At 51.5% G+C, this 69,805-nt stretch overlaps 2 protein-coding genes and 1 long non-coding RNA gene across 13 annotated transcripts; 1 reads left to right on the top strand and 2 right to left on the bottom strand.

Annotated features, from left to right (window-relative positions):
- Positions 1-24,596: 24,596 nt before the first annotated feature.
- On the bottom strand, positions 24,597-43,292 carry LOC113629673 (uncharacterized). 2 transcript variants are annotated; one of them, XR_003436657.1, is made up of 3 exons: positions 43,102-43,292; positions 41,622-41,925; positions 24,597-25,815 (listed from the first exon to the last, which is right to left on the bottom strand). It is a non-coding gene; the product is annotated as an uncharacterized LOC113629673 (long non-coding RNA). The 2 variants fall into 2 exon arrangements; XR_003436656.1 differs by lacking the exon at positions 24,597-25,815 and adding an exon at positions 35,866-35,914 and having other exon boundaries at positions 43,102-43,291.
- Positions 43,293-43,361: 69 nt separating this feature from the next.
- On the top strand, positions 43,362-65,470 carry SMTN (smoothelin). 10 transcript variants are annotated; one of them, XM_027124273.1, is made up of 21 exons: positions 43,362-43,515; positions 45,224-45,354; positions 49,991-50,139; positions 50,513-50,606; positions 50,693-50,771; positions 50,879-50,976; positions 51,887-52,207; positions 52,296-52,368; positions 52,980-53,051; positions 53,132-53,653; positions 53,839-54,011; positions 57,118-57,270; positions 57,357-57,432; positions 58,509-58,673; positions 58,773-58,835; positions 59,040-59,106; positions 60,007-60,180; positions 60,376-60,493; positions 61,172-61,323; positions 62,285-62,448; positions 65,166-65,470. In XM_027124273.1, the coding sequence occupies exons 2-20, from the start codon at positions 45,283-45,285 to the stop codon at positions 62,427-62,429; spliced, it is 2,766 nt and encodes a 921-aa protein (XP_026980074.1). In that variant the 5' UTR covers positions 43,362-43,515; positions 45,224-45,282; the 3' UTR covers positions 62,430-62,448; positions 65,166-65,470. The 10 variants fall into 10 exon arrangements, 9 of the variants coding, with proteins under 9 accessions (XP_026980074.1, XP_026980075.1, XP_026980072.1 ...); XR_003436655.1 differs by adding an exon at positions 63,495-63,653 and having other exon boundaries at positions 43,382-43,515; positions 58,773-59,106; XM_027124274.1 differs by having other exon boundaries at positions 43,382-43,515; positions 60,379-60,493.
- A 170-nt stretch (positions 65,471-65,640) lies between these two features.
- On the bottom strand, positions 65,641-68,288 carry SELENOM (selenoprotein M). The gene is made up of 5 exons (XM_027124279.1): positions 67,976-68,288; positions 66,748-66,783; positions 66,508-66,542; positions 66,068-66,146; positions 65,641-65,984 (listed from the first exon to the last, which is right to left on the bottom strand). Exons 1-5 carry the CDS (start codon positions 68,093-68,095, stop codon positions 65,826-65,828), a joined length of 429 nt encoding a protein of 142 aa, XP_026980080.1. The 5' UTR covers positions 68,096-68,288; the 3' UTR covers positions 65,641-65,825.
- Between the last annotated feature and the right edge of the window lie 1,517 nt (positions 68,289-69,805).

Genomic DNA, 69,805 nt, shown 5'->3' with positions numbered 1-69,805 from the left:
TGGGTATGTGGTAATTCTGTGTTTAGCGTCTACTGTTTTCCAAAGGGGCACATTCTTTTACATTCCCATCAGCAGTGTATAAGGGTTCTGATTTCCTCACATCCTCACCAACACTTGTTTTTATTTGACTTTTTTTTTTTTTTTTTGCCACGCCACACAACTTGAAGGATCTTAGTTCCCTGACCAGGGAATGAACCCAGGACTACGGCAGTGAAAGCGCTGAGTCTTAACCACTGGACCGTCAGGGAATTCCCATATAGTTGTAGTTCTTAAATTTATATCTGTGATCCATTTTCAGTTTATTTTTCTGTATTGTGTGAGGTAGGACATAAAGTCATCCTTTTGTATATTGATATCCAATTGTCCCAGAACTATTTGTTGAAAAAACTACCTTTTCCTTATCAAATTGCCTTGATACTTTGTTGAAAATCAATTGACCATAAATGTAAGGGTCTATTTCTGGACTCTTGATTCTGTTCCATTGATCTGTGTTCAGCCTTTTGCCAGTTAAGTTTGAACTTAGGAAGTACAAGTCCTCCAACTGTTCTTCATTTTACAAATTCTTTTGACTATTTTATGTCCTTGCATTTCCAAATGAACTTTAGGATCATGTTAAATGATCCTGTTAGCATGCTAAATCCTGTTAGTATTTTGTAGAGATTATATGGAATCTAGAGACCAATTTGGGAACAATTGTCATCTTTTTTTTTTTTTTTTTCCCCGGTACGCAGGCCTCTCACTGTTGTGCCTCTCCCGTTGTGTAGCACAGGCTCCGGACACACAGGCTCAGCGGCCATGGCTCATGGGCCCAGCCGCTCCATGGCATGTGGGATCCTCCCGGACCGGGGCACGAACCCGTGTCCCCTGCATCGGCAGGCGGACTCTCAACCACTGTGCCACCAGGGAAGCCCAACTGTCATCTTAATATTGAGTCCATGAACATGAATCTCTCTCCATATATTTAGATATTCTTAAATTCCTCTCATCAATGTTTTATAGTTTTCTGTGTACAAGTCTTGCACTCCTTTTGATAGATTTACTCCTGAGTATTTTTTTTTAATGCTACAGTGAATGGAGTTAGTTTCCTGGTTTCTTTTTGCTTTTGTTGTTTGTTGCTAGTGTGGAGAAGTACAATGGATTTTTTTCATTATATTGACCTTGCATCCTGTGACTTTACTGAACTTATTTATTAGTTCTAGCAGTTTTTGTTCATGGTAGGAGGGGAGGTCTTTAGGATTTTCTACATACATGATCATGTTATCTGTAAATAAAGACAGTTTTACCTCTTTTCTTCCCAAATAGGTGCCTTTATTTTCATTTTTATCTTGTTGTCTGTCCAGAACCTATAGTACAATGTTGAATACAAGTGGCAAAAGTGGACAGCCTTGGCTTGTTTTTGATCTTAGTTCCCCGACCAGGGATCGAACACGCCCCTCAGCAGTGAAAGCTCAGAGTCCTAACCACTGGACCACCAGGGAATTCCCTAAATAGTATACAGTTGGATCATAATTTTTTAACCATTCTGCCAATCTTCTGTCTTTTATTTGGTATATTTACGCCATTTACATTTAAAGTAACTGTTGATATGTTAAGACTTAAGTCTGCCATTTGACTATGTATTTCTATCTTTTCCTTCTATTTCTCATCCTCTGTTGCTTTTTATTGCTTTCATGTGGATTACCTGAGCATTTAGGTCATATTTTTAGAATTCCAATTTGATTTATTTGTAATATTTTTGAGTATATTGCTTTGTATAGTAAATGTACGTGTAAATATATATATTTACATTTATATACACATGTATGTATAAATATATAGGTTTTTTTTCTAGTACTTTTTCTAGGTATTACTGTGTAATCATGTAATTCATCACAGCCCACTGATGTCGACATTTACCACATTGAGTGAAATGTAGAAACCACACTTTCCATTTAGAGCCCTTTACCCTCCCACTTTTTCAATCTAATTGTCTTAAGTGTTTCTTCTACATACATTGTCCACCTGTGTGGCAGAACCACACTGACTCCATTTTGTCAGCTCCATCTTAGACCCACATTTTGTCAGCTCACCTTTCCGTGTGACTGAGATTTAGCCTAACTCACCAAGGAATGTGCCCAAACCAGAAGAGTTCCCCATCAACTTTTACCCTTGCTTTCATCTGACATGAAACTTGGAAGAATGCCTTTTGTTGACACAGATGGTTAATGGTCATGAGCCCCTCGAGGGTAGGAAAAACCCCTCGGTTCCCATTGGTGTGGAGGTGCTTCTCCCTAGTAGTCATATTCTATTTTTAGCTTTAGCCCCTTCAAACTCCCCTGTACCCCTTCAGTGGCATGCAATACAGCTTCAAATGCCTCTGGATCATCCATTTGCCCAATCCTTCCTGCCTCTATGCAAGTTACCCACAATAAACTTCATAACTGCACTTTATGCAGTTGTCCGCTCTATTTTTCGGTCTCAAAGTTCCTTCTCAGTTTGGAGGATATTATTCAATATCTCTGCCTCCCAATACCACCACATCAGATGGTATTATAAATTTTTTTCAATCATAAAATATGATTTAAAATCATGAGGTGAAGAATAGGTTACTTCTATTTTTACCCATTCCACTTTTCTTTCATTTCTAAAGGCTTCAGCCTTCTTCTGTGATTATTTTCTTTCTGACGAGAGAACATTCTTTAGCCATTCTTTAGTAGCAAGTCTACTAGCAAGAAATTCTCTTAGTTTCCATTCATCTGAGAATGTCTTTATTTTTCCCTTCACTCCTGAAAGATAGTTTCACCGGGTACCATTCATTTTCTTGCAGCACTAGAAAAATGTTGCACCACTTCCTGCCTGCCTCCATGGTTTCAGATGAGACATCTGCTGTGATCCAAGGTAGTATTCCTTTATAAGTATGTGTCATTTCTCTCTGCTGCTTTTATTTACTTTTTTTACAAGTTTTCTTTTTTGAATTAATTTAATTTTGGCTGCATTGGGTCTTCGTTGCTGCGCACAGGCTTTCTCTAGTTGTGGCGAGCAGGGGCTACTCTTCGTTTTGGTGCATGGGCTTCTCATTGCGGTGGCTTCTCTTGTTGCAGAGCACGGGCTCTAGGGCGCATGGGCTCAGTAGTTGTGGGGCGCGGGCTCTAGAGCGCAGGCTTGGTAGTTGTGGTGCAGGGGCTTAGTTGCTCCGTGGCATGTGAGATCTTTCCGGACCAGGGCTCGAACCCATGTCCCTTGCATTAGCAGGCAGATTCTTAACCACTGTGCCAACAGTGAAATCCCTCTGCTGCTTTTAATATATTTTTTCTTTGTCTTTGGTTTTTACAAATTTAAATATGATGTATCTTGCTGTGGCTCTCTTCGAATTTATCCTATTTGGGATTAACTTGGCTTCTTGTATCCATATTTTTATGTCTTTCACCAAATTTGGGACATCTCCAAATTTTATTTCTTTGAACACTTTTTTAGTCCCACACTCTTCCTCCTCTACTTCTGGAACTCCAGTGATACGAAGGTGAGATACTTTGTTATTGTCCCACAGATCTGTGAGGTTCTATTCATTTTTTTTCAGTCTTTTTTTTTTTTTAAGAGCAGTTTTAGCTTCAAAGCCAAACCGAGATGAAGGAACAGAGATTTCCCATATACTCCGTGCCGCTACACGTGCATAGCCTCCCCCATTATCAACATTCCCCACAGAATGGTACATTTGTTACAACAAATGAATCTACTTTGACACATCACAATCACCCAAAGTACATAGTCACTCTTTGTTTTGTACATTCCATGGGTTTGGACAAGTGTATAATGACATATATCCAAACTATAGTAACATACGGAGTATTTTCACTGCTCTAAAAATCCTTTGTGCTCTGCCTATTCATCCCTCCCATCCTCTAACTCCTCATAACCACTGATATTTTTACTGTCTCCATAGTTTTGCCTTTTCCAGAATGTCATATAGTTGGAATCATACAGTATATAGCTTTTTCAGATTGGCCTCTTTCACTTAATGTTATGCATTTAAGTTCCCTCCATGTCTTTTCCTGGCTTGATAGCTCATTTCTTTTTAGCAGTGCATAATATTCCATTGTCTGGATGTACCATATTTATTTATCCATTCTCTATAAAAGGATATCTTGGTCATTTCCAAGTTTTGGCAATTATGTATAAATCGCTATAAAAATCTTTGTATAGGTTTTTGTGTGGACATAACTTATCTCCTTTAGGTAAATACCTAGTAGTGTGAATGCTGGATTGTATGGTAAGAGTATGTTTAGTTTTGTAAGAAACTGCCAAACTGTCTTCCAAAGGGGCTGCACCATTTTGCATTCCCACCAGCAATGAATGAGGGTTCCTGTTGCTTCATATCCAGCATTTGGTGTTGTCCATGTTCTGGATTTTGGACGTTCTAATAGGTATCTAACTGTTGTTTTAATATGCATTATATGTAGACATATGTTGTAGAGCATCATTTCATATGCTTATTTGCCATCTTTATATCTTCTTTGGTGAGGTGTCTGTTAAAATCTTTGGCCCATTTTTTTAACCAGTTTTTTTTTGGTTGTTGTTGTTTTTTTTTTTTTTTTGGCTGCAGCATGTGTCATCTTAGTTCCCTGACCAGGGATCGAACCTGGGCCCCCTGCAGTGGAAGAGCAGAGTCCTAACTACTGGACCACCAGAGAATTCCCAATCAGGTTGCTTTCTTATTTTTGAGCTTTAAGTGTTCTTTTTATGTATTGGATAAGAGTCATTTATCAGATATGTCTTTTGCATATATTTTCAGTCTTGTTTCTCTCTGTTGTGCAGATTGAGTAAATTCTATAGACACGTCTTTAATTCACTAATTCTATTCTCTGTCATCTCCACTCCACTGAGTCCATCGAGCAAGGTTTTTATTTTGATTACTGTATTTTTCAGTTCTATAAATGCTATTTGGTTCTTTTTATAATTTCTATTTCTCTGTTAAGATTTTCTATTTTTAAATTTGTCTCCAGAATATTTGTTATTATTGTTGAAGCATTTTTATGATGGCTGCTTCAAAGTCCTTGTCAAATAATTCCAGCATCTGCTCCATCTTGATATTAGCATCTGTTGATTTTCTTTCCTTATTCAAATTGTAATTTTCCTAGTTCTTGGTATAATTGATAACTTTTTTATTACATCCTAGACATTTTGGTTATTATGTTAGGAGATTCTTGAGCCTATTCAAATCCTGTATTTTAGAAATTACCCTTTTTCACGGTAGGTTCTGGACTATTTCTGTAGTCCTGTGTTCCAATGACAGCTTAATTTTTCTGAGCCCTTGCAATGTTATTATTATCTGCTTCATTCTTCTTGTGATGCTGAGCCTCCTGCTCAATTCCTTTTGGTGCCATATGTGGGGGAAGAAGTGCTATTCTGGGTCACCTGCTGTCACTGAGGACCTTCTGGCAGAGGTGGGGGTGGGCAGAAGCTGCTGGGCCTAGGTATCCCTATGCCACAGGGATAGAGAGTAGGGAAACACAAAATTCTGCTTCTGTTGCTGCTGCTGCTGTCACTATGATGGATGGGACCACCCATTAGTGCCCTGGTTGTGGAATGAAAGCTATGGTAGCCTGGGGCTTTGCTGCTGCTACTGCTGCTGGCAAATCAGGCTGCCCATAGACCCCAGTTGTGGAGTGGATTTAACTCACTTTTTCAAAACTCAAACACATCTACTATCAATTTAAATTCATCCTAGGAACTCCCTGGCAGTCCAGTGGTTAGGACTCTGCACTTTCACTGCCAAGGGCTCGGGTTCAATCCCTGGTCAGGAGCTAAGATCCTGCAAGCCGCGTGGTGCGGCCAAAAAATAATAATAATAATAATAAACTCATCTTAAGAACCAATGGCCATGATGAAATCATGAGTTTCGAGGGCCAGTTTTAAATTTTCCTCTAGGACACATGTAATGATTGACAGGAAAAAAATGTTTAGCCTTGTGCCACCTGAAATCATTTCATGGACACCTGAGGCCACTTTGGGGAATCATCCCTTCAGCACACTGACACACTTAGCCTCTGTTTGCCCTGCCTAAATGCGTGAGTAGAATTACTCTCCCAAATAGCCTGAGGCTATTTTGTGCTCAGAATACCCTAGAATGGGTCTTCGATGTTGTCACCTCACCCTATCACAGGCCAAAACCATGATCAGGTTGAAATTCTGAAAACAGCCTTGGTACATGTCAGGGCAGTGTGTGGAAGCTGCACGCCTCACGTGGAGCGCAGGCAAATGCTGCTATGCTCACACGTGTACCCGCTTACGTGCTGAACGCCTGCATGATTGCCTGCTTGCATGCTTGCTTATTTACAGACTTTCTGCCCATACAATTACATGCTTACTCCCTGACCTAGTTACTCAATTACAGACTTATACACTTACCTGCTTACGTGTTTACCTCCTTACATGCTCCATGCGTACCTCCTTGCACACGTATATTTTACATGCTTACACTCAGGTGCTAACACAGTTACACGCTTACTTGCTCATCTGCTTACGCGCCCTTTTACCCGCTTAACCCCTTTACACAATTACACACTTACCATTTACACACTCTGACACAATTACATGCTTATGAACCACTTACACAGCTCCAGCTCCAGACCTGGTGGGGTCCCAGCTGCAAAGACACCCTGCTAACAAGGAAAGGGAGTTGGATTTCAGGGAAGGAAGGCTCTTAGTCATGCTCGCAGCAGTCAGGGCTGCTCTCGTCCCTGGCGCCTGCCTCATACCAGCCTGCTCTTGCAAAGCTCCTGTCCACACCTCCAACAGCTGCCAACATATTTCCTGCGGCCTGAACATTTTTGCGTGTGTCAAGTTGGAAGGAAAACAAGCAGCATTCAGGGCACTTGTGCGTTCCCAGCCTTACACGTAGTGCCTCGTGTATAATCTCCTCCTCAGCCTTTTGGCTCCTGGCCTGCTCGGCTTCATGCAGCTCCGTCTGGTGTGAGTCAGAGCTGATTTTCAAATCAGTAGACGCTGGCTTCACAGATGGCATGTAAGGTATCTCCTCCAGGGAAGAACAGCCTGAGTGTGGCTGGTGGAAGGGATAGAGCACTGGACTAGGAGGGCTGGATAGGCCTGAATTCAGCGTCCAGATGGGCCTCTTCTGAGCTGTGTGACCTTGGGGGAGTCACTTATCCGCTCTAAGTTTCTGTTTCCTCATACGAGAGAAGCGGGTAACTGGGGGCGTTAGAAAAGCAGAAACTGGATCCTTCTGCCTTTCTCTTCTCTTCCCTTGGTCCTGGTACACAATAGACCAGTGAATGCTTTCCACCTGGAATAAGACTTCTCAAGACATTCATACTCCACTGAGCACTAGAAAAGTGGCACAAAAGCCATGGAGCACCGTTCTCAAAGTGGGGTTCCCCCCACCTGCATCAGAATCATTACAATGCTGGTTGAATACAGATTCATGGGCCCCAGCACCTCTGGGCATAGGACCCAGGAGTCAGCAATTTGACAACTTGCATAGAAAGAATCACTTGCATAAGGTACAGAAAACAATTTCCGCCATTCCTTTTCTACACATAATAGGTTCTTATTAATCCTTCAAGTGAGCTCCGAAGTCACCTCCACCACGAAGCCTTCCTAGACTCAACCCAGTTAAAATTAATTGCCTCATCCTCTGTGGGCTCACAAGTAAACTACCTTATTCACATTTGTGTCCCCAGCACCAGCCCAGGAGCACATAGCAGATGCTCATATTTAAAAATAAAATCTAACATCCCTCCCTGGCCTGAGGGGCTCTCAGTGCTCTGATCTTCCCCATTTCTACCTGCCTTCCGCACCCCACTCAACTCACCTCTCCCTCCTCTGCCCCTCAACCTCGATGCTCCTGCCACACTGGCCTTCGTTCTGTTCCGTAAGCCAAGTTCCATCCATCCTCTCATCCTTTGCTCTTGCTGTTCCTCTGACCGAACCACTATTCCTTCAGATCTTTGCGTGACTGGCTCCTTCCCACTGGACGTCAGGTTCCAGATCAAATATCACCTTCTCAGAGACACTGTCTCTGCTCACCCAACCTGAAGAAGTGCCCCAGTAACACCTGTCTCATCACCTCATTTTAGTTTTATCATACATTGATCATTCTATGATAGTTTTTTTTTTCTTTTCTTTTCTTTTTCTTGGCCGCACCACGCGGCTTGTGGAATTTTAGTTCCCCAACCAGGGATTGAACCCAGGCCACGACAGTGAAAGCACCAAGTCCTAACCACTGGACCGCCTGGGAATTCCCGATAATTTCTTTTTTAAAAAAATACGTTTGGGGACTTCCCCAGCGGTCCAGTGGTTAAGACTCCACGCTTCCAATGCAGGGGGCTTGGGTTCAATTCCTGGTCGGGGAACTAAGATCCCACATGCCAACGTCTGGAGACATCTTGGGCTGTCACAGCTGGGCAGGTAGGTGCTCCTGGCATCTAGTGAGTAGATGCCAGGAATGCTGCTAAACATTCGACAATGCACAGGAAAAAACAAAGAATGATGCAGCCCCTAATGTCAGTAGATCCTTGGAGGAGAAGCCCTCTCTAACTCATCTCTGATGTCCCAGTGCCTGGACCAGTGCCTGGCAGATCTTACGCAGCTCAAACATTTTTGCAGTGTGAACGAATAAAATGTTTAAATTAAATGTTGGATTTAATTTTAAAGCCTAAAATTTCCCTAGAGAGCCATTAAACCACAGGTTTTCACACTGCTTCTGGAAGCCTCAGGCTACGGGGCAGAGTTTCGGGAATTCTGTATGCAATGAAGAGTTTTCAGCTCAACCCTGAAGACGTAAATTTCCTGGTCTGTTTTATATATTGGGGTCCCAATTGTCTGACAAGTTCTACCACTTTAAAAAATGGGGAAACCACTGCTCCAAACCAGCCCCTTCATTTCACCCAGCTGCAAGCCAGGACCCAGAGAAGCTGGGGGCCCCTCAATATTATTCCACAGAAAGCCAGGTCTGAGTCTCCTGAGTTCCCCGGCTGGCCTTGGTCACAGAACTGGTCACAGTGCTGTGATTTGCGAAAGACACAATTTAGGAGCAAGACAATGTTATGTAACAGTTAGGAGCACCAGAGCCGTATCAGGTGGGTTTTCATCCTGCCTCAGCCTCCAGTCAGCTGTGTAGTCTTGGAAAAGCCACTTAACCTCTCTGAGCTTTCGTTTCCCCTGAGGATCTGTAAAAATGGAGACATTAATATTACCTACTTTATAGGGTTGTGATGCAGATTAAAATAGTTAAAATGTGAAAAACGTTTAGAACAGTGTCTGGCACAGAGTAACTGCTGTTACTATGCTGTAGAGTAGGTGACCAACTCATCCCGGTTTGCCTGGGACAATCTTGGTTTTAGTACCGAAAGTCCTGTGTCTCAAGAAACCTCTCGAGACTTCCCTGGCGGTCCAGTGGTTAAGACTCCGCACTACCACCGCAACGGGGGCAGGTTCGATCCCTGGTCAGGGGAATAAGATCCCACGTGCTGCGTGGCGCGGCCAAAAAATAAAAAAGAAATTAAAAAAGAAACTCCTCAGTCTGAGCAAAGCAGAACACTTGGTTCTCCCAATTGTATGTGTATGTTTGATTTTTAAAAAACCATCTGCAGTACTGTTCAGTAACTGTATTAATGTTCAGTTTGACTTCATTACTAAGTACTTTTTTACTTAGCATGTTACATATACTGAGCATTAGGGAAGGGTTACTGATGAATTGATTACACAGATGGGATAGCACGGGACATCTTTAGTCTACTTTTTTTTTTCTAGCGTGTTCCTCTCACTGGATACAGTAGTACATTAGTGGCTTTTTTGGCATTGATTTATGGGAGTGATATTTCTTGAGTCGTATTTTTTTTTACATTTTAATATTATTCCCCTTTTCCCCCAAGTTTTACTGAGATATGTTGACATACAGCACTGTATAATTTTACAGCATAATGATTTGACTTTATCTGCTTTCTAATAATGAAGTAAATGAAGCTATTGTTCATTTTCTATCAATTCATGAAACGAGGCCCACAGCACCTCTACTTGGAAAACACTTTTGTAGCAGTTGGTTTGTTACTGGATCTCCTCAAACAAGAGAACTCTGTTTCTTTTTTCAAAAAGTCTATATTCCAACAGTTCACCACTTCAGACTAAATATTCCCCAGTCACACAGAATCTTTGAACTGGAACGTTTGAAAGGAAATCTTTAGTACAACTGTGCCATTTCCCAGATGGGAAAACAGAATCCAGAGAAACCCACTCCCTCCCATGAAATCGCATGCTAGTAAAGGATGACCCTGGGGCTCGGGCCCAAGATTCTAACTCCTGGGTCAGGGCACTCCCAGAGGTTCTCAAACTGGGTTCCACACACAGAGGCAAGTTTCAGAGAGAAGTGGGAGGCTAGGGAGTAAGAGGGAAGCCATGTCACCGTGCAAACTCCACCCCTCCTTCTATCCCAGCAGATCTACTTTAACCATTTGGACCTTGAACTTAGTTTAAGTACCCTCTGCAAAAGAGTTCACACTGAAAAATTCTTTTTTGAAAGCCGCTCTGTTATATCATAAGATTGACATATTTTCTTCCCTGGAAAATTTGCTCCCATGGAGACAAGTTAACTATTTATTTGACATTTTTTCCCCTTTCTAATACATCTTCTGTGGTTGGAAAAACAGATGCATGGGTCCTTTAAAAGGCAGCAGTTAAAATGAAAGGCACATTCGCTCGCAGGAATGGGCTGGGTGAGTCAGGACACTGGTAACAACCGACCCAAATGTATAATCTCATGCCCATCACTTAGAAAAATGTCACTTAGGAAAATGCTGCCATTTGGGGCAACTTGACAGTGAGAGCTCAGGAGGGCCCCAAGGTGGACGGTCTCCAGGAAGCAAGAAGGAGGGGGCAAAGGGCAGTGAGACCATCTAGAACCCAGGGCCAGGGTGTTGGACACAGGCAGAGGGAGATGCTGGCAAGTTATGCCTCTTCCTACCCCTTCAATATGATTTTAAGCTGAAACAGACAAACCTGGCTTTGGAGCCAGGAAAACATCCTGGATTGACCCCCAAGCGGGAGAAAGACAATCAATGGCAAAGCAAAGTGTGCGGCCTTTGTCCATGCCGACCCTGGGCTCTCCCTTGAGTGGGTCAAGGCTAAAGGTGAGGTGAGGAAGGAAGGTGAGGAGATTTAGGTGATTGCCCATAACAGAGAAGTGAAAGTTCAGGCTTGATACTCAACAGGCCCGGGTTTGAATCCCAGCTCAGACACTCACCAGCTGTGCAACCTCGGGAGAGTTGCGTCACCTCTCCGAGCATCCTTTCCTCGTTGGTAAAATGTAACGGTACCTACCTTACAAGGCCAGTAAAGGATGAGAAAAGAGGAGGGCTCTGCTCCTTACAAGGCTCTCGTGCCAGTACCAAGGAAGTAGTTGCAGCTACTGTTTATTAAGTACCTATTAAGTGCCCATCTGTGGGTGCCAGAGCCTGAGCTCCTCACCACTGGACTATGTGGCCTCTGTCTACCGGGGATTCTCCCCAATGCTGGAGGAGTTCAGAGTAGAGTTGTCACCATTGTCATTTGGCGCCAAAATAGTCTTGAGTGAGAGAACATCCTGGAAGACTCAGAGTTCATCAGTCTTTGCCATGAATGATTGTGTTTGGCCAGCCCTCCCTATATAGTAGGGGGTCAAAAAATATTTGTTGAATGAGTGACTCATTGATGGAAGAAATTAATGAAATACCAAATGTTGATAAATGTCTCCTTTTGGATGGAGGGAGATAAAAAACAAAACAAAACTCAGGAGGTCATAACATAATGTTGAATGAAATAAGCCAGATACAAGAGAATGTTTTGTGTGATGACATGTGTATAAAGTTCTAGAACAGGCAAGATAAATCTATGGTGACAGGAGCTGGAATAATGGTTCCCTGGGGGCTGGAGGAAACAAAGCTGTTCCCTGTCTCCTCTATATCTGTTCCCCTCTCCCTTGCAGCTAGTGTAGCTACTTGATAAAGTTCTGGCCAATGAGACATAAGTGGAACTGTCAGGTGACAGCTGGGGAAAACTTTAAGGACTGGTTCATACTCTTTGCCCTCTTGCCCCCTCTTCCTCCATGCTCCTTTCTGAATACAGATGTAATGGCTGGATCTCTGGCTGTCCTGTTGTATTATGAGGATTAGAGCCACATACTAAGATTGGAAGAGCTGAGAACTAGATCCCTAACTACTCCATGGAGCTGTCACACCAGTCCTAGACTGCTCACCTGCTAACCTCTAGACGTGAGAGAAATGATTCTTGGGTAAGCCACTCTTATTCTGGGGTTTTCTGTCACATGAAGTTTAACCTATTCTCCCTGCCCAACAGCCCTATGAGGTTAGTACTGTTACTGTTGTGCAGATGAGGACATTGAGTTACAGATCACATCCTTGCCCAAGGTCACATGGCTGGAAGAGGGACAGCCAACCTTTGAGGGTTGTTGAGGGCATTCCTTCTCTGGAGGCTACTGGGCACACATCACAGTCCTCCAATGCCCAGTTCCTGGGGTCCCAGGGAGAACAACCCATGACCACAGGATCAAGAGAGTCATAATCATAAACCCAAAACTTGAGCCCCACCCACTTGATGTCTCTGACACCCCACTGACTATGGGACACGGAGTTACATCCCCATTTTACAGCTGAGAGAACTGAGGCTGTGGGCACTGAATTTACTCTCTCAGCATCATGGAGCTAGGAAATGGCAGAGCTGGAGTTTGAACCAAGGGTCCCTACCAGCAAAAGCCACATTCTTAACCCCTCAGCCACACTGCTGTCTCAGAAGCCATACAGCCCAGTCCCCCATCAGATTTTGAGAGCTCCTTTATAGCCCCTGCCACATGGCTGGCCAGCCTCCGTTTGCATACCTCCAGCGACTGAGAGCTCTTTACCTACAGCCCTGCAAAAGAGAAGCTTGGGAGGAAGGGTTCTAGTCCCTATTTGAGCCTCTACTTCCTCCTGTCTGGACTTGGCCATCCTGTGACTGCCCTGTCCTGGGGACTTTTCTCCAGAAGCCACCTTTTTCCTCCTTGTCTAGTCCCTCAAGCTCAATGGGTGGGGTGCAGGTGGGCGTGATATCTTCACTGTGGATTCTCTCTCTCTTTCCTCATTTCCTGTTCATTTGAAGAGAAGACAACAGTTCAACAAATGTAAACTGTACATACTCTGTGACCCAGCTCTCTCTCTCCCTGCACATGTGCCCAAAGATGGATGTGTGAAACAGCTCAGAGCAACGAGGTTTGTGAGAGTGAAACCTTGGAAACAACCTAAGTGTCCACGGATGGGGGACTGGTTATGACATCAGAGTGTTTCCAGCCAATGGAGGATGCCACAGCAGTATAAAAGGTCCATCCAAGAGAGTCCATCCAAGAGAAATGAGAACACACGCCCACACAAAGACTTAGGTGCGAACATTTATAGCAATATTATTCCTAATAGCTCCAAACTGAAAACATTCCAAGTGTCCATCAACTGGTAAGCAATTAGCAAAATGTAGTATATCTATAAAATGGAAGAGTAGCCAAAAAAAAAAAAAAAAAAAAAGATGATACACTCTACAGCATGGGTAAACCTCTAAATAGTTATGCTAATAAAAGTAGTCAGAGGCAAAAGACAATGTACTGTTTGATTCCATTTACATGAAATGTCCGGAAAAGGCAAACCTACATAAAGATCAGTGGGCATCTGTGGCCAGGGGTGAGAGCAGGGGTTGACTCAAAATGAGCATAAGGGCACTTGTCGGGGGACTGGAAATGCTCTAAAACTGGATTGTGATGATGGATGCACAGCTCCATAAATTTACTAAACATCTTTGAGCTCTACATTGACAGCAGGTGAATTTTATAGTATGTAAGTCATACCTCATTCAAACTTTTTTAAGGAAGAGGCTGATATGGAAAAAGGGATAAGACATTAAGTGAAAAAAAGATGTTGAACAAAAAATACAACTCCCATTTATGTAAAAAATAAATTGAATAAAACCCCTCCCATATGAACATGAATGCATGTATAAATAAATGCAGAGAATCATGTCTTGAAAGCTCCACTTCACACTTCTGGCAATCATTATTTCTGAGAAGGGGAGTAGGAATGGGGGCTGGGGAGGGCTACTTTTATTTTTCCATGAAAGTATATTCCTTGGGTAATTTTTTTAATTAAAAAAAGTCAAACAGAAAAAAGAAAGAAAAGAAGCAATGCAGGGAATTTTCTGGTGGTCCAGTCGTTAGGGCTCTGCACTTTCACTGCAGGGGGCATGGGTTCAATCCCTGGTCAGGAAACTAAGATCCTGCATGACACATGGCATGACCAAAAAAAAAAAAAAGAAAAAGAAAAGCAATGCAAAGGAGAGAGGCTAGAGGCTGCATGCAGTCCATCTTCTAGCACCTCCTTTTACGATTATTGGGGTCATGGGTTTAGGGAATTGGCACTTGTAAGCAGTAAGTTGGATGTGTCTAGACTTAGTAAGGGTTTAAGGAATGATCTAGTCCAGTTCCTTTGCTCTGTAGGTAGAGAAACTGAGGCCCAGGGAGGGTCTGGGACCTATCCAACGCCAGAGCTCACTGGGCCTGGGCCCGGGCTGAAGTCCAGGCCTCGGACGAAGCTCCCAGCTCTGCCCCCGCACTGCACTCTGCACAAATTGTTTCGTGTCTCCGGGAAGGGGGAGTTTATAAATTTGGCCACATTTTGGAACAACAGAGCCATAAATGGACATGCCCGCGGGAGGCTGGGAGGTACCTGACCTTTGAGGCTTGGAGCGGGGAGGGGAAGGGAGCACAGGGCGGGTAGACCAAGCCACGGCCCAGATTCTCACATTCAGGGGAAAGTAAAACTGGAGAAAAGAGCTTGTCCAGAGGAGGCTGCAGATAAAGTGAGTAAATGTGGAGGGCCAGACGGACCTGGTTCAAAATGCCCCCTTTGCCACTGTCTGGCTGGGTGACCTTGGGCAAATGCCTTTACCTCTCTGAGCCTCACTAGTCACCAAACCCGGTGAACGATGAGAACATGTGAAAAGGTTGGGAAAATGCAAATGACCAGGCCCCAACTCTGACTTACAGAGAATCAGACACTTCCAGGATGGAGCCCTGGCAACTGTATTTTCTAGAAGCATCCTGTGGGGGAGGGGGGGTCTGCATTGCTAGAAAACTAGGGTTCAGGAGCCAAGGACATCCAGGCTCTCGAAACAGCCTTCTCAAAATGATTATTTTTATTAGACTCTGTTGCCTATGGCTGAAAAGCCAGACCACTCAACACGGCATTCAAGGCCTCCAGGGCCACAGAACAGCTTCATCTCTCACGTCAGCCAGGCACATCCATCTCTTTATTGCTTAAACAAGGTGGAGTGTCCCCCCACCCTGCTGCCCCAGACAAAAATCAGGTCCCTGCCTTCCCTGAACATCCAAAGTGGGAATAAATTAAACTCCACACTTCACGGTCCTCTTCCTTTTCCAAACACATTCACTTTCAACTTCCAAACTTCTGCACTTCCTTTCAGTTGGACAACCTCCCCCACCCCACCTGGCTTCCCTTTTGATGGAAAGTCCACCTCAAATCCCCTCTTCTGTGAAGCTTTCTTAGGTCTCTGCACACCCCAGACTGAATCACTATTCACTCAGGGCTGTCCCCTCCAAATGAACGAATGAATGAATGAGCGGAATTCCTGATTGATTTGCCTCCCGCCCTGGCACACAATTTGTAGCCAATAATGTTGGTTGAAATACAATAAAATCTGGATTCTCTCAGCCAACTCTGATCTGAATGCAACAACCACTGAAAAACATTCAGTCTGTCAATAAACATTTGTTGAGTGCCTACTATGCGCCTGGCACATGTAAAGAAACCAGAGCATTCCAGATGGGGTTCAGTGCTATGAGAGATTACTGTTGAGAGGTGCTATTTCACAGTGTCCAGGAAGGCCCTTGGAGGAGGTGGCGTTAGAGGTGACACCTGAAGAATGAGACAGGGCCAGCCTGCAGAGCGCCAGAATTGCTGAGCTGATTTGAGTTTGAGAAGAGCTCTCTGGATTCTAGGTGGTGAGTGGAGATGGGGTGGGGGACCGTGGCCAGAGCCACGTGACGTGATTAACAGCGGTGTGGAGAGGTGGGTCGCAGCCACATGAAGACAGATGCCACAGGGGGCCTGCTGCTTGGGTGGGATGGCTGACCTTCCAAGCCTTAGATTCTTTGATTCTGAGTCTTGTTTATGTTTTAAACACACACGCACACTCACATACAGAAATAAAGAAAACAAAACCCCTCAGAGCCTCAGAAGTTGGCTAAAGCCCATAGGATTGTTTGTTCATTTTCTTAAAAATATATTTTCCCACTGAATCTTCAGTTTTGTGTTTCCAGCAGCTGGCATGTCCCCAAAGGGACAAGTTAGCTGGGACAAGCGGGCTTCCGTCCCTCTGTCATTGTCCTCTGGATCACAGCTTGTGGCTGCTAAGAGGGTCATTTCCTGCGGCCTCAGCAGGGCCAGGAGGGCGAGGTGTGGGGGCCAGGCCTTCCCACGGATGCAGCTGGGTCGGCTGCATTTCCCGAGAGGACACTGCTCTAGGGGAGAGGGTGGGGCAGGCGAAAGGCAGCCCCTGAGGTCAAGCAAGCAGCTCTGGCCCCACAATTCATTATTAAGTCAGTTACTCAAGGTTTAACAAGACAATGCGGTGAGGTTCCCAGGCTAGCCCATAAGAAAAGCCTGAAGCATTGATAATGGAGTCATCTTGGAATGATGAGGAATCCAGCTCAGGTGAGGGCCTGGGCCACCTGATTTCAAGACTCACCATGGGACTTCCCTGGTGGTCCAGAGATTAAGACTCCACAGGGGTCTTAATGCAGGGGGCCTGGGTTCAATCCCTGGTAAGGGAACTAGATCCCGCATGCCACAACTAAGACCTGACGCAGCCAAATAAATAAATATTAAAAAAAAAAAAAAAGACTCACCAAAGGCAGGCCATGTGACCCAGAAACGATTCTCTGAGGTGACAGAAAAGCCCTTCTACCACTGCAGACCCAGCAGGGGGCCCTGACTCTGGGACAGGGAACTCCAGACACGGGGCTCTCTGAACCCCATGACTATCCAAGCTACACATACACCCAGATTCTGAGGTTCTAGATTCAGCCCCTCCTGGACAACCTGTTTTTTTAAACTGATGCTCTACCCCCAGGGAGAGTGGGGAGGCTGCCAATGCTGTGTCCAGGCCATACCCACCAAATTCCTCCCACAAACCCGTGAATCTTGTATCAGGATCATGCACCTTCCTCTCATGCCACTCTCCCTTGCTCATTACCTCCAGTCACCCTAGCTCACTTTGGGTTCCTTCTTCCCGCCTCAGGGCCTTTGCCCATGCTGTGTCCTCTGCCTGGATCAGGCAAAGTGCTCAAGGCACCTTAACCGTTTCCTTCTTAGAGCTAACTAACAATAGTGATTTGTGTAGTAATTTGTGAGATGTCATCTTCCTTCCAAGACCATTGAAGACAGCCCACCACCTCTGTCACGCGGTCTCCAAGGTCACCATGAAAAGGAAAGCGAAAAGAGAACCTAGGTTTCTGCGGCCTAAGCCTATAAGAGATGCACGTCCCTTCTACTCACATTTCATTGGCTGGAATCAGTCACATGACCCCTTCTAACTGCAAGGGAGGCTGGGAGATGTGGTCTAGCTGAGTGTCCAAGAGGAAGACATGGATGTTTGTGCAGGCCATATGACTGTATCACAGTGGGCAACATGGTTCCCAACATGAGAAGATAGTGGTGATGGGGGCCTGGAGAGGCAAAAGCCCCCACTATTGCACTGTATAAACCCTCCACATCCTCACACAGGGAGGAGGAGGCAGGTCTCCTGGGCCTGTGACTGCCTTTTCCTGTAAATGTAAAACCAATTCGTGGTCAGCCCCTGGAGCAGACACTGCCCATATCCCCCTGACAACTGCCACGACTCCCCAAAGGCTGCTTACATTGTTCTGGCCTCAGGAGCACTCTTGGGTCTGCACGCAGGCAAGCCGGAAGTGCCGAGAGTTGGCGCCCAGCCCCCACCTCCACACCATCCCCTGCCCCAGCCCCTGCCCCACCCCAGCCCTCAACCAACAAAGGATGACTATCCCAGATCCCTTGCCCCTTGGTTGGGATGAGTGAGGCCTACTCTACCCTGTCTCTGAGAGTTCCTTAGCAGGGTTGAGCTCTGGTTTCCCACCACGGTAACTGCCTTGATAATGCTTCCTTTACTGGAGGCCTTCCCTTCCCTCCCCTACAGGAATGCCCTGGGATCACCTCCAAATTAGATTATTTGCACTTAAATACTTGTCTTAGAGTCTGCTTCTGGGAGGACTCAAACCAAGGTTGCTCCCAAGGGCAGGGACAATGACCCATGCTCTTCTCCCTACCATGTCCAGCCTTGTGCTTCACGGGTGCAGGGTCATCCTTTTTTTCTTTGATTACTTTTAGAAACGTGCAAAACACATGTCAATGTGTTGGTCCTCTTGGCCAGGGCTGCTGCAGGCTCGCGAAAGTGTAGCCTTCACGCACTTGAAAATAAGCCTCAGAGGATTTATCTCCTCATCCTGTTTCTTTCCCACACACAGGAAATCCTGAGCGGGCAGAACTTCCTGACCCTGGGGGAGCTCGCGGCACTGGGTCAAGGCTCTGCTCCCCATGGGAGGAAATGTTTGAGTGGTTTGATGGAATCGGCGTTGCCTTCCTCACTGCCTGGAGAAAGGGAAAGTACAGAGTCCTGGGTTCTAGTCCTCACTCTGCCACTAGCTGGGTCACTCTGAGCTGTTCCTTCCCCTCCCCTGGGCCTTAGATTCTATGAAGTCTGGAGGTAGAATAATCATGCTTCAGGATATCTTAGAGCTGCTGCATTCTGCGTCTCCTCAGAACTCAGATCCAGGCCTGGCACATTATTTCACTTCTGAAAACTTTTAAGGGGTTCAGGAGGTCAAAGCAGACAAGTATTTTGGAAACCAGTATTAGCAACAATGAAGAAGAGTTAGAGTGACTTGTCCTGTAGATGGAATTTTCCATGGGAAATAATTTTAACTATATATTTTCTTAATAAATTGACACTCCACTAGACAATTTTCTCTTTTCCTTTTTCCAGGCTTGCTCCAATCCCTACATTGTAGCCCAAGTTACCTGGCCAGTTGGATCATGTTGCTCTTCCGCTTGAAACACATCTGTGCATACCTGGTGCCTAGCAGGGCCTCCCACGGTGCTTTGCATGTAGCAGATGACTGATTATGGAATTGAATTTGATTTCCAAGCTATGGCCTGGGAAGATGCCCAGAAAAGCTTGTTAGGAGGAATTCCCTGGTGGTCCAGTGGTTAAGACTCTGTGTTTTTCCACTGCAGGGGATGCAGATTTGATCCCTGGTCAGGGAACTAAGATAACATCCCACATGCCGCGTGGTGCGGCCAAAAAAAAAAAAAAAGAAAAAAGAGAAGCTTGTTATAATTGTACGTAAAGTAAGAGTAAAAAGGCTATGAGTTAAGGCCAGGAAAGCTTACCTAAGAGTAAGGTGCTTGGTATGGATGTTGTGGTGCTGCTTTTGTCCTTTTAGCTCAGTTGTCCTTTTAGCTTCATTTCAGATTCTAGATAAGTGAAGTCATTGCATAGAGTTACTCCAGTTAAGTGAGACGCTATTGTGTATGCTGATTCTATCAGTTAGGGATGCATTAAGCTGCAAGTTGCATGGCACAGTGGCTCAAACCACAAAGATATTTATTGTTTGCTTGTCTACAAATCTGGATGCAGGAGACCACAGAGTTGTTCCACCAGCTTAATGATGTCATAAAAGACCCAGGTTCCTCCTATTTTTTCATTCCTTCATCCTTATATTTCAGCACCTCATGGTCCCAGGATGGCTTTCACTTCTGTAACTTACATCATCCTTGTAACAATTCCCATGAGCTCTTCTCTCCTTTCTGATCCTTCTATCAGGAAAGCTTCATTAGCCAGAACTAGGTCACATGACCATCTCTATCAGTTATCCATTGCTGTAAAACAAATTACCCAAAACCTAGCTGCTGCAATAAACATCTACTATCTCTAGAATTTTCTGTGAGTCAAGTACCCAGGAATGGCTTAGTTAGGTGGTTCTAGATCAGGATCTCTCGGGATTGATCTGTGCCTGACTCAATTTATAAAGGTGACTGTGTGACAACATGGGGAAGTCAATGCCATTGAAAGAAAAGTTTAGTGTTACTTACAGTTCCCCTAGAAACAGGAGGCATACTGTGCCATGCAGGGCCACAGGGGAAAGCACCAGTGTCAGTCAGGAGGCAGAAAGGAAAGACAGAAGTCCAAGAGCACAGCCTTTATTGGGGTTTCTGCAGAAGGGGCAAGGCAGGGCAGGGTAAACAGCTTATAGCTGGCTAGTTTGAATAATTCCAGTGAGCTTTGGGGCATAGAGCCTGTCCCTAGTTGTCCAGTGCCTGGCCCTGGGTTGATTTATGGCAGAGGAAATATTGGCTTGATGTGTGAGAGTTAGATAAGGAGGTGGTTGGGGGTATAGACACAGGGTTGGTTGGTTTGTACATGAAAGGTGGGCTCACTGACAAGTTGTTTACTGTCTCTAGGGACTAGCTAGCCCTGGGAGGGGCAGTGTCTTCCCAGACACCAAGGCTCCCAAAGACGTTGAAACATAAAATATAGAAAATAAAAAATATGATTTGGGGCTTCCCTGGTGGCGCGGTGGTTGAGAGTCCGCCTGCCGATGCAGGGGACACGGGTTCGTGCCCTAGTCCGGGAAGATCCCACATGCCGCGGAGTGGCTGGGCCCGTGAGCCATGGCCGCTGAGCCTGCATGTCCAGAGCCTGTGCTCCACAACGGGAGAGGCCACAGCAGTGAGAGGCCCACATACCGCAAAAAAAAAAAAAAAAGATTAATACGAGTATGTCCCTGGCTCATGCTACAGTCAAAATGTTGGACCACACTGTAGTCATCCATAGGCTTGACTGGGAGTGGAGCCAAGGGGGCTCACCTACAAGCCTGGCATGTTGGTGTTGGCTGTTAGTTCCTCCCATGTGGGCCTCTCCACAGGGCTGTTGCATGTTCTCACAACATGGCAGCTAACTTCCCCCAGAATGAGTAATCTAAGAGAACAGGGCAGAAGCAACAATGTTTTTTATGACCTAGCCTTGGAAGTCACTCTTGGAAATGAATCAGTAAGTCCAGCCTATATTCAAGGGGAGGAGGTGAGTTTCTACTTTTTGAAAAAGGGGGTGTCAAAAAATTTGCAGCCACCAGATCATCCCTGACTGCAGGGGAGTTTGGGAAAGCAAAGGAGAACAGAGTTGTCAGGACTGGCTTATACTAATCATGATTCATTGCCTGGGATACAATGCCACCCCAGACAAAATCAGAGTTCAATTCTTGAGGAAGGAGAAGGAAGGCTGATGGGAAGACAGACGAGAGTGTCTGCCACAGTAATGATGACACAGATGAAGGGGAATAGGGCTGCCAGATAACTCTATGTCTCAATATTGCATGGGACAGGGAATTCCGTGGCGGTCCAGTGGTTAGGACTCCACGCTTTCACTGCTGAGGGTATAGGTTCAATCCCTGGTCAGGAACGAAGATCCCACCAGCCATGCAGTGTGGCAAAAAAAAAAAAAAAAAAAAATTGCATAGGACATATTTATATGAAGACACTATTTGTTTTTTATCTGAAATTCAGACTTAACTGGGTGCCTTCTATTTTCGTTTGCTAAAAATCTAGCACCCCTCGGTGGGAAGTAAGTCTTCAATAGTCATGGAAGGAGGCCAGTGAGGGGGTAGTATTTCTTGAGAAGAGGCAGCAAAAGGAGGCTGGGGTTGTCTGGGGGAGGAACAGATGTTTCAAAGCCTAGGGGAGGTTTTGTTGGGAAGGTAGGTGGGTGAGGTTGAGATCTCCTGTGGGCTCAATCACTCTTCTCTGTTCCCATCACCACCATCACCACCCCACCATCACCTCCACTCTGATCTCAAACACAGCCAGGAAGCCCTAGCCAGAAGCATCTCTCTTTTCAATACCCTGAGAAACTAACTCACAAAACCAAAGTGGGGGCTGAGGGCAGTGCTGTAAAATGCATGTTAAGGGGTGTGGGAACATGGAGCCTTGCTGTGTGACCTCAGGGAAGGCCCTATCCTCTCTGGGCCTCCCTTTCCTTGGCTATATAATGAACGGTTAGTCTAAATGGTTTCCAAGTGCCCTTTCACTTGGCCTACGTGTCTCCCTCCCAAAGGAAAATCTAGAGGGAACAAAAAGACATGGGTTGTTTCTCTGGTCCCATCTTCAAGCCAAATTCAGACGAAAATGTCCAGTGTGACAGAGATTTAATATAAACAGTGGTGCATTAATACTCACAAATACCCCAAAAGGAGTCCCAGATGGGCTATTTTTATCCCTTAAAACACACACACACACACACTCCAACCCCCATCACCTCCACCCATGAGAGTTTCTCCAGTTGGTTTTTATAAGAAGACAAGAGTTCCAGTTAAGAGTGCTAATTAAACAGCTTTGACTGTGGGCAGGAGGAGGCTGGCAAAAACCTCCTCTCTGGGCATGATGTCACCACAACTGTGCATTTCTCATGACCCAAGAATGTGAGTGTGTTTGCACAGCACGTCAAAGCTGGTGATGCAAGCGCAGCCTGGTAAACAGGCCCCAGACAGACAGGCCCTGCAAGGAGACTCGGTGCAGAGGCCTGGCGGAGGCCCAGGTGGTGCTTAACTCCTTCCTGGCAGAACTGGCTGCTGGGCCGCTGAGGCTTGACCAAGGAGCCTTCTCTACTCAGCTTCTCTCACAGGCAGGGTTCCTGGTGGTGGCAAGCCCTAAATTAGAGTCACTGAGACCTTCATTCTCACCCACCATTTTTTTGCTCCAGGGACTTGGGTACGTGATTCCTCTAGCCGGAGTCTCAGTTTTCTCATCTGTATAACGGGGAGAGGAATCAGGTCCCTAATACCTACCTTCAACACCATAGTCCAGAACACCTAGACAACCAAGGGCTTTTCTCTATACTCAAAGAAAACTCTTTTGGAGGCAAAATCTGACCCAAATGGACTGAAGCTCTGCCGAACTTTTATTCATCCCACTTAGAGTCAACACACACTTCTCACTATAGCAATATCTATATGTTTGATTGGAGACGGGTGGGCTCAGACTCCACCCAATCACTTTTTAAGATCTCCCAAAATTCTGAATTCTGAAAACCATCCAGCCCCAAGAGTATTGATCTAGGGTTGTAAGCCTGGGCGACCGGCCTCTGGCTCTTTGGGAGACTTACTGAAAGACTGCTTTCTGCTGGAAAGTCAACCCCGGAGGACAGGGCTTAGCTCTGTCCCTGCTATGCCCTAAGCAGACAGTGCCTGGCACACAGCAGGCACCCAACCAATATTTGTTGAATCAATAGCTGAAGTTATTCATATCACATAAATGCCGTGGTGGTGATTATGGGGAAACTGAGGCCAAAGCCTCTGAGCTGGCCTGCCCTGGATCCTTTCCCACAGAGGGAGTTATGTCTTTCCCCAAAAAAGGTAGCTGCCCTTATTTCTCTGCTGGCCTGATCATAAACAGCTTGGTGACCCCCTCCAACATTCCAGGGCAGCCTTCTCCCTGGCTGGCTGGTTGTGGGCATCAATGAGTTTTCTTTGGCCAAAGGTTTCAGCTGATTTTTTTTTAAAAGGGGGGGCCCATGCAGAAAGCTGGGGGTGGGGAAGGGGTGGTCATGGGGTGTCTGGGGAAGACAGGATCTGGGGTCAGCCTGAGACTGTGGACTAGATCCCCAGACCCTTCTGAAGACTGTGAATGTATCACTCTTAATCCTAGGGCTGGAGAATTATCCAGACCCGTGTGGAGCTGCCAGGATGCAAAAGTCCTCCCCAGTGTGGTCTGACCCATCCCCAACTGCTGTGAGGCCCCGAGTAACTCCTTTTCCCTCTCTGGGCCTTAGCATGATGGAGATGGAGAACCCAGCACAGTGGATCAGAGCTGAATTACAGACATAGACTTGAGTCCAAGCCCAGGCTCTTCCCCTTGCTGGGCAGGGAGTTAGGGCAAGTCATTTTCCCTCTCTGAGCCTCAGTTACCCCAGCTGTAAAATGGCACAGTTATAGAGACGTTGTTCTGATGAACGAGCCTGGTACACAGCAGTGATAAAGGAATGTTAGGGGCTATTACCCTTGGTCTGGATGAGCCTCCTGATCTGATGTTCTGTGTTAGGCACTTAGAACAATAATAACCTCATCGTCTGAACACCCACTATGTTCCAGGCTAAGTGCTTCACAAGCATTAGTTCATTTCATCCTCCCAACATCACTCAGATGGGTACTATCATGTCCCCATATTTCAGAGGAGGAGACTGAGGTTCAGAGAGGCGAAGTGACCCCCACAAGGCTGCACAGCTGGTGGGTAGCAGAGCTGGAATCTGTCAGACTCGTAAGTACCTCATACCATGGCTCTGTTCCTTGAAACAAGAGATTCCAGGCCCAGCTGGGCCGCACCCTGATGTGGCATATGACCAGTGCTGGGGCTGTAGGTCCTCCATCAGAACTATGAGGAAAAGCCTCCCTGCCCTGCCTCCCCTGCAGGGCTGAGGTGAGGAAGCTGGTGACCTTGAAAGGGACTTTGTGGGCTCTGAGACGGGACAGGCATTCTCAAAGTCTCAGTCGCGGGGAGGCAAGGGAAAAAATTAATGCTTTCCCAGCCACCCTGGCAAGTGTCAGACCAGCTCTGGTCACAGAGGTACGGAATAGGAAGGTAGGTGAGGTACAGCTGCCTCAGGCTGTGTTAAGGGGACTACTCAGGGAGCCAAGAACTGAAGGAGAAGTGGTGTCCCAGGACCTGACTCTCACCACCAACTCCCTCCATTAGGAGTTGGGCAGTACTGCCTAGTGGTTAGGAACTTGGCCTCCAGAGTCCAACAGACAGGGTTCAAGTCTCAGCTCCACTCATCTCTGCTGAGTCCCTTGGACTTCCCCTGTCTGAGTACAGTCTTCCCAACTGTGAAAAGGGGGTGATAATGATAAGAGCCTCGCCAGGACTGTAGTAAGGACAGGACTTGGCCCATGGATATTAGTTGAACAATTATCTTCTACACTTGGTCTGCAATCCTCAAGGAGCTTCTAGTCTGAAAGGAGAGACTATATGTAAAATGCCTGGCACAGGTAGGTGCCCACTGGATGGAAGGATGGGTGGATGGACGGACCGACAGACAGACGGATAGGATGAGAGATTTACTCCAGGTCATACAGTCAGGAGGTAACCCTCCCTGATAGCTCACATTGGGCCCCAAAGAATGCCTAAGAGCGGGTTAGAGAGGGAGAGGAAGTCCAGGTGGAGGAGACTGCACGAGCAAAGGCTTGGAGTTGGGAATTACTGCAGAACGGAAGAGATACTGGTCTCACGTGTTCTCCTTCAGTAACTTGCTCAACAAGATCCTATGAGGAGGGCCCTCTGGATGGAGGTTCTCCCAGAGTCCCCTGGGGCAGAGCCAGGAGGTTGCACAGGGAGTAGGGCCCCACAGTACAGAGGAGCAGGCAAGAGGAAGACCAGCCTTGGAGTCGGGCCTGCGAGGGCCTGGTCTGGCCATATTTGGTTTTCAAGGAACTGGGAGGCTTCTCACTGGCTCTGCTGCCCATGCACCGGAGCAAGGCCACCCACAGTTGCTGAGTCAGGATGGCAGCTGGGATCGAGAGCAGAGGCCCCAGAATGGGGTGACTGTAACACAGTGGTTCAGAGCCCGGCCTCTAGAGTCAAGAAGATGTGGGTTCAAATCCTGCTCAACTACTGATGGCTGTGTGACTGGGCCGGCTGCATCACCTCTTGGAGGCTCTGTTTTCTTTATCTGTAAAATAAAACAAGAGCAGTGAGGACAAGCACCATTATTGAGTTTGCTATGTGCCAGTCTGTGCTAAGTGCTCTACCTGCATTTCTTGTTTAATTCTCATCATGATAGAGAAATATTATTATTGTCCCCATGAAACAAAACACGTGAGACCAGTGTTTCTCATCCATGCTGCAGTAGTTCCTAACTCCAAGCCTTTGCTCATGCACACCCCTCCACCTGGAGTGTCTCTCTCTCTCTCTCCCAGCTCTAGGTATACTTTGATGCCCAGTGTGAGGTATCAGGAAGAGTTACTTCCTGACTGTGGGACCTGGGTTTCCAGATAAAGAAACTGAGGCACAGAGCGGTGAGGTCACATGCAAGTAATAGACAGAGCCAGGACTAACTAGAAGCACCTTGCCACTCCCCTGCACTTTCTTACATTCCCATTTCTATTTCTTAATCATTTCCCCACCCAATGCCCCCCAACAGCTCATGTAAAACAATACCTGGCACCTGTTCCCTCCACGTCCAATTTCCAAACTGCTGCCAAAGCCTTATTCAGCCCCTCATAATAGTCCTGTGCAGAAGGTAGGCTAGATATCATCCCCATTTCACAGATGGGTACACCAAGGCTCAGAGAAATGAAGCAAGTTGCCTGAGACCTTGCAACCAGCCCAAGGGGAAGCCAGAGTTGGACTGCAGTGCTGTATGACCCCCATTCCAGTGCTCTCTCCCCACCACGGTGAGCTGACCACTTTCTGAGACAGGTGCCCTTCCTTTCCTCCCAGCCAAGCCATTCCTAGACAATTAGGATAAAAGGGAAAATTAATCTGAGGTCCGCTTGAAAGGGAAAGTCAGGCAGGACTAGTGGGGCATTATGCAAATATATAAAGAAATTAGGCTTCCTTTGAAAAATCATAAAAGAATGAATGAACAAGCTGCAATAGTTTTAAATCAGATCATCTCCTCATGACAGGCAGGAGACCAGAACCGCTCTCTAAACCCGTTACCTCATCTCACTCATTTTTGGAGGCATCTCCTGCCTTACCCCATGCCAGGAGCTGTACTGGGAGCCAGACAAGGGCCCTGCCAGAGGAATCAATACCTGGACAGCGCTCCCCAGACTCTGCGATTTCACATTCCAGTAAAGTGTTCTCCCCAAATGAGGCACACAGTTGCCAACATTTTGCTATTTGTCAAAGAGCATTAAAGAAAAGGAAAAATAAAACATTACTTTCTGTCACCATAAAATTTAATAAGGACTAATCTCAGAATTTAGCAATTTTTGAAAATTATCTTTATAAGTAATGGTCCTAGTTTTGTCACTTGTTGCAGGCCAGGGAGAACTGTATCTAAGATGGGCATTTGGCAATCTCCAGATGAATGGGAGAGAGAAAACATTTATGCATATAACTCAGAATAGCTATATTTATTGAGTATCTTTTGGTTGAAAGCCACAGAAAACTATTCTGGCTACCTTAATAAAGAAAGATTTATTGGAAGGGGATTTTATTGGAAGATTGGATTCTGGGGGTTACGTAGTAGACAGCAGGGCCAACCAACCAACCATTCCTGGCAAGGACAGAAAACTTCAAGAACAGATGGAATCAGAGTCCTCTCTCTGCTCTTCACCAAGTGAGGACAGTGAGAAAGTAGCTGTCTACAGCCCAGGAAGTGGGCCCTCACCAAAACTTGACAAGGCTGGCACCCTGATCTCAAATTTCCCAGTCTCCAAAATTGTGAGAAATAAATCTGTTGTTTACACCAAAAAAAAACCAAAACAAAATAAAAACAAACAAAAGAACAAAACAGATGGAATCAGCTCTCTCTCTCTTTCTCTCCTTCTTGCTGCATTTGCTATCTTCTCTCTAGTTGCAGACAGGGTTCCTCCATGTGTCAGAGAACACAATGGCTAACAGCTTCCACATTCATATCTCATGGCTCCAACTTCATATCTCATGGCTCCAGCAACCAGAGACAGACCAATTAACTTCTCAGTTTCAGTGGGGGGAACCTGGAAGGTGTCTGATTGGCCCAACAGAGTCAGATGTCTACCCCTGGACCAATCAACTGTGGCTTGGGGGGGGTCTGTAACAACATGGCAGCTCCTGTGAGAACATCATGGTTGGAGTCAGGAGCAGGAGGAAAAAGAGCTGGGCGGATAGGCTGGGTGGATGATACCATAGATGTCCACCATGGAGGTGATAAATGCCTTAACAGAGGTGCAAATAAGGTGTCGTGGGAGTTCAGGGGAGGAAGGCACAACTTCTAGCTGTAGGGATCAAGTAGAGCATCTTGGAAGAGGTGGCATTTGAGCTAAGAATAATCTGGAATATACAGAGATTCAAAATGTTATCTCAAATTAGAAGAGAAAAGTGAGCACTGGTAGAGGTGTCATCCAAAGGAGCTATATATTAATGCCTTACTTTGTCAAGATTTTTAGAGGTTATCTAATTTTTAAAACTTTTTAAAGTTATTTACAGTTATTACAAAACATTGGCTATATTCTCCCTGTTGTACAGTATATCCTTGAGCCTATCTTACACCCAATAGTTTGTACTTCCCACTCCCCCAACCTTATAATGTCCCCCACAACTGGTAACCACTAGTTTGTTCTCTATGTCAGTGAGTGAGTCTGCTTCTTTTTTGTAATATTCACTAGTTTGTTGTATTTTTTAGATTCCACATATAAGTGATATCATACAGTATTTATCTTTCTCTGCCCGACTTATTTCACTTAGTGTATTGCCTTCCAAGTCCATCCATATTGCTGCAAATGGCAAAATTTTGTTCTTTTTTATGAATGAATAGTATTCCATTATGTATATATATATACCACATCTTTATCCATTCATCTGTTGATGGACACAGGTTGCTTCCATATTTTGGCAATTGTAAATAACGCTGCTATAAAAAAAAATAATAATGCTGCTATGAACATTGGGGTGCATGTATAGTTTTATAAATTTAGAATTCATATATAAAATTTACCTTATAGTTTATTTTTTTTTATTTTGAAATAATTTGACTTACAGAAAAGTTGCAAAAAATAGTTCAGAGAGCTCTCCTAAACTCTTCACCTCCTATATCCCTCACCTAGCTTCCCCTAATATTAACATCTTACCTAATCTTGGTACAGTTATCAAAGCCAGGAAGTCAACACTAATACAGTGCTATTAACTAACCTACAGACTTATTTGAATTTTGCCAGTTTTCCTTGCAATCAAATCCAGCATCCCACTTTGTATTTAGTTGTTATGTCTTCTTAGCCTCCTCCAATCTGTGACAGTTCCTCAGTCTCTCTTATCTCTTATAACCTTGACACTGAAGAGTACTGGTCAGTCATTTTACAGTATATCCCTCAATTTGGATGTCTCGTGGTTTTCGCTTGATCAGATCGAGATTATGCATTTTTGGCAAGAATAGCACAGAAGTAATTTTGTGCCCTTCTTAGTACAGCATACAAGGACTTCATCTTGTCAGCGTGATTTATTACTAGTGAAGTTAACATTGATCACCTGGTTTAAGGAGATGCCTGCCAAGTTTCTCTTGTAAAGGGTTCCTTTATAATTAGTAAGTATCTTGTTGGGAGATACTTAAGACTACGCAAAAATGTAAACTTCTCATCATTTACAGTTCTTTTTAAAGGTGCTATGCAATGCACACTTTCTACTTTTATTCAACAAACATCAACTATTCACCCACTATGAACCAAGCACTGGTCTAAGATGCATGGCTCAGTTTTGTGTAGCTTGATGACCTTGCAGGACCTTAGGATCCTCATCTATGAATTGGGTATAATTAAATTTTACCACTCAGGGCTTCTGAGGATAGAGGAGGACCATGTTTATGAAAGTGTTCTGTAAAGCTAACTGGGATTGTTCATTCTCTGTCCAAGGCACTCAGCTCTGTCCTCACCTCCACCTATTACCAGTCTCCATTTCTGTTCTGCCTGCATCCATACCCAAAGGCTTCTGTCTGTCCTCACTGGCCAGACTCCCTCATCCTATTTACCAAGACTTACTTATGATGTCACTTAATAAGTTTTGGAGACACAAGGTGAGCCTTGTAGAGACTGACAGTTTCCTTCTGGAGCATCTGAACACAATTTTGGGAGCTGCCTCGAGATGCCGTGTGATGCCTGGGACCTGTGGGTGGCAGGTGGGAGATCCTTTCTCCAATGGGAGAAATAGTGGGAGAAGTAGGAATTGCCTTCTTCCAATAATGCTTTGGCCCTAAAAGGGAAACTCTTGAGCTCCAGGGAGTACTGAATAAGCCTGCATGGATACTTGTGTCTTGCTGAGAGATCTACATAGGCACACTTTATTTTTTTTAATCATTATTTATTTATTTATTTGGCTGCCCTGGGTCTCAGTTGCCGCACACGGGATCTTTAGTTGCGACATGCGGGATCTAATTCCCTGACCAGGAATCAAACTCAGGCCCCCTGCATTGGGAGCACCGAGTCTTAACCACTGGACCACCAGGGAATCCCAGCATAGGCACACTTTAAATGAAAAACTTCATAATGTGAGAGGATGAGCTCACCCACGATCCAACCTCCTAACCCAACAGCACCTTAATTTGAGAACAGGATTTTAACAAACCAAGAGGGAGGTACAAGTTAAGTAGCAACACTCCTTGGGTTGCACTTAACCCTTTTTAAAGGCAGGAAACTTTTATGCTTGACTGGTGGTTTTGTTTTTTTGTTTGTTTACAACCTTTGTACAAGATCATTAGGAAGATCAAATAGGATAAGAGGTGAAGGTGCTTTGGAACTCCTACTGCGGAGAGTCAATATGGCTGTTCCCATTCTGTGCCCTGAGGGCAGCTTTTTAGGAACTGCTTGCCAGGATCAGAGCAGGCAGATTGAAAGTCGCAGGCAGATTGAAAGTCCCAGCTCCAACATCAGCCCAGGCCATCCTCTGCCTTCCTTCAGCCAAGAAGATAAGCCCTTCAAAATAGAGTCCCCTAAGTAGGAATCCAGCAGCATACAGGGCATTCCCTCCAGGGTCCCGAGTAGCTTCCTCCTTGGCAAATCACAGGCCTGGGTTCCCCAGGACCATCTCCCACCTGAGGAGCAGGCTGCTGTGGGCTGGACTCCCACCCAGCTAGCACCCAAGCAAGAATCGTTAACAGCAGCTCAAGATTGCCGATTTTACTGCCCTCTCCCCAGTGGACCCTGGGGAACAACCATCCCCTGGAGACCACCAAGGCAGCAGCTCTCCTAGGAACCTTCAGGTTTAAGAGACACCGTCCCACCATTGCCCAGTTGATTCCTGTGGCCATGCACCCAAACTATAAGGTACACATGAATCCCCTGAGAATCTTGTTAAAATACAGATCCTGATGCAGTAGGTCTGGGGCAAGGCCTGAGACTCTGCATTTCCAACAAGCTCCTAGAAGATGCCAGAGCTGCTGCTCCACAGACCACACTTTGAATGCAAAGCTCCAGACCACAGGATGATCAGAAGGGTCTGGAAACCAGAAAACAATGTTGAGTAAACAGAAACAACATGGGTTGTTGGGTCCCCTCTTTCTACCTTGAAATTTTTATAATCTTGATGCCCCTTCTGATGGCCTCCCAATAAAGTCCACATTTAACTCAGGTTACTCTAGGAGGTTTCTGGTATTTGCAAACAAAAGAACCTTTCCTAATATCCAAAGGTAAATCCCCCAAGTAGGAAAAGGTGACTCTTCCTCATCCCATCGCTTATTTTACAGGCCAGTTCTTCCAGACCCACCACCAGAGCCTGGCTAGGCCCACCTGCTTCTTAAAGGGACCAAGTCCCCTTTTAGGGGGCTTCTGATCATTTAAATCTCCTTCAACAACACAGAAGAGGTTTTCAAACATTACCCCGGGGATTCCTCATTGCCCTCTCTCAATATTTTCCCAGAGACCTGAGGCTCCTTTGTGGGCTTCAGTCCCTTGATTGCCTCCCAGCCCCTAAGCTGTCTTGTGCATTAATTAGCTGGTGACTAATTGCTACCTAATTGCCAACCGGCTCCCACCCACACCTGCATCAAGGAGTCATGGGTATCCGCCAGGGAAAGGTCTTTTGTCAGTCCAGTGGTTCACTTTTCCACAAATGTGGGCTGAACTTCTTCTGTGGTACCAGGTCACATTCGCAGCCCTGGGGACTCGGTGGTGAGCAAGACAGACTTGGTCCTTGCCTTCAGAGCTCACATCTAGTGGGAGCCAAATAGCAACACAGGGACTTCCCTGGTGACATAGTGGTTAAGAATCCGCCTGCCAATGCAGGGGACACGGGTTCGAGCCCTGGTCTAGGAAGATCCCACATGCTGCGGAGCAACTAAGCCCGTGTGCCACAACCATTGAGCCTGAGTTCTAGAGCCCATGAGCCACAACTACTGAGCCCATGTGCCACAAGTACTGAAGCCCGCGTGCCTAGAGCCCGAGCTCCGAAACAAGAGAAGCCACTGCAATGAGAAGCCCGTGCACTGCAACGAAGAGTAGCCCCCACTCGGGCTTCCCTGGTGGCGTAGTGGTTAAGAATCCTCCCACCAATGCAGGGAACACAGGTTCGAGCCCTGGTCCAGGAAGATCCCACATGCTGTGGAGCAACTAAGCCCGTGTGCCACAACTACTGAGCCTGCGCTCCAGAGCCCATGAGCCACAACTCCTGAAGCCTGGGCACCTAGAGTCGTGCTCTGCAACAAGAGAAGCCACCGCAATGAGAAGCCCACGCACCGCAACGAAGAGTAGCCCCCGCTCGCCGCAACTAGAGAAAGCCCGTGCACAGCAACAAAGACCCAGCACGGCCAAAAATAAATAAATAGAATTTTTTTTAAAAAAGAGTAGCCCCCACTTACGGCAACTAGAGAAAGCCCAAGTGCAGCAACGAAGACCCAACAATGAAGGCCCGACGCATCCAAAAATAAATAAATTTATTTTTAAAAGTAAAAAAAAACAAACAGCAACACATAAATTTCAGATAATAACTGCTATGATTTAACAAATAATGAAAATACAAAAGGATAATACAATACAGAGTAATGCCTGGAGCTTCAGATAGGTGCGCTGGGAAGGCCTTTCTAAGGAGGTGACATTTGAGTTGAGACCTGAATGGTACTCAGGAGCCAGCCAGAGTGATGATGAAGAGAAAGAGCTGTCCAAGCAGAAAGCACGGGGAAGATCAAAGGCTGGTTGGGAGGGACCAGCTTGGCCTGTCTGAGTAACACTCACTGCATCCTTTCAGCCCCCAGGGATTCGGGAGTCAACCAGCAGGTTGGAGCTGGTTGTAAGAATTGGAGCAAAACCTTTCCTCTCCTCTTTTGCAGAGGCTGGGGGTGAGGCTTACTCCACATGGCCCCACCTCCAATCATCTGATTGGTCAGATTTCAGGATCCTGATTGGCCTTTGGTGGTAACTAGGGCGCTCTTTCTTCAAGGTTCCAAACTCCACAGTCTTACTTCGGACTTAGGGCGGAACCCCTCGGAGGGTCCAGTTAGGGAGCACGCGGCTTCCCCTGGGGAATCCAGGCCCAGGGCTCTGCAGAGAAACAACAATGCAGGTTGCCATGTGAAATTTCTTGATTTTTAAACGTTAATGATAAGTTGGAAAAGCTTTTTAAAAGCTGTGCAGGCCAAACACGTGTCTATAGGCAGGACCTGGCCCCTGCACACCCACACCCACCCCCCGCCGCCCGGGGCGGTGCAGTGGGGCTTGGCGAATGCCTAGTGGTAGAGGTGATGGACAGAAGGAGTCAGGAAGGACACTAACTACATCCTGGATTCTGAAATACCCTGCCCTGGAGAAGGAACTCGCTGCTACAGACACATACTGAGCACCTATTGGTGCAAGTCTCTGTGCTAGGTTGGGGGGTACAAAGCACATTGTGAGGCTGCACCCTCCTCCAGGGCAGGGGGTTGCCTACCGCAGAAGACCTGGGTTCCGGTCCTGCCTTGGCCTCCTGTAATTACCGTGAGTCCTTGGGTTAGTTCATCAGCTCTGGGATTCGGCACATAGCCTTATGTTGACAGCAGGTTAACTAAATCAGGTGAGGGCAGATTATGAAAGGCCTTGAACGTCTAGGTAGGGAGTTTGGGCCGGATCTGTTAAGGGGGTGGGAGCCACTGCAGGTTCTTGACCAGGAGAGTGATATTCCAAGTAAAATATTTTAGGAAAATGAATCAGGCCACCTGTGCAGAGAGAAGAGGGTCACATACCATCCAGGTGTGGTATAGTGAGACAGCACCTGGGTTTACGCAAATAAGATCTTACCACTCCTAGCTCAAAAGCCTTTGGTGGCTCCCTGCAGCCCTCACAGCAAAGTCCTTCCTTCTTACAATGGTCCAAGTGCAGGACCATTGTCCTGGGTGTATGACCTGTGCAATTGCACAGGGCCCCATACTTAGTTTAATGATTTACTGTCACCATCTTGAAATTCTTAAAGGGGTCTCATGTTTTTGCTTTGCATCAGGCCCCACAAATTATGTAGCCAGTCCTGCCCACAGGGACTGGCCCCTGCTCCCCTCTCCCTTCTCATTTGCACCCCGCTTCTCCCTAACCCTTCAAACTCCAGTTGCTTTAGTCTTCCATCAGTTCCTGGAGGTTGTTCCTTCCTGCCTCAGGGCATTTGCACAACCTGTTCCTTACCTGGAACACCACCCCTCATCCCAAGACCAACTCTCTGTTCAGCAAATTTCTTCTTATCCTCCAGATCTGAGCATAATTACCTCCTGAGAGATAACTTCTCTGACCTCCCAGGATTATCTCTTCAAAAACAAAAGTTTAAAAATAATTTAAAGTAGGCCCCCAGTACAAGCTCCCATAGTGCCATGTGGTTCCCACTTCAAAGAAATGACCGTAATCTGTAATGAAAACTTTATATGGCGCTCTGTTCGCTGAGTCTGTCTCCACCTCCAGACTGTGAGCGCCACGATGCTCACAAACCTGTCTGCCTGTCTTCAAAGGGAGGCTCAGAGATGGGTTAAATGGGGTGAAAGGAGGGGAAGCCATATCTCACCCATCTTGGACCTTTCCTTCAGGTTGGGCAGAAATTTTCATAATGCCCAGACCACACACCCAGTAGGGTCTGCTCTGGCCCTGGCCTTTCCCCAGCTGGAGCCCATTAGCTACAGACCCTCTTGCCCCTATCCCAGTGATGGGACAATCCTAGGGGTGGGTTGGGAAGAGGATGCATTTTACAGAGCCAAGCTTTAGTCTAAAGGAAGCAATAATGAAATAGTTTCAGACCTCTGACAGCAGAACAGCCATGGGTGTTTGGGGGCTTTGTGCTTGTAAAGGCTTGAGTAACATATCCAACTGGGGGAAATTTTCCTTCTCTTAACCAAGTAAATAAAACCATTCATACCACAAGAGGTAGGAGGAAGGGACAGAATTTGCACAAAACATAAAAATTTGTTGACCCTGGCAAGATGAGAAAGAGCATCATGCCTGCCCAGGTAGCTCACATTTATTAAGTAGGTGCCATGTACCAGGATGTGAGCTAAGCTCTTGACACACATAAGCTCCTGAATGCTCACCCTACCCTGTGAAGTTAGAACTATTCCCCTCCCCATTTTGTGGATGAGGAAACTGAAACGCAGAGAAACTGGGTAACTAGCCTAATGTCACACAGCAAGGAAACGACAGAGTTGGGATTTGCACCCAGATCTGTCCAACTCCAGATCTGTTCTGAGCCCTTCACTACCACAAAACAGCTCCTCATTTGGCTTGCAGTGTGGTTTTGGCAAATTTGTCAACCTCTCTGAGCCCCATAATCTGTTTTTTCCTTTTTCTTGAACCCATGCCCCCTGCAGTAAAGCACAGTCTTTTTTTTTAAAATAAATTTATTTATTATATTTACTTATTTTTGGCTGCGTTGGGTCTTCGTTGCTGCACACAGGCTTTCTCTAGTTGTGGCGAGGCAGGGGCTACTCTTCTTTGCGGTGCGTGGACTTCTCATTGCTGTGCCTTCTCTTGTTGCAGAGCACGGGCTCTAGGGCGCACGGGCTTCAGTAGTTGCAGCACGCAGGCTCAGTAGTTGTGGCTCGCAGACTCTAGAGCGCAGGCTCAGTAGTTGTGGCATATGAGCTTAGTTGCTCCGCAGCATGTGGGATCTTCCGGGACCAGGGCTCGAATCCATGTCCCCTGCATTGGCAGGCAGATTCTTAACCACTGTGCCACCAGTGGTTAAGAAGCCCGAAGCACGGAGTCTTAACCCCTGGACCGCCAGGGAAGTCCCAAGCCTCAGATTCTTCACCTATAAATTGCCCCTTATTTAAGCCACTCTGTGCTAGGTACTGCCTGACTCCTCACGGTGCCTGGTGAGGGAGGGAATGTGGCAGAGCCAATGATTTGTGTTCTTCAACCTGTTTCCTCCTCCTGGGCCCTACAGTTAGCAGAGTCATGTGACTACGCTCTCGCCGGTGAAAATTACATGTCATCCCCGGGCCAAGGCAATTAAGAATGGGTGAGTCTCTTTTGATTTTTAGTCTCCCTTTCCACATGCAGAGGATTCAGGAATGGATTCCAGGGAGGGCCTTGGGGAGTCACTGCCTGGAAGAGAGCTGCCTTCCAAGGCAGATGGGTTAGGAGACCCCTGATCTATATCAGACTTTGCATGAGTGAGGAATAAACTATCATTGGGTTAAGCCACTGAGATTTTTGTTTTGTTACAGCAGTTACCATTAATTGCACTGAATGAAACTGTATCAGTTATTAATTTCCATAATAATGCTGCATAACAAATCACCCCAAAACTTAGTGCCTTAAAACAGCAACCAGGGACTTCTGTAGTGGTCCAGTGGTTAGGACTCCATGCTTCCACTGCAGGGGGCACAGGTTCGATCCCTGGTTGGGGAACTAAGATCTCGCATGCTGCACAGTGCAGCCAAAGAAACAAAACCAAAAAACCCCACAAAAAACAGCAACCATTTAGTTTGCTCATGATTTCATGGATTGGCAATTTGGTCTGGGCTCAGCTAAAGGTTCTTCTAGTCTTAATTGGCTGATTAGCACAGACTCAGCCAGGACAGCTCATTCCTGTTCCAGTGGTCTCTCATCCCGGAGCAGGATAGCTCAGGCCTGTTCACACGACAGCTGGGAGGATTCCAAGAGAATGGGCAGAGGCTACAAGACTTCTTACAGTCCAGACTCAGAACAGGTAGTGTCACCTCTGCTGTATTCTATTGGCCAAAATAGGTCATATGGCTGAGCCCAGGTTCAAGGAATGAGGAAACAGGCTCTATCTCCTGATGGGAGGAGTTCCAAAGTCACACTGCAAAGGGGCTTGCATACAGGGAAGCAAAGCACTGAAGTTATTTTGCAACCAAACTACTACAGGAGGTATTAGTGCCCCCATTTGAAACTTCCTTCCCAGGTTCAGGAAGATGAAGTGGCTAGTGAATGGAAGAATCAGGATTTAAGCAAAACCCGAAGCTCTCTTCATGCCCCAAGCTTCCCGTATGACTCCGAAAACTGGTCCTCTTTGGCCAGAAGGAACCTCCCCACTTCTGCTAGCTGAACCAGGAATCCAGCACCCTGGGCTCACAGGGAAGGGGCCCCCAAATCTGGATCTCATTCTGGCCTTTGGAAGAACAGGGCATCTTTTCAGATATTTGAGTCTAGGAAACACCTTGAACTTCAAGCCTGGAGAAGCTGTGACTGCAGTGACCTGGGGCTGGCGGAAAGACCTTCCCCTCCTGGCCTTTACACATCAGATGGCCCTAGAGACCTACTTCACTCTGTGACCCAGGCAGAGCCCACACCCTCTCGGTGCCTCAGTATAAGGATGCAAAGTGTAAAGAGAAAAGTGCTCAGCCTCTGGACTCACAGCACTGGGCTCAAATCCTGACTCACTTGCTGTCATTTCCTGGGCAAGGCCCTTGCACTCTCTGAGCCTCACATTCTCTTCTATAAAACAGGTGTGAGAGAAGAGGAGTCCCCATCTTGGGGGCTGTTGTGCGAACTGAATGAGAGAATGCACAACATAAATGCATGATGTAAATGACCTACTACCCCCAAGGTGGACTTAATAGCTGGCAGGTGGTGTTAGCATCGTGTCAACCAAACCCCCATTTTACAGAGGAGAAAACAGAAGCTCAGGCAGGTGATGTGACTTGCCAAGGCCACATAGCTAAAGAGCAGTGATGTCATCAGTGATGTACTCAGGTCTATCTGATTCCAGAAGCCAAGGTCTTACCCTCTCTAGAGTCCTAGGTTTGAGTTGCCTCTTGCAGCCATGTGACCTTGGGCAAGTCCCTTTTCTCTCTCGGTCTCATTTTTTTCATCATCTAAATAAATGATGATCTGCCTATGATGCCTTGTGCATTTTCCTCAAATGGGAAAATACATGGAAAGTGCTTAGCACAGTCCCTAGGACAGACTTGTGTGCTCAGCAATGAGAGGCTGCTATAACAGTCAGGAGTAAGTTGCTTAACTCTCCGTGTCTCGGTTTCTCTATCTGTCAAATAGAGCTAATGACAGACTTATCTCATTGGGTTGTTGTGAGGAATAAATGAGTTACTGTGGGCTAACCTCAGCACAATGCCTGGCACATGTATGCACGTCATAAGCACTTGCTATTATTTTAAAAGTTCAGAAACCTGTTCCAAGCCAGCATGAGATGATGGGGATCCCAGCCCCCCACTGGCTGAGGCTCCAGGCACTGCCTTTGCTACCATTCAGCTATTATTAGGCCCAGCGTCCTCATCTCAAATCCAGATGGGGAGCTAGAAGGGCGGGCAGGGCTGGGTCTGGCTGGCGGATGGCTGGGAACACTGCTGGGAGGCCGGTTTGGGTTTGGGCCCCACCCCGCCTGCCCTCCCTCGCCTGCAGTGGGTCCAGCCGCCACGTCTACACTTGGCTCTGAGGTCTGCACCAAACACTCCCTCCCACCGTGGCCGCCTCCTCTGGGAAGGTTCAGAGCATTTCACGGCCTCAGCACTTTTCTGCCCACCCCGGGGAGGCCAGGCCTGCGTAGAAACTATGAATTGGACACTGCATGCCTCTGGAGTCTGCAAAGGGGTCAACCACCCTCCTGTCTAGAGGTCTTCATACCTACAGTGAGGCCTACTGGGTCCACCAAGGGGAAAGGGTCCACACAACTGGGTTCAAATCCCAGCCCTACCACCGATATGCAGCGTCAACATGGACAAGTGACTTCCCCCTGAGCCTCAGTTTCTTTATCTATAAAATGGGTATAATCTTAGCACCTACCTCACATGGCTGTGGTGATGTATAAATGAATGAATAGCACATAGTAAGGACTCAGTATGTGCTCGTTATTGTTATTTCATGCTTGAGTGTGCCAGGCCCTGAGGGGGAAACAAGGATTTGGGGAGGCTGGGGATCTGGGGTACCAAGTGGCTCTACCTCCAATTGCTGTGTGACCTGAAGCCTGTTCCTTGACCTCTCTGGAACTCAGATTACCACAAGGTGGGCATCTAGGACTCTATGATGCCACAATTCAGCTGCTGGGCTCACAAGTAGTTAAGAAATATGACAAGGCCCCATGTGGGCAGAGATCCCAAATGGCAGGGTACCATGGTTAGGAGCAAGGGTTCTGGGGAATTCCCTGGCAGTTCAGTGGTTAGGACTCCACGCTTTCACTGCTGGAGCCCAGGTTCAATCCCTGGTAGGGGAACTAAGATCCCGCAAGCCACGCCATGCAGCAAAAAAAAAAAAAAAAAAAAATCAAGGGTTCTGGGTTCTAATCCTGTGTGAGGTGCTGGTGTGGCTTGGCCTTGTTGAGCCTGTCTCCTCTTCTGTATAATGATGGTTCTACCTTACAACATTCAAGCTGTGAGGTTCATGATAATAACAAAACTGCCACTCATGTGTTTTTATGGTTCCAACCCACTAGGCAGCAATTATACAGGGCCGCTGCCATAAGCCTAGATTACGCCAGGCATCAGGGGACTCCCAGAAGTGATAAGTCCAGGCCGGCCCATCCAGAACCCTCTCCTTTTTCCATGAGGCTGGTCTCCTGGGGTTCATCACAACCCATTGGGCATCTCAGATCCCCTTCTCCTTCCCAGGGCTCACTTGCCTCCAAGTTTCCTACATTGAAGAGTCACTCCTTTTCCATCCTTCAGCACCTAGGGCCGGGCCCCCTTCTCCTCCAAGGCCGGAAGTTTATCTGACACTGTCGCTCAGAGAACACAGCAGCTGGATGACATCATGGAGGAGACAGCCTTGCCAAACTGGTTTGCCAAACAGATCCCCAGCCCCACTCCTGTGGCTGCTGAACTTGGGGGCCTCCAGTTCTGCTCACGAGGGAGAGGGTCACAGCCCTTGGATCCAGCCAACCCCAGCAAGAACCAGTTCTTCTCCTCCAGGGTCCCCATGCTCCAGCCTCGCCTACCTGACTTTTCCCCAGCAAAGTCCTCAGAGTCCTACCTGATTTCCTTTACTCTCATGCTGTGCCCTCTCCAGGTTGCCTTTCCCCCCCGCTTCCACATGCCAAACAGCAAGTGAGGGCTTTTTCTCCACAACTTTTAGAGTCCAGATACCATCTCTCCCCCTACCCTCACCAGGCTGTGAGACCCCAACAGCAGGCCCAACTCCCATCCAGCTCTAACCCCTCTACCCCTCCCACTGCCCAGCAGGCTCTAGACCCCTCATAGGCCCAAGGTCTTGGCCTTGGCTGGCCTCACAGCCACTTGTGAGCACATCCCAAGGTGGGGTCTCCCTGAAAGTCTTGGAATTTTATGTTGTCTAGTTTGGTGGGGAGAGGGCTTAGAAAGCTCAGGCCACAACTCCCCCATCTTGCAGATGAGGAAACTGAGGCTCCAAGGGGAACAAAACTTTGCCTGGGCTGGAGCCAGGCCTAAGACCCAACACTCCTCTTGCCTCCTGACCCCAGGACTGCAGGGGTTTCTCTGCAGGACACCAGGGAGGGGGAGGAGAAGCCAGGGAGATTCAGGGATCTGGCACTGCCAGCTTGGTAAAAATATTTATTCTCAGACTGAGAGACTGGAGCAAAATATTACCCTTGGCCCCTGAGCTGCTCCAGCTACTCCCTACTCTGCCAGTCCAGGGTTGGACCTGGAGAAATCTGGACCCTTTCTGGGAGGGCCTGAAGTGAGCCAGTCCAAGCTCCTCATTTTATAAATGGACAGACTGAGGCCCAGGCCTCCCCAGTGCCCATAAGACATGTTCACCCTACTCACCTGTCACTCAGGGCCTTTCACAGATGGAAGGTCTTCCATCCCCATTTCCTGCTCCATCCACAGCCCATCTCTCCTCCTTTTCCCACTTACAAACCTCCTGGCCTTTATTCACACTGTCCCCCTGCCACTAATACTCTTTCATGTCTTTCCCCCTCTTCTCTGTGGGATGGATTTCTTTGCACCCTTCCTCAAGGATCAGTTTGCTCCTCCTCTAAGAAGTCTTCCAGGATTTCCTCCATCCTAGAAGCAGCAAGGTGGAGGAAAGGGGCTTTAGCATGGGGCAGAATTCCACTCAAGTTTGAATGCCATTACCAGCCAAGGTGCCTTCACCTCCCTGAGCTTCAGCTTCCACCTCTGTAGAATCCGGGTAATACTTATCTTGCACAGTGGTCAATTTGCATGCAACTGGTGCTCAGTAAACACCAGGACCCTCCTCATGGGACGTTTACTCCTTCCTGTGCTGTGGCTGCAAGCTTCTCCAGAACCACACCGGGCTGCCCTTTGATCTTTGTTTCACCACCATCTCGTCCCACCCCTTTCAGATAGGAAGGGAAAGCAAGTAGGTCTGGAGGAGGACCCCAGCCCTGAGGGCCTGATGGAGGGGCAGGACCCATGCTTATCTTCAGTACTACCAGGAACTAGTGAGCGCGTGTGTGACACAAAGTCCGCTCTCAGAAACTCACCTGTGCCGTTCCTCCCTCCTGGGGGGTGGGGGCAGAGCTAGTACGAAGCAGGCCATTCACTGGAGCCAAGAGCCGCCACTCAGGTGGCTTACGTATGTCCCGCCCCAGGAGGCTGTTCCAATGGGCGCGCGAGGTTTGAATAGGACCGAGTTGGCTTTGCAGGGCGCTGAACCTTGTTCTGGAGAATAAGATGACATCTAAGTTGGGAATTCCCTGGCGGTCCAGTGGTTAGGACTCAGCTCTCACTGCCAAGTGCCCAGGTTTAATCCCTGGTCGGGGAACTAAGATCCCACAAGCCACGTGGCTAAAAATAAATAAAAAAATAAAGTTTATTTAAAAAAAAAATGACATCTAGGTTAACCAGAGGGAGCCTACATGGGGCCTTCTCAGGAGAAGGGGACCTCGAACTAAAGCCCCAAATTGGGCTCTGTTTGCTCCTCTTCCCGTGTGACCTTAACAAGCCCCTTCCCTCTCAGAGCCGTGGTTTTCCCATGTGTAAAACGGGACCACCTCTCAGGGATGTGGGGATGCAGTAAGATGATACCTTTAAAAGAGTCTCAGAGTGGATACTGGCCCTCGCTCTAGATGGGGGCAAGGTGTGGTAGTGGGTGGTCACAGAGGATCTGGACAGTGGGGCTGAGGGGCTCTGCTGGAGCAACAGGCTGAAAGCACTTCCCCACAACCCCATATCACAGTGGTTAAAAGCACAGATTCTATACTCAGAAGGTGCTGGTAGGAACCACAGTTCCACTACCTATCAGCTGTTGTCCTCACCTGTAAAATGGGACAGTAATCCTGGGCTCAAATGGTCGTTATAGGGACTATATGCCTGGTACATGGCAAGTACAAAAAAATGAGTCTATATTATTATTGTTATTATTTGACAGACAGGATTCCAGACCCCACCTCCCAGGCTCCAACTCCCTTTGATGTCCATGGAGACCTGTGGGAGGCACCCTGACCTCTATCACAGGGGACAGAGTGGTTTTCTCCAGTGGGTCTGAGCTCTTGGGTCCCCTGGTTGATTCCTCATGTTGTCTTGGGCATGTTGGCTCTCTCTGGGTCTCAGTTTCCTCCATTTGTTGAATTCTGGACTTCGTGTTCCCTATTTAACTCCACAGCGCTGCAAGAGGCCTGACGCTGAGGGGCTTGGAAGCGAGAAGCATGACAGATAAGGTCAATATCTGTGCAAAAGTGTGTCGGCTGGGGAAGGGGAGCTGTGTGATTGACCCTGCTCCATCTGAGGTGGTCCTTGAGGTACTTCAACGTAGGGTCAAGGTGCTGCCGGCCACTTAGTCCCTGCTCTGAGGTGACCCGGACCAGGTGTGCCGAAAGCAGCCTGGGGGCAGCGGCCAAGCCAGGGCACTGAAGCGAGGAGGGGGCGGAGTCGAGTGAGGGGACAGGGTCTCACGAACAAAGAGGAGGGCGGAGAGGGACAGTCCTGAAGGCTCCGCGAATAGTACGATCCCGGGCCACTTACCGCGGCTTTGGGCGCCCTCCCTGACTTTGGCGCAAAGCTGCATCCTCCTGGTGACGCCCACCCGACCAGCGAAGGCCGCTTGAACAGTGGCCCCAAGTCTGCAAACCCCTACAACCTAGGCCCGTGAGGGGCGGGGCCTCTTCTAGGGGCGTGGCCGTCAAATTGAATTTCCCCAATGGGGCACGAGGGTGGGCGGGATCCTCCCCAGGATTGGTTGGCGCCATGGCGCGGGGCGGGACCCGCGGGGCTGCTGGCGCGGCTGGACGGGCGGCGCTTGCAGAATCCCGGGGACGGTTGCTGAGCGGGCTTGGCATCCCGGTCGCGGCGCCTTCCGCCTGACCGCTCCTAATCCATCTGTTGGATCCCGAACGACCTAAGCTGAGCCCGTGCCGGGCGGGCGGGCCGGACTAAGAGGTGGGTGTGCGGACCTCTGGGCGGCAGCAGGATCCCCGACGGGTCCGAGGGTGGAACCCGGATAGGTGGACTCCCAGGGTTATGGGACTCCTGAACCTTGGAGCCCCCACCCATCCACAGGGGCTCTAACCCATGCGATAAAGTTCTGAGGCCTGGGGAAAAGACGCTCACGAACCTCCAGGAGGCTCTACGACCCTCAGGGGTGCTAGTCTGTGGGGGCAGAAACCCTGAGGAAGCTCCTACGTTCCTCTGAGACCCCTCGCAATCTTCGGGGACCTCACACTGTGTGACAGGGAGCCATGGAACTGGAGTGGAGCAGCGGCAGGAATCCCTGAGGAGAAAGAGACTTCCCTGGGAGTCCTAGATTCTGCGTTAGGGACCCCTGCCCCTCAGAAGACATGGGGGAACTCAGAGTGTCCACAGAACCCAAGTCTGGTGATTGCTAAGTGAAGGACCCCAGCAGAGGGCGGCTGGGAGGTTGCTACCTGTCCGAGCCTACAAGGATGGGAAAAGCAAGCAGCGACTTGAACAGGCAGAGTCCGAAGAACCCCAACTGTGTGGACTAGGACCTTCCCCAGACCCATTCACTGGATGGGATGACTCGACAAGTGACTGGGGAGGGGGAAGGGATGACTGAGTGATGAATCAACAGGAGCGGGGGCAATCCAGGGGCCATTTCAGTCACCATACATTAACTAAGCACCTACGGTGTGTCACGCTGTGGGCCCTCAAATTCCAGAAAGATATTAGGGCTGCAGGGGGAAGGAAAGAGCTACACTGGGAGGCTGGGTCAGGATTTAGGGGGCCATTTTGATAGGCAGTGATAGAGCAAGAAGGAGTGTCCTGAGCCCCTGAGGGCACTTTGGAAGGGGACTTCAGAAGCTAGAGGTGGCCAAGATTAAATCCATTCCCTGCCCTCTGGGTCTTTGGGATCCTCCTTCCCCCATGACAATCCTCTGGTCCTCTCCAATCCTGTTTGCCTAAGTCCAGAAGCTGGACGGATCAGTTTCTGAAGGCTCTTCCAGCTGAATTGAATTCTAAGTGTGTGAACTGGCAGGAGGAGCGGGGTGCCTGGACACCTGGCTTCATGAGGTCAGGGCAGTTGGCATCAGGGGGAGGGCGGGAAGGGGAGGAGTGGAGAGGGGTGTGTACAGAGGGCTGTCCTCAAGAATTAGAAGACAGAATGTTACCTCCAATGGCTTAAGTTACCTGGGGGAATGAGAGTGGCAAAGGCAGCAAGGACTTGGATATGGGTTTAGCCCATAGCCAGAGGCTGAGCTTTTGGGGTGAGTGGGGGCTGGGCAGGCCCTGGGGATGGGTGGGTGGGGCAGGAAGCTGTGGAGTGTGGTGGGCACCCCCTGGTGGTGAGCACAGCTTGGGTGGGCCTTACTGGGCCCTGGCTTCACAATCCAGGTCCCTACCCTCCCTGTTTGATGCTTAGATATGTCAAGGGCCCAGCTTAGGCCACTCAGCAAGCTAGCAGTCCAGCTGGCTGGACTGGAACCAGGGACTCCTACTCTTGGTTTGTTGAGTTTTCCAGCACACTACCCTAGGGCAGAGGGCACCTCCCAGCCAGGAGTCACATCACAGATAAGGATCAAACACCAATGGATAATCATGGCTTAGAGGGGGAAACTGAGGCACAAAGCCCAAGTGCCTGTGGTTTCTAGAGGCCCCAGAAGGCCTGATTCATGTCTGTCCCCTGCAGAATTCCCTGAGCTGGTGTCAGCTGCCAAAGGCACTGGGGAACTCACCAGGAGGCGACGGATGGAGCTAGGGGCCAGCAAGATGGCGGACGAAACATTAGCTGGGCTGGATGAGGGAGCCTTGCGGAAGCTGGTAAGTGGTTCCATTATCCCTACTATGAGGACAGACAAGACAGGCCAGAGAGGCAGGGCCTGTCCAGGATACCTCTCAGCTGACAAGAGGAGGTGATGGGGGAGGGCGCAGGAGAAGGGCTCCGGGGAACAGGGCTGGGGCCTGTTCCGCGTGGCCGATGCAGAGGCCTTGGTGGCATGTGCTTGTCCATGCCAGGTGCTGAGGCCTTGTTCCTCCCAGCCCCCCACTGCCACCACCTGTTTAAATAGTAACTGGTAAGGACTCACCCATGTGCAGTCACAGGTGTGGGGAGGCTGGATTTGCCTCTCTCAAGCAACAGCCTGGGCAGTACCCACCCCTGGAGGTTGGCCCAATGATAACAGTAGCAGCAATGATTAATAAGCCAGGGCACAGCAGGGAGCAGTCTGGGCGCTAAGCACACCATCTCACAGAATGGTTACAGTAGCTCCAAGAGCCAGGAGGACACTGAGGCTCAGACAGGTGAAGTCACCTGCCCAACGGCACCCAGCTCGGAAAAGGGTGTGCCAGGATCCAAACAAACCCCAAAAGGGGTCATGGGGGACCAAGAGACCTGGATAAGTCAAGTCCAAAAGAGCCCATAGAGAGAGACAGGCCTTGGGGACCCTTATGAACACTGTGACATCTAATCTGTCATTTTTCCCACTCTGAGCCTCAGTTTCTTTATCTGTAAAATGGGAGGTGGGGGGAATGTGTGTGAACATAATATCTAGGTCCTACAGTTGGCATGGGGATGGAATGAGGCATGGGCCCAGATCTTGGCGTGGAAGAAGGATGGGCCCACTCTATCCCCTTTCCCCAGCTTCTTCTTGAAGCCCGCCCTCCCCCCCAACACACATATCATGCACAGAGAGGATGTGGGGCAATATAGCAGGGCAGGCATGTGCCCACCAGCAAGGGCAGGGTGCACTGGAACTGGAAGAGGGGCCAGAGCTCCGCCCCCCAGCCCCTGACCCTTGTCCAGCGGGTAAATTAAAGATTTACCTTCCCTGGGAGAAGGCAAATGACCCACCCCACCCCCATACCATTCCTCTGGAGGCAGGGGCTGGAGCCAGCTAGCTCAGCCCAGTCACTGGGCAGTGCCCAGCCACTGCCATCATCTACCCAAGGCACTCGGCCTCTGTGTCCTCGGACAGCACCTTAGACTTTGGGTGTCTGCCACCGCCACAGGCGCTGTGCGCAGCCTGAGGGAGATGGGCTTCCAAAGGGTCCCACCACGTCAGCTCGACCTCCCATCAGGCAGTCAGAATCCTAATGTGGGTAGTGGAGAGAAAGCCAGGCCTTTGCTCATCCCCTTCTCTAGGGGTCCACTCTGAGGCTCAGGGTTCTCCAGCCGCCACCCCCCACCCCATGCGGGTTTGGGTGCTGGAAAAGGGTTTCAGAGAAGCCGGAGCATTGGCTGTAGTCCGCCCTCCCCCAACCCCGGCCCCCTCCCTGGGAAAGGACTAGCAAGGCCCCGCCCCTCGTCTCGGGACCCCGGAGGTCTTTCCCATTTCGGGACCGGGGTCCTCCACCGCCGGGCGCCCGCCATTACTGCGCCCCAGCGCTGCCGAGGGTCCCGCCCCGGGCGCCGGCCTCCTGGCAGGAACTGAGGCGTCCGGAGCCGGGTTCCTCCCCGCGGGGCCGGGCCTTATAAGGGAAAGCTGACCCGAGCCCCAGCGTCCGGCCGATCTGGGGACCCGGGGACCGGCTCCCAACCTCGGCTCCTGCACATTCCTGCGAACAGGGAGGGGGGCTGTGCGGGATGGAGACACCTGGGGACACGAGCACCACGTGCTCCTCCGCCACATATAGGGACGCCCTCCGCCTCGGTCCCGGGTTCGAGATCGAGCTCTGACACTCACTAGCTGGGTGACCTGTGAACCTGGGTTTCCTCTCTGTAATCGGGGATGTTAAAGCAGGCGGAACCTGGGCGGCTTCCTGTCCTGCTGGCTCCTGGCTGGGCGCCTTGCACCGGGCTGCGTGGGAGAGGCGTGGGCGGTGCAGGCGGCTGCGGTCGCGGGGCCCGCGGGCCTTCAGCGCCCCCTGGCTAGGCCACGCTTCACTGCCGGCCGGTCCCCCATCGGTCAACTGGAGGAGCTGGGACTGAGCGAATGCCTGGAAAATCTCCTCCGTAGTGCTGGTGGGGAGATTGAGGCCCAGGAAGACGCCGGGGCCTGTCAGACGCCCCCAGCAGCGAGGGTACAAAGTACCCGGAGGCCCGGCCCCCCGGGAAGAGGAAGCACCCTCTTTCCTCCCAGGAGAATTTCACTGGGCAGTTTCAGAAACCCCCCCATCTCCTTCCCTTTCCCCCAGTGGACAATGGCGCTTTGTACTTCCTTCCCTCCCAACAACAGCCCCCTCCACTCAGGATGGTGGGGCCTGAGAGGACGGGGAACGCAGGACACACATCAGGGACACTGTGGGCGGACCTTTGTCTTCAGGCCCAAAGGGAAGGGTCATGCGGGAGGGTGACCAGTGGGATGAGGTTGTCCATTCCACAGCCCTGCCCCACCCACTCGGGGGATCAGACAGAGGCTCCCATTTTCCAGAGGGGGACACTGAGGCTCCCAGGGGTTGCAGAAGTGACCAAGTTCCCACATCAGGCTTTTTTCAGGGAGGAGAACCCCATCTCTGGAGCCCAGGGGGTTGGGAAGGGACACACAGGAGACAAAGGGCTAGTCATTGCATCTCTGAGCCTCTTTACCCTCTGCACAGGAGGGTCTGGACCAGCTGTCCCCTCAAGCCTGGAATCTCCTAGTGTACCACGGAGGGCTCTGGGCCTGAGTCAAGGCCAGGACTGAGGGTGGGAAGGTGAGCCTTCTCCACCCCCCCACATGATAGGCCCCCTTAAGCCCCAGGGCCTCTCTAGTCCAGGCTGGAAGGGTCCCCAATATAGTACAAGGATCTTCAAGGTACCCACCATAGCAGACAGACCCCAGCCACAGAGATATCCTCAGCCCAGGGAAAGCCCTGGAGTCATGGAAACCTGGGTTCAAATCCTGGCTCAGGTCACTTGACCATAAGCAAATCACTTCCCCCTGAGCCTCAGTTTCCTCATCTGTCAAATGGGAGTAATAAATTGCCTAGGGTTTCTGTGAAGTTAGGACAAGTAAGGGGCTCAGCACAGGATCCAGCACATGGTTTCTCAGTATATGTTACAGATGCCTCTGGGTATCTTGTCCTCACTTGCCCTCACTTCTCTCTCTCCCATCCTGACTGGTTGGAACCAACCATACATAGCTCCGCAAGGTGGGGGGGGGACCCCAAGTCACTGCCCCCATCCTCACCCACTGCCCTAAAGGGAGGCCATTGTCCCGTCTGACAAATGAGATGTTAACCAAGACCAGGGATGTTAAGGATATGATCCTGACCACCCAGCCAGGACTGGATTGGGGCTGGAGCCAGCTGGGGGTCCTGGCTTGAGCCTTCCGGGAGCCCTCCCATATCTCCTCAGGAATGTGAAGACTGAAGGCTCCCTGGAGGGCTCTGTCACTTGTCTCTACCCTCTTAAGACTGGGACAAGTGAGCTCATGGCTAAGCTGGGCCAGCCCACACTCCCTGCTGAAACCTCTCCCCCTCCCACCAGGCTCCCCTGTAGATCAGGAAGGAATGATGGGAGAAGAGTCTAAAAAGGAAGGGAGTAGAGGGTTCCTGGGCCTACCCCTGAATGATTTGGGGGTGGGGGCGGAGGAAATCACTCTGCCTATACTTGCTCCCACCTGGCGCACACCCACACTGGAGGCTTATCTCTGCCATCACCTTCCTGGGGGCCCTGGGCCTGTCCTCTCTCCCTTGAGCCACAGAGGCTCTGTAGGGGGTAGAGGAGTGAGGGGGGCAACAGGATTGGCTGACTGCCCAGAGAAGGTGCCCTTTCCTGGACCTGGTTAGACCAGCCACCCCCAATTTCCCAGGGAGTGACAGGCTAAGAAGCTGGTGGGAGCGCCTGTCCCCCATGGATGCCCTCTCTAGGGCCCTGGGTGGACCCTAGTGCACCCAGGGGTGTTGGCCCTCCCACTCTGAGCCCCGGCCCCTTTGCCCCTTCAGTAGTGGCTAGAGCAGGACCAGTGCAGAGAGAACAACAGCCCCCAGCCAGGCAGGGAGCTATGACTCCTGAGGGCCTGCCCCTGCCTCAGTTTCCCCATCTGTCCAGTGTGGACGAGGCTGCCACCCATCAACAGGGCTGTGGTACTTTGGGAGTCTCTCATGCTTACAGCTAGATTCCAGCAGCCCAATCACCCTTCCCTCCCCAGGGACACTGTTAGGGGCCCATAGGATGGCCTCCCTCCTCCTGCCACGACTCCCTGGTTCTTGGGGGTTTGATGAAGGGCTCTAAGAGGCAGGAGTCGAGTCACAGGAATGAGCGCCTGACTTGGCATCTGGCACAGGTGGGTGGTTGCTGGCTGCCCACTCTGTGAATCTTAGTCCACGGTGGGGTGTCCAGAAGCCCTCGCTGCATGATCTGAGTCTCCCCCTGAGACCAAGTTTGGGTGGGCAGGCAGGCACATGACGGGCTTGGGGCAGAGGGAATGGAGACAGACCACTCATTGTGCCCCAGGCCAAGCCGTGGGCGGCCAGTGCCCGCCCTCCGTCCCTGGCAGCCAAAATGACCTGCCCCTCACCACCCCTTGCCCTGCAGCTGGAGGTCACAGCAGATCTAGCAGAGCGGCGGCGCATCCGCTCAGCCATCCGGGAGCTGCAGCGGCAGGAGCTGGAGCGCGAGGAGGAGGCCCTGGCATCCAAGCGCTTCCGTGCCGAGCGGCAGGACAACAAGGAGAACTGGCTGCAGTGAGTGGCGAGGGGTTGGACATGCAGGTGGGGCTGAATGTGCCAGGGCTCAGCTCGTGTTGTGCAGGCAGGCATGAGCCATGTGTCTGCTGCCCATCTGGGTGTGCAAATGGCAGCGCAGGCATGCATTTGGAGTACACAGGGATGTTGGTGGGCACGGACCACATGCCGGTCATGGTGTCCTGGCCACGCCCATGTGATATTAGCACTCAGGTCCATGGGCGTGCATGTGCCAGCGTGTAGCCAGAGGGTGTGCACAGCTACCTGCCCCTCTGCCAAGGTTCCAGGTACCCTGTCCTGGCCTCTGCCCTCAGCCCACATCCTCTATGACCTGGCCCTGGCAATGGAGGTTATAGTCATGGTGTCCCTGCAGCTCTCAGCAGCGGAAGGCTGAGCAGCAGGCTGCTCTGGCACGGCTGGCAGGACGGCTGGAGTCCATGAGTGATGTGGAGGAGCTGACCACACTGGTGAGGCCTGGGCCAGGGCAGGGGATGGGGGCAGGGCAGGTGAAGACCTGGACTCCACATACCCGTGGCCCACCCCTCACCTACAGCTGCGAGGCGCTGCTGAGTACGAGGAACGCAAGCTGATCCGAGCCGCCATCCGCCGTGTACGGGCCCAGGAGATTGAGGGTACGTGCCCTGCCCTGGCCCCACCCCTGCCCTGCTGCATGCTGCCCCCAGCAACGCCTCACCCTGACCCCCTGCCACTCACCTGACACTTCTCCCTTTCCCTCCAGCCGCCACATTGGCTGGAAGGTTGTGCAGCGGGCGTCCCAGCAGTGGCTCAAGAGAGGACAGCAAGGGGCGGGCAGCACACAGGCTGGACCGGTGTGAGGTAAGGGGTGTGGGCAAGGTCCTGTGCCCATGGACGCCAGCAGCACAGAGCGCCTATGTGTCTTTGCTAGATTGGTACTTAACTGAGGGGGCCCCCAGCTTGTGTTTGGGGGACAGTGGGACTCTGTCAGGCCTCTGCCCACTCTCCCAGGCAACTTCTAGTCACATGTCTCCACTCCAGAGTTTGTCTCTACCCAGGCCTCCCCCGCAAAACCAGCTTGTCTACACTGCTCCCAGGTTCCTGACTGTCACTCATTACCACCCTGTTGACCTCCCTGCTGGCCTCCCCGCTTCCACACCTACCTTCCATCCCCACACTGGCCATCCAGCCTCCACTCAGCAGACAGAGGGATCTCCCTAAAATGAAAATCAGACCCTGGTACTTGCCCAGCTTAAACCATCTGAGGCTGCCCCTCCCCCTCCATACAGCCCAGTTCCTTACCTTGGCTTATCAGGTCCTGCTGTCAGGGGCCAGTGTCGGCTCTGTTCTCCAGGGAGTGTGGGTGAGAGGTCAGGTCGTGCAGGTTCCCTAAGTGGCCAGCAGAGGCCGCTGGGTCCCTGGTCCTGGCAGGACTACCCACTAACCCCATAATTAACCAGGCAGAGGCCAGGGGTCAGGGGCCTCCACGCCAGAAATTGATTAAGTCTGGGAGTCCCCAGCAGGTCTCCTGCTGTCCCCAACCCCTGCCATTAGGATCTGGTCATCTCTGAACTGCCCTTGACTAGGCAGTGCCAAGAGGTTGGGAAGTGGGGATCAAAGACGGCCCATGGTGTGCCAGTGACCGTGCTTGTGCAGATGTGCCTGCAGGAAACCGTGTCCAGCCCCTCTGCTTTGCATGCCCTGCCCTGGGTGCCTGCCAGCCTGGAGAGCCTTGGCCACATCCTGTGGGTCTCCCACGGGTCTCCCGCAGGTGCCAAAGCCAGAGGAACAGGAGCAGCAGGCAGAGGTCCCAGAGCCAACTCCAACCCCCAATGGCACCAGCCATGACGTGACGACAGTGACACTACTGCTTCGGGCCCCACCTGGGGGCACACCCAGCTCACCTGCCTCAGCCGGCAGTTCACCCACCACTACCTCTCCTGAGCCTCCACTGGAGCCTGCCGAGGCCCCACGCCCTGCCACTGAGGCTCTGGGTGGCCCCAAGCCACCTCCCAGCCCGCCCAGGGCTGCCAGCCCTGAGCCCCAGGAACCTCCAGCCACCCCCAGCACGGAGGGGCAGGTGGTCAACAAGGTGAGTCTAGATGAGGGACAGGGATGCTAGGCAGGTGAGCTCCCCAGTCTGGGAGTCAGGCCCTGCCCATGCTGTGTCTCCCCTGCAGCTCCTGCCTGGCCCCACAGAGCCCCCTGCTGCTGATGGCCCTACCAAAGGTCCCTCCGACACAAAGAGAGCAGGTAGGGTTCCAGCAGAGATAGCTAGGGGCATCTGCCTCCCTGGGCCTCCCCTTCCCTGCCTGGAAAATGGGTTCTTGTGCCTAGATGGCTCCAGTGCCCCTCAGGTCCAGGCAGGCTCTGACACTCCTCCCACTGCTCCTGAGGTGTCCCCACCCCTCCCCACCCCCCCACTCCCGCACCCATGGCCAGAGGCCTCCCTGCAGCCTTGAAAGGCAACAGGCCTCAGGCACATTCTTTTCCCCAATAAGGGAGTGCGCCCATCTCCCAGCTGGAGCCGTGGGCAGTGCTGGCCAGGGGGGTGTCCACCATCCCCATCAGCAGGGAGAATCTGGGCATCCTTCCTCCAGCCCAAGCCTAGCCCCAGCCCCCAGGAGTGTCCAAGTTATCCCGGGGTCGGGGAAGGAGGGGCCTGTAAGAGAGACGCAGCTGAGTGGGGAGGCTAGGAGCTGTGGGAGGTGCAGGATGGTCTGGGGAGGCTGGGGAGGTTGAGGTGCAGGAAGGGGTTGGGAGGCTGAGGAGGTGTGGAAGAGAGGACTATGAGAGGTGGACCCCACCATCCACTCTCCTCTCTCTGCGCCCACATGGCTGCCACCGCCTTCCCATGATGCCAGACCTGGCTGGCCCTCGCCCCTGCCAACGCTCCCTGTCTGTGCTGAGCCCCCGCCAGCCAGTCCAGAACCGAGGTACTGCCAGTTCCCACAACCCCGGGCTCTGGGCAGTCCCTGTCCCATCCAACCACTGACAGCCCTCCTGTCCCTTCTAGAGCCCACCCCCCTTGCCAGCGGACCTTCCCTGTTCCAGCGGGCTGGCTCCGTACGGGACCGTGTGCGCAAGTTCACATCCGATTCGCCTATGGCTGCTGGGCTCCAGGAAGGCCCACTCCGGGCAGCCCTAGGTCCCTCGACCCCTGCAAGGCTCCCAGGCTCCTCCCACATCAGCACCACCCCTGCCTCCTCCTCCAGGGGCCCCTCCTCACGGGGCCCCAGTGACACCTCCTCCCAGTTCAACAAGGATCAGCGAGGAACAGCCCGGCCCCTGGCCCAACTTCAGAGCTGCCCCAGGGAGGAGGGCCCCAGGGGGCGGGGCTTGGCTGTCAGGTCCCTTGAAAACAGAGCAGGGGGGCCCATGGCCCGCTCAGAGGCGCCCAGTGCCCCGCTAGCCGTGGCCGTGGGCACTGCTGAGCCAGGGGCCAGTATGAAGACCACATTCACCATCGAGATCAAGGATGGCCGGGGCCAGGCCTCCACGGGCCGGGTGCTGCTGCCCACAGGCAACCAGAGGGCAGGTAGGCCTCCCCGCTGCCTCCCCACTGCTGGGGATGACTGCCTGCAGCCACCCAGCTCTGCACATAGGACAGATGCTGTGGTCAGGGCTCAGGGTGTCTCCAGAGGGTGCACTGGGCGCCATCAACCTGGACTGGAATTACCCTCACCCCACCTGATCCTGACCATAGTCCTTCTCCCTATCCAGAACTGATGCTGGGGCTGCAGGCGCCCCCCACCCTCCTTAGCACCAGCAGTGGGGGCAAGAGCACCATCACGCATATCAGCAGCCCTGGGAACCTGGCTCGGCTGGGCAGTGTCACTCACGTCACCAGCTTCAGCCATGCCTCCCCTGGTAGCCGAGGAGGCTGCAGCATTAAGGTGAGCCCTTCCTCACCCCACCAGCCTCACCATCAGCCGCCTCATGTAGACTGCTTCAGGGTGCAGGGCTCTCAGGGCTCCTCTGCTCTGCTCTTCCCCTACAGCACACACAGGAAACTGAGGCCCACAGAGAGAAGGTGACCACAGTCCACAGACAGTTGGTGGCAGAGCTAAGGCCAGACCCCCACCTATCAGCCACTAGACATGTCAGAAGCTCACTCTGTACTGGCCTTAAGCTTCCCACATGATGATCTCTGGTCCTTACTCCAGAATTGGTCGGTTCATTCCTCGTGAACAGATGGGACAACTGAGGCTCAGAGAAGGGTAATAAGGGCTTGCCCCCCTCTTCCTGTAGCAGCCCCAGTGGCCCTGCTCCCAGCCTATACTGAACCTCAGCCCCAAGGTGCAGAGCCGTTCATCTGCTCATCCAAGATCAGCCTGGCCCGTTAGGAGATTGGAGATTAGTGATTACCATCTGCGTCAACATCTCGGGGTGGGGTGGGGGCCTGGGCAGAAGCACTGAGGGGGGACAGGCGAGGGGGTGCCAGTCAGGTGAGGCAGCAGCCTAGCAGGTGCCACGGGAACTGAATCTGCCGCACCCTTCCATTATTCATTCTGGAGCCCGGGATCAGCTGGCTGGGAGCTCAGCCTGGGAAGGGTTCCCCAGCGGGCCGCCCAGCTGCCCAGGTAATGGCCTCTGTGCTGTTCCAGGGGCTGAATGGGACTTTGAGGTGAAATGGCTAGAGCCAGCTTTGGGCTTTCTCAAGGGTGATAGGGAGAGGGTGGGGGCAGGAAAGCACCCTTCACCTCACAGAGCAGGACCTAACTGCTCTCTGCCAAGGGAGTGAGGAGAGGGTGGCTGAGGCCCTTGGGGTGGATGGGAGGTGCCACAGGGAGCGCCAGGTATGACCACCTACTTGCCTCAGTTTCCCCAGCCAGAACCAAGGGGAGGCAAATCGTGTGCCTGTAATGCACTTGCTCAGAGTCTGTGGTTGGATCTGAGCACCAGAGGCAGGCAGAGGACATTTATCTCAGGGATAAGGCACTTGCTACTACAGATTGCTTGAAGTCCCGCCTCTCTGTGCCTCCATTTCCCCCATCGGTTCAAAGCTTTCTAAAACAGCATGGCATGAGGGCAGAGGACGCAGGCTCTGGAGTCTGGCAGACTGGGTCCTCACGGCTAATGCACGTGGTGGCCCAGACAGGCCCATGCCTTACTCCCTGCCTCAGTTTCCCCACCTATGGGGCATGGGGCCCCGGCCTCGGCAGTCCTTCAGAACCTGTGCAGACTTGCTGTACTGCCAGTCTGTGATCTCTGCAGGGCCAGGGCCAGGCCTGGCGGTCCGCCTGCTTGGGCAGGCCACCCCTCCCCCACTGCCCCCTCCAGAGGGAGCCCAGAATAGGTTTCTATTTGGGCTACAGCCCCAGCTGGCAGGTGGCGGGCTGGGAGGCCAGCAGGGGCGGGGCAGGCCCACTGCCCTTGCCTTCGCCCTCAGGCCAGCTGCAAAGACTGACTCTGCCAGACAGAAGCAGCAGTCCCTACCACTGCCCCCTTCGTCACCCCACCATAAAGCCCCCACCATCACCATGCCGGGGGTACCGGGGCCCAGGTCTGAGCTGGCCGCAGCCCTCGAGGAGAGATTGGGCCGGGCGTTGGAGGAGCTGCGGGCAGTGGCGGAGGCAGGCCGGGCGGCAGTGACCCAGGCAGCTGAGGCAGCTGCCTCGGCCGTGGAGCCGGTGGCCCGGGCAGCTGAAGAGCTGCGGGCGGAGACAGCAGCGCTGAGCCGGCGGCTGGATGCGCTGGGCAGGCAGGTGGAGGTGCTGAGCCTGCGGTTGGGGGTCCCGCTTGTGCCTGACCTTGAGCCCGAGCTGGAGCCCAGTGAGCTGCTCCTGGCCGCTGCGGACCCTGAGGCCCTCTTCCAGGCGGCCGAGGATGCTGGGACCCCTGTGGCCCACCCGCCTGCCTTCAGCACCCGCCGCCGCTCCTCTGCAAGCCCTGCCCACAGCGGCAGTCTCGTAAGTCCTTACGGGCTGCAGGGAGGCGGGTGGTTTTGAGCCAGGCTCTGCCTCTGCTCAGTGACCCTAGGTGGCCTACCACCTTCTCTGAGCCTCAGTTTACCTATCTGTACAGGGGACTGGGGCACTAGCGCTCCAAGACTGAGGCGAGATGGTGCCAGGCTCCTGGCCCTGAGGCACACGTGGCGGCTGCCCTGGCAGCCCCTGGCGGGGGCCCAGCCTCCAGCCCCACCCCCACTCCCTGCCCCTGCCAGGCCGAGCCTCCCTGAAGCAGCTGCCACCTCGGCTCTCCTTACTCTTACAGCAAACAGAGAGGCCCTGCCAGGAGGGGAGGGGCTCTGATAGTTGGGCTGGGGGCTTGTCTGCAAGGGGCTGGGAAGATGTCCTGGGAGGGGTGGGGGGCTAGATTGGGGTTGGAGGCCCCTTAGGGGGTGATTCATGCTAGGGGGTGTGGGGAGCAGGGGCGAGCTTCAGAGAGGACTTGGCTCTGGGCAGCCCCAGTCAGACACCTGGTCAGGAGCCTATGGGCCCTGGTCCAGCTCCCTTGGTGTGTTGAGGGCGGGCATGTGCTTGCTGCCTGGGCACTGGCCCAGGAGGACCCAGGCTTTGGGAGCAGGCAGGACAGAGCACAGCCTGCCTGGGAGGGGGCTGGGAATGAAGCCGCAGAAGGAACTCAGATTCAGGAGTTAGGCTAGCTTCAACTCAGATCCCAGTCTGCATCACACTTATAGAAGGACTGTGGGCAAGTCATGCAGCTACCCTGAGCCTCAGTTTTCCCTTCTGTTAAATAGGGACAGTAAAATACCTAGTGTTCATACAGTGCTCACCACTGAATGGAAATCACCATTATTGCCTCCCTTAATTGTATTAAGACAGTTCTGGGTACATGGGAAGCCCTACAACAAGGCTCTCAGTACCTCTTCTGTGAGCCTGACATCAACATGGTCATCCTTGGGCAGGCAGTCCAGCTGGCTAGCGGTATTTCAAAGGCTGTGCCAGAAGCCCCAGGGCCTGGCCCCCTGTACTTTGGGGCATGGTTGGTTTCATTTACACCCCTGCTTAAAGTCCATGCCCTCTCCGCACCACACAGATGGAGCCAGAACCAGCAGAGCCCCCCTCTGCAGCAGTGGAGGTGGCCAATGGCGCCGAGCAGACCCGCGTGGACAAAGCACCAGAGAGGCGGAGCCCTCTGAGCACCGAGGAGCTGATGACCATTGAGGATGAGAGTGTCCTGGACAAGATGGTATGGCCAGATCTGGTGGACTGGGGGTTGGCAGGGGCCAGGGCCAGCAGGCACAAGATAGGCAATGACAGGGACTCTGTCTGCAGCTGGATCAAACTACGGACTTTGAGGAGCGGAAGCTCATCCGGGCTGCGCTACGTGAGCTCCGACAAAGGAAGAGAGGTAGAGAGCCCCATGCCTCCCCCTAGATCCAGCTGCTTCCCTCATTGGGGTACATTTGTGGACACTCCAGCTCAGTAACGCCCTCCCCACCTTCTTCTCTAGACTCAGCTTCTCCTTTTCTAGACCCAGCTCTTCCCTTGCCTCCTTTCCCCAGATCCAGCTGCTCCGTTCCCTAGCTGCTTCTCTCCCGCTTCCTAGACCGAGAACCAGCTTCTCTTCTCCTTCCTAGGCCCAGTTACTCTCTCCCCCAGCTACTCCTCCTTGCTTCTCCAAGTTCTGTCAAGTACTCCTTCCCTGAATCCAGATACTCCTTCTCCCAGCTGCTTCTCTCTCCTCAAGGTCCACCGATGACCACCTTAGCCTCTGCTTCCTCCCTGCTTCCCCTTCCCTGAACACAGCTACTTCCTCCCCAGACCCAGCTATTCCTTCTTCCAGATTCTAGATTCATTTGCTTCTCCAGATACTCTCAATTACTCCTTCTCTGGATCTAGCTGCTTCCTGCAGGGCCCACGGATGGCCACCCAGCCTCTATGCCCACCCACCTGCTTCTTCTTTAGGCCCAGTTACCCGCTTTGTCAGCTTCTCTCCCAACTACCCTTTCCCTGGATCGAATTGCTTCTCAGATACCTACAATCACTCCATCCGTGGATTTAGATATTTCTTCCTCTAGCTGCTCTTCTCCCTGCTAAGACCTATTTGAAGGCCTGCTCAGCTACTGCCCTCACTCAGCTTCTCCTTCCCTGGCCTCTGCTGCTTCCTCCCTAGATGGAGATACTCCCTCCGGACTCAGCTTCTCATTCCCACAGAAACTCCCTTCTTGGACCCAAATACTTTCCCTTTGAGTTCAACTATTCCATGTCCCCTTGTTTCTGAGTGCACCACACCCCGCCATTCCCTCCCAAGTTATAGCTACCCCCTCACCCCCAGCTACTCCTAGAGAGGACCGTTGTCCCCTGTGTCTTCAGTATTGCTAACAAGTTGCCCTCCACCCCATCTGTGTGCCCCGTGTGCCCGTGCATATGTGCTTTGTGGGCGATGGCGGCCTTCTGGGCATGCGTGGGGCATTCCCCGCCCAGACCAGCGGGACAAGGAACGGGAACGGCGGCTGCAAGAGACACGGGCCCGCCCAGGGGAGGGCCGTGGCAACACGGCCACCAAGACCACCACGCGACACAGCCAACAGACAGCCGATGGCTCAGCTGTCAGCACTGTCACCAAGACCGAGCGGCTCGTCCACTCCAGTAAGGGGCTGAGCAGAGATCAGGGCTCAGGGTGGGAACATGTCTACCTTGCTGGACCCTGTGCCCCTCACACCCTTCCTCTCATCCCTGCCCCCGCAGATGATGGCAGACGGACGGCCCGCACCACCACGGTGGAGTCGAGTTTTGTGAGGCGCTCAGAGAGTAAGGCCGCCTGGCGTCTTCTCATGCCTGCCTGCCAGCCCACCTTCCTCAAACTCTCTCCGAACTTCCATCTGTGTGTCTCTCTGTCCAGCCGTCACTTTCTCTTCTCTGCCTGTGGCTACCTCCATCCCTCTACCAACCTCCCGCCCCATCTCCCACATCCAGCCCAGGACCTCACCCTGCTCCCCTTCCCCTTTCTTGCAGATGGTGGTGGCAGCACCATGATGCAAACTAAGACCTTTTCCTCTTCATCATCCAAGAAGATGGGCAGGTGAGCACAGGTACCCACTCCCAGACCATGGAGGAGTCAGTGTCTCAGGGGACCTCACTGCACACCCATTCTACAAGAGGGGACACAGCCGGGGGGGGCAGAGTGGGAGTCAAACCACTCCTGCTTGCCTTGCCATCTCACCTAATTCTCAACCGCACCATGGGGGAGGCCAGAGATTTGCTCGGGGTCTTAGAGAAGCCTCCCCACCACACTGAGCTGCTGGTGGCACTGCCACTTCCCAGTGTCTACAGACCATGTCCCATGTCACAGAGCATCTTTACATATTAGCCCCATGAAGGTGGGATACACCCGATGTTACAGAGCATTTTGGGGCAGGTAGGATCAGAATTCAGGCTGGGAACCACAGGGGTCCAGGAACTCTGAGTCAGAGACTTATATTCAAGTCCTTGCGCTGCCCCCCATGCTCTCTGAAATCTAAGGCCAAAGGCCTCTGTTTCCTCATCTTCAGTGGAAGTGGTAAGAGCCCCTCCATACTCTTGTGAAGTTTAAAATGACACATAGAAAAGGCTCAATAGACACTAGCTATTATTATTATTACCATTACTGTTATCACATTGGTTGTCATTATTAGTTGATAGGGCCCAGAATCTAAGCTCACCTGTAACCTGAGGATACAATGAGCCTTCGCAGAAAACTCCCCAGGGTCCAAGTCTGTTGAAAAGAGCTTGGCTCCCATTTTCTTGTCGTTTGAGCCTCAGTCTACTCTTCTGTAAAATGGATGTGATGAGAGCACCTCCCTTGCTGGCCGGCGTTGCCGGTGGTGAAGATACCGCAAGAGAGTAGGATCTGGAGTGTGACAAGGCCCCTCCCTTGACTCGTGGGGATCGAGACTCAGGAGCGGCCCTCCCCGGCCCTAACAGTGGCATACCCACCCCTCAGTATCTTCGACCGAGAGGATGAAGCCAGCCCGCGGCCCGGCAGCCTAGCGGCGCTGGAGAAACTCCAGGCAGAGAAGAAGAAAGAGCTGATGAAGGCGCAGAGCCTGCCCAAGACCTCGGCCTCCCAGGCGCGTAAGGCCATGATTGAGAAGCTGGAGAAGGAAGGCACCGCTTGGTGAGCAGCAGTTGGCGGGGCGGGGCCGCACGGGGCGGGGTCTGGGCTGTGGTGGGCGGGGCCAGAGACGAGAAGGGAGCGGCTGGAGCTGTGGGGGGCGGGGCCTGAAGGTAAAGAAGGCGGGGCTGGGGCCTACTCGGTGGGCCGACGGAAGAGGCGCCCCTTGTAACCCCGCTCCCGACACCACCCCCACAGCAGCTCTGGCGGACCCCGCGCAGCTGTGCAGCGCTCCACCAGCTTCGGTGTCCCCAATGCCAACAGCATCAAGCAGATGTTGCTGGACTGGTGCCGAGCCAAGACACGTGGCTACGAGGTGAGCTCTGTGAGACCAGGTGGCCAGGCAAGGGCCTCCTCACCCTCACAAGGCCCCAACTGCAGCTGTACCCTTCACAGCCACCATGTCTGGCAGAGAAGATGGGAATTCCTCTTCTGGGATGAAACAGGCTCAAAGGACACATAACATGCCCTACATTCCAGGATAAGTGATTAAGGGGCAGGGCCTAATGAGGGCCCTTGGATGGTGGGCACAGTTCAGGGCCAGACCCCACCCTTAGAGTCCCCTCCTCATTGTTCTGTCAGAGGCACTGGGTAAATTTCTGTACATAAGGGAAGGAGTGATGAGGGCATGACCATGGCCTTAGCTGGGTGGTGCTGCGCCTCTTGGTCACTCTGTCCCCCTAAGCAACAGACACGGGAGTTAACAAACTGAGTTGGAGGAGGCTACCTACTGTGCAACCTTGAGCAAGCTACAGGGCCTCTCTGAGCTCAGTTTCCCTAGATCTGGATTACCAAAACACTGGAGGGTGAGGACTTCCCCAGTGGTCCAGTGGTTAAGACTCTGGTTAAGACTTCCACTGCAGGGGGCATGGGTTTGATCCCTGATTGGGGAAGTTCTGCATGCATGCCTCGTGGTGTGGTTAAAAAACAAAACAAACAAAATACTGGAAGGTGGAGGACATAGAGAGCTGACCAGTCTTCCCACTACCCATAGCATGTGGACATCCAGAACTTCTCCTCGAGTTGGAGTGACGGGATGGCCTTCTGTGCCCTGGTGCACAACTTCTTCCCTGAAGCCTTCGATTATGGGCAGCTCAGCCCACAGAACCGGCGGCAGAACTTCGAGGTGGCCTTCTCATCCGCTGAGTAAGTGTGGGTCCCAGCCCTGCTGGTGTCAGCTGGGCGTCTGGGGCTGGGCATCTGGGCCGGGCCCAGCTGCCCTGAGGCCCCCTGGAGCTGGTCAGCTGCACTGTCATTCAGCGGCTGAGACCCCCTTCCCCAGAAAGCCCCCATCCTCTTCCACCCCACCCACCTGTTGCTGAATGTGCCAGGTGCCCACCGGAACGAAGGAGCCAGAGGCCCGCCTACCAGCCCAGGCCAAGGCCCATCAGGTGGCCCTGTCCATATCCCCTCCATTCTCCCTCTGCCCCCTTCTCCCTCTATCTCTCCCTTTCTCTCTGTCTTGCTCTCCTCCCACTATCACCAGAGCTTCCTGCTCCCACGGGATCCCGGCTGGAGATTCCAAAAGGAGGATCCTGGCCCGGGCACCGTGCCCGCCCAGCCTATATAGGTGTTGCCAGAGGCTTATATAGGACATCAGCAAGCCCTCCACTTTGGAATCGTTGCCCCATCTGCTCACCTCACCCTCATCACCCTCCTCCATCTGTCTTTCTCTATCTTTCTCTTTCTGATTTCCCCCCGGATTTCTTCCTCTTTCTCCTCCCTCCACCTCCTCTCACGCCTCCCTCACCCCCCCTCCCTGGGGCACGGCCCTCCTCTCCAACCTCAGCGCCAACGCCATCGCCCCCACCCCTTGTTCCCTCCCGCTTGCCCCGAGAGTTCTCTGCACCTGTGACTGATCTGGCCCCCCACCCCTGTCTGCATTGCACACCATTAGTGATGGGTAGTGAGCGGCACGTCCACAAAGGGGAGGGGGCATGCGGGGGGCTGGCAGACTGCAGCACTGAGAACGTAACTGAACTCATGTCTCTGTGTGTGTATGTGTGTGTCTCTCTGTTCTCCTCCCCTCTCTCTTTTCTGCCTCTTCCCCTGCTGCCCCGCTCGGGCCCCGCCCCCCTGCCCCTTCCCGGCCCCCTACCCTCCCCAGGACCCATGCGGACTGCCCGCAGCTCCTGGACACAGAGGACATGGTGCGGCTTCGAGAGCCTGACTGGAAGTGCGTGTACACGTACATCCAGGAGTTCTACCGCTGTCTGGTCCAGAAGGGGCTGGTAAAAACCAAAAAGTCCTAACCCCTGCTGGGGTCCCACGGTGAGGAATGCCGCCTTGCTCCCCTGTCCCATTACGCTGCCCCGCTGGAATCTGCTCAGTGGGGCACAAAGAAAAGCCAGGGAAATGGCAGGAGTGGGGGTGGGGAAGCAGGGGGACCCTGAGAAGAGCCAGAAGGAGCCAGGCACGGCCTTATCTTCTGTTCAGGACCTCACAGGCAAGGCTATTCTCCTCAATGGGCAGTGATGAGCCAGGTGGGCAGGACTGAGATGGAGGAAGCCCAGGAGGCCATGGGATCCCCGGGGAGACACCCGACCCAGCTGGCAGGTCCAAGACAGCTCTCAAAAAAGTGCAAACTAAGCTGGCATCTGAATGACAAGTTCAGAATTAAGGAGAGGGAGTCCCAGGCAGAGGGATCAGCCAGTGCACAGGGGTGGGGTCGAGGGAGGTGGAGGGCATGGCACACCCAGGAAGGGAAGGAAGTTTATTTAGTCTGGATGTGAGGGGGAGGAAGGGGTCACAGTCAGGAGTCTGAACTTCCTTCTGAGGACAACAAGAGTTATAAAAGGTTTTCAAACAGAGAAGGGATATATGTGGTCTGGTAGCATTGAAGAACAATCCTTGAGTGAGGCCTGGATGAGGGATGGGGAGGGAGGGGATGGACTAGACAGTTAGAGAAGCTTAAGCGGAGGGGTGGGGTTTTTGATGGACCCACTGGGGAGGGAGAATGAGGGTCAGGGAAGCCTCCCAGGCCTCCAGTTTGTGCACCGGGAAGTTGGGGGTGCCATGCTCCAAGTTGAGGAGCTCAGGCGTGAGGCCAGTTTAACAGGAAGTTATTTCTGGTGGGAGTCCTGGATCGCCAAGCCAGCTGTGGCATTTCCTGTCTGGTCATCTCACCTCAGGGCCACAGTAGAGAATTAAGATCCTGCGCTAACTGCCCATTACAGACCAGGAGCTCAGAGGAGAGAGGTGGGCTCAGAGCATGCCAGGGGTTGTTAGGTCAGAGCTAGGGCCAAAAACTGGAACTCCAGACTCCCCACCTTGTGGCTGTTTTCCTTGCCCCATCACTTTTCCCACCCATTTTGTAGGGAGAAGAAAAGACGAAGGCCCAGAGGGAGAAAGGGGATTGCCTAAAGTAATGTGAATCAGGGACAGAGCTAGCAGTGCACTCAGATGCCCCTTGGGGCCTGGAGCCATTGTGGGGGGCAGCCCACACGTGCACACATATACTCAGAGAAGCTGTGCAGGTGAGGGAAAGATGGGCTTGGTGCTGTCTCCAGGTCATATATGGACTTAGGAGCTGCTGCCCAGCAGGCCAGCCTGGAGGGAATGGGGCCCAGTCCGGCCCTGTTCCAGTTGGAAAGTGTGACTCAGCCGTGCTATTGCTCGAATTGCCTGGTGTTTGGCCTGTCACTGGGGCAGCAGGAGCCCTGAGCCGTGAGCCCCGGTGTAAACAATGGCTTTATAAGGTCTCCAGGGAAGACACCAGAGATGGGAGGGAGCTCCACTTTGGGAGAGGCCAGGATCCCTGGGGAGATAGCCACAGCTGGAAGAAGCTGCAAAGAGAGGCCGCCTCTTCACCATAGTACAACTGAAACAAGCTGGGGCAGAGACAACCTCAAGGGCACATAGCACCTCAACAAGAGAGTCAGAAACCTCTCACTCATCCTAGGTGCTTCCAAGGACTCAAATGAAGCAAAGAATGACTATACTATTGCAGAAAAATGGGGAAACTGAGTCACGGGGCAGGGTTTTCTCTAGCTTCCACAGCTGGCCAGGAGTAGAGCCTTGACAGAAACAGGTCTCCTGCTTCCCAGGCTTCTTCCCCAAAGGAGTCCTGGTGAGCTGAGAGTAGGCCCCAGCCCTTACACTGTTTGACATTGAAGGTCTGACCTTGAAGGCACAAGATGGAAGGTAGTCCTGGGCCCTTGGGTGTCTTGGGAACAGGAGCAGTTCCTGCCCTCATGCCTTCCTTGCCAAAGGAAACTCACTTAACAACATTGACAGTGCTAACTGTCATATATATGCCAGGCATGGCACATGGGAGGGAGCAAGTCCTGCCCCTGAATGTGATGTAGTTGGTCCAGTTCGTATTGATTGGGACACTCATCTGCTTCCCCTGCTCTACCCAAGTGGGTAATAAGAGTTAAAGAACTGTCTCTCAGACATACACACACACCTCCCTGGCCACCATCTCACACAGCAGGGATGTCCCTTGAGGCAGATGGGGGTTCTCAGGCTGCTCTGCAGGAGGTACCAAGCCAGGGAGCTGGCAGATAATCCTGGGCCCAGAGGGTCACTGGAGTGGGTCCTGGGTGCAGGGAAAGATTTGAGGCCCCTTGGGTACAACGGCCCAACTGAGAGGCTTGTGCCAGCTGGAGTGTGCCATTGAGGGTGAGAAGGAGGCGGCCCTCCAGAGAGAAGTGGGTGGGGTCTGGAGTGAGGACCTCCCCCGGGCTAGGGGTTGAGACCCCAACCCTGCGCTGGGTCTGCTGCGCCTGGGCGCAGGGATGGGGCAAGGATCTCCTCCTTAATCTCCACATGCCTTGGCCTTGCTCCCCACAGAGGTGCCTCCAGGCTTGGGTGGCTGGGGCCTGGGGCTTCTGCCTTCCTAGAAGGCTTTTCCCCCATTCAGTCGATCAGGAGTCGAGTTTATGGAAGACCAGCGGGCTGCGGCGTTGTAAAGACCTCTGGGTAGAGGGTCGCCGCAAGAGTCGGGGCCGGCACTGACAACCACCCCCGTGCCCCCCTCCCCGCAGGATGCTGGTGGACTGCGTACCCCTCGTGGAGGTGGAGGACATGATGATCATGGGCAAGAAGCCCGACCCCAAGTGCGTTTTCACCTACGTGCAGTCGCTCTACAACCACCTGCGGCGCCACGAGCTGCGCCTGCGCGGCAAGAATGTCTAGCTTCCCCACCGCCCGCAAGGCCGCAGCGGCAAGCTGCCCCCACCATCCAGGCACCGTCCCCTCCCTGTGCGCCTGCCCACCGCTGCCCTGTCTGTCGCGACACCTTTCCACGCATACACACACAGCGTTTTGATAAATTATTGGTTTTCAACGACCCTGATTCCTCTCTGCCTCCCTTGGGGGGCTGAATGGAGGGCAGCTGGGTAAGGTGTGCCCACGTCCCCACTCTGGCAGCCAGGCAGCTGGGGATGCGCGGTCTCCTATGGGTATTCGGGGAGCTCTTATTCCTCACCCGCCCGCATCAAAGAAGGAGTCGAGTCTCGCTGAAGGCGGAAGGGGATTTAGTGGAGCTGGGAAGGGAAGAAAGAGGGTTAGGAGGGACCCCCGCAACTCCATCCCTGCTGGCTCGGGGACTGGGCGTCGGCCCTCAGCGAGGGTGGTGCTCCCGGGCCGCTGAGCGCTTCATTCTGTCCCCAGGGCTCAGGCAGGGTGGTGCCGCGTCCCCAGACCTACAGGTCAGCGCGGTCAGGAGCGCCTTCGGCGGGCCTAGCGGGCGCCCGCAGGTACTCTGGGGGCACAGCCTCGTCGGGCGACGCCTTGCGGTAGAAGCCGAGCTCCTGCACCAGCGCGTTGATCTCCTCGCGAGTCATGTCGCTGAGTGGGATTCGCTGAAGAAGAAGAGGGGCGGAGTCAGCGCGCCGGGCCCCGCCTCTCGCCCCTCCTCCCCACTGTCCACCTCCCCAGGCCTCACCTCCAGTTCCTCAAAGCGTTGGCCCAGCAGCACGAGCTCCGGGTCGGCCCCCGGGAGGTGTTTCATTACCAGGTTGTGGCTGGAGATGGTGTTAAGGTGGGTAGTGGTGGGCGGAGGCAGGTGGGGTCTCCTGGGGACTTGACGATGTGAACACTACCTCGTCTGCCCAAGCAGGGCAGGGATACCCATTTACACGTGAGGAAATTAGGGTTCGAAGAAGTAAGGGGGTCTCCTCTCTGTGCCGGTGTCTGTGGCAGTCATCACTAGTCAATTTCTCTTGCCAATCCAAGACCACCTCAGAATTCGCTGGGCAGCCACTATCAATCAATCCCACTTGTTAGTTGAAGACCATTTGTCATCCCTATCTGTGAAGTTAAGTGGAAGGAGATTCTTGCAGATACCCTCCCCTTTCTCCCTCCCCAAGAACAGAAGGAGGATACTAGAGTGGGATGTCCTGGGTGACGAAGGCCTTCACCTGGGGAGGAACCAGAACATCAGACCCCAACCATCGCCAGGTACCAACAGGAAACTGAAGCCCAGTGAGGTCACACAGCAAGCAAGGTGTAGGCTCCTGACTCCCAGCCCAGGGAACCTTCCCCACCCGGTCATTGGGACCATGTTGCCCACCCCCAAAGAGGCTCAGGGGGGACAGAACTGGGGATCCCTTCCTTCAAACTCACCTCCTTCAGGCGATTAAGCTGTCATCCCCCACATGTCTGGAGGGGAACAAAATGGCATAGGTCAGGAGTAACACATCTACCCTCACCCTCATTCCCCAGCTGGGCATTGGATTGAGCTGTGAATTACTCCCTGGAACAGCAGTTCCTAAGATGTGGAAGTGGAGGCCCCTTGTGGGTAGAAGGAGGAACTCTGTACAGATGGGAAAGCCGAGGCCCACCCACACCAGAGGAAAAGAGGAGCAAGACCAGAAACCCAAAGGAAACTTACCAGCCTTGGGGCTCTTGCCTGCACAACTTACTGACTCTTGACCCATGCCCAATGCCCAAGAGAAATGATCACCCTACCCCCTCAGGCCATAGAGACCTGGACCTGGTCTTTGGCCCCTAGAACCTCAGGGTGGAGGCAGACCAGAAGGAAACAGCTCAGAACTTCCCTGAGAGGCCCTATTAGTGACACCTACCATCTGGTTCCTACCTCATCCGGTGCAGAGCTGGCTCTCCCTGCCACCTGCAGCCTAGCCCTACAGACCATCTGGTTGCTTCCCCAACAAAGGAGACTGGGAGGGCCCCTCCCTGTACTCCCTGAAGGGGAGTCCAGACCCCAGAATTACCATTCTAGTCCTCCCTCCTCCCCGCCCTCGCCACCCCCCTAGCTTTTTTCAGGCAGAAAACCAAGGCCCAGAGAGGGTCTGTGATGATCCAAGTTACACAGGGACTTTGGTGGGACATTTCATGGCAGGGGAGGGTGGGGGGATTGCTGAGGAGTAAGAGTGGTAAGGCAGTTCCCAGCCAGGTGGCAGGGAGGCTCGCAGAAAGTCTCCTGTCTCCCAGGCAAAGGGAGTGAGACCAACCGGAACTGGGGTGGGGAGGAATTCCAGGAAAAAGAGAAGTGATGGGGGGATGGGAGGTTGGACTCCAGAGGACAGATTTGGGAAAGTCATAGGCCGGAAGAAGTTAGGGGACAGGGCCAATGTGTCTGGGGCCCAATGTCTGGCCGGATGGGGAACTGGGGAGGGTTTCAGATTTCCAGGCCTCAAGATCGGTGGTCTCGGGCTTCCACGGTGGGTGCTGGGGCGTTCTGGGGCTGGGGAGTGGGAGGGACAGTCCTGGTGCCGAGGGGGACATGGGAGTCGGGAGGGTCCTGGGTCAGAACGGGCGGTGATTCCAAAGCCAAGGGGCCACGGGGTTAGGGGTCGGTGGTGCCTAGCCTGGGGGCCGCCGCACTCACCTCTACCCGGCCTCGGGCCAGGCCGTGTAGACGGTTCCAGTCGGGCCGGAAGGCGGTGGTGGCGGCCGCGACTGCCGCGAGGAGCAGCAGCAGAGGCGGCGAAAGCAGCGGGAGGCGCATTGAAACCCGGCCGAAGATGATCCGCAAGCTAGAGGTGAACCGTCCGGCCACTGCGCCACGTCTGGGCCCGCGAGCTGGCCAGGTCCCTGCTTGAGGTCCCACCCCGCTAGGGACCACGCCCCCAGCTCTCGGTCTCCGCCCAGGGCCTGCGTGGGGACCGCCCGCGCTCTCCCGGCGGGGTTTGGGCTCCTCTCTGGCCCTCAGCCCTTTACTTTCCCAGCCCCGAGAGTGTCCACCCTCCCTCTGCTGACAGAGAGCATGGACGCTCCGACAGGATGCGGCCAGGCAGTGCCCCCTCATGCCGGCAGGGGGCGCGGGCGGGATGCGGACGGACACGCGAGTTTCTGGGTCAGACACCCGATTTGAAGATGGGGAAACTGAGGCCTGGGGAATCCTTTTTTGTGTTTTTTATTTCTCTGGATGAAATTCCGATCTGGATTTCAATTTCCTGAGCACACGTGTGGCGATGGGAATATTACGTCAGTGCTGGGAGGATAAAAGGGTTAATACACATTAGAAAGCTCTTTAGAACAGTACCTGGCACAGTACCTCAGAATGGCCCCATGAACTCCGTTTTACAAGTTAGGTAACAGACTCAGAAAGGTAAAACAATTAAGTTGTGGATCTGGGATTTGAACCTAAAACATGCCTGTGTTCATCTCACCAAGACAAAGATAACTAGATCAGCATGCTACTTCCTCTCTTCAAGCCTAAGGCAGACACAGCACATTGATCACAATGCTCTTTCCCACCGAATCTAGCCTGGGACTCAGAATCCTCCTTAACATCAAACCAAGGCTGCATTATGACCAGTTTTGCCTTCCTGGGCCCCTTCCTTTATTAAAAAACATATATTAAAAATTGGATTTTACAACTGCTTTGATTTAATAAAATGAATGTAATCCAGGCTGGATTCATGATTACTTATTCATTTTTTTCTTCCGATTTTAAAGGAAGTTAAAATTAAAATATTTTTATGGACCCCTAAAAGTATGATGGGCCCTAGACACTGAGCCTAATGGAAAAGTCAGTTCTGCCCTTTGTTCATACCCTGCTACCTCCCATTCACTGACTTGATTGTGAAGATATAATAATAATAGACTTAGGGCTGTTATTTAATATCCATTCTCTATAAATGCATGAGGACACAGTAAATATAATTGGTTCTATCCAGATTATTGAAATGACAGGCTATGTCTAACACTCTATTTACTGCAGTGGAAGTGGGAATTCATCCAAGCTTTCTGAAAGGCAATTTGACACAGTAAATCAAAACCCTAAAAATATTTCTTCTACCCAGTATTCCACTTCTCAGAATTTGACCCAAAGTAATCTTCAGAGAGGGAATCAATTGTTAGGTCAAGATGTTTATCAAGACACTGTTTATCATGGTGAAAAACTGGAGAGAAGACAGAAGCATGTCACAGCAGGGGATGAGTTAAATAAATGGTGATACCTCCTTAGGGTAGAGAACCAAGCAATTGTTTAAAATGATGCAGCATACTGTTGAATGACATGGAGAATGTTCATAGTTATGGTATTAAATTTTTTAAAAAAGCTATGAAACAGTAATATCAGCTGGGAGTTGCGATGCTCTGGGCTGCAAGTCAGAGAAACCTCAAGTTTAACTGGCTTAAACAATGAAAGGAATCTGTTAGCTCAAATAACAAAATAGTCCAGGCAGGGAGGGCTTCAGGTGAGGTTTGATCT

Source organism: Aethalodelphis obliquidens, unplaced genomic scaffold (assembly GCF_003676395.1).
Source record: "Aethalodelphis obliquidens isolate GAN/ISIS:26980383/991018 unplaced genomic scaffold, ASM367639v1 scaffold28, whole genome shotgun sequence".
Classification (NCBI taxonomy): domain Eukaryota; kingdom Metazoa; phylum Chordata; class Mammalia; order Artiodactyla; family Delphinidae; genus Aethalodelphis; species Aethalodelphis obliquidens.
Note: the sequence above shows the minus strand (reverse complement) of the source record. Positions and strands in the feature narration are given on the sequence as shown.

Excerpts from the sequence above, each read along its gene's own strand:
- SMTN (XM_027124269.1), top strand. The coding sequence starts at position 45,283 with ATGGAGCTAGGGGCCAGCAAGATGGCGGACGAAACATTAGCTGGGCTG. Across the intron at positions 45,355-49,990 it reads AGGGAGCCTTGCGGAAGCTG|CTGGAGGTCACAGCAGATCT; the intron begins GTAAGTGGTTCC and ends CTTGCCCTGCAG. Across the intron at positions 58,674-58,772 it reads CGAGCGGCTCGTCCACTCCA|ATGATGGCAGACGGACGGCC; the intron begins GTAAGGGGCTGA and ends CTGCCCCCGCAG.